The sequence below is a fragment of the Heterodontus francisci genome, unplaced genomic scaffold (assembly GCF_036365525.1).
Source record: "Heterodontus francisci isolate sHetFra1 unplaced genomic scaffold, sHetFra1.hap1 HAP1_SCAFFOLD_148, whole genome shotgun sequence".
Taxonomy (NCBI): domain Eukaryota; kingdom Metazoa; phylum Chordata; class Chondrichthyes; order Heterodontiformes; family Heterodontidae; genus Heterodontus; species Heterodontus francisci.
The window spans coordinates 3,418,574-3,490,662 of NW_027142345.1; positions in this window are offsets into that span (position 1 = coordinate 3,418,574).

Here is a 72,089-nt window from a genome sequence, read left to right on the forward strand (position 1 = left end):
CTTCTTCACCACTCTGTCTACCTTTCTTGCCACCTTCCAGGAACTGTGGACAAACACTCCAAGGTCTCTAACATCTTCTACCCCTTTCAATATCCTCCTGTCTGTTGTGTATTCCTTCGCTTTATTTGCCCTTCCCAACTGCAATACCTCACAGTTCCCCAGATTGACTTCCATTTGCCACTTTTCCGCCCACTCAACCAAACCATTTAACCATTGATATCATTCTGGAGTCCACAGCTATCCTCTTCACTATCAACTACATGACCAATTTTTGTGCCATCAGCAAATTTCCACTCATGCCTCCCACATTTAAGTCCAAAGCATTAATATACATCACAAATTGCAAGGGACCCAACACTGAGACCTGGGAACGCCACTAGACACCGCTTTCCATTCACAAGAAACATCTGTCGACCATTACCCTTTGTTTCCTGACATTGATCCAATTTTGGAAGCAACTTGCCACATTCCCCTGTATCTCATGAGCTTTCACTGTTCTGATCAGTCTGCCATGTGGGACCTTTTCAAACGCCTTACTAAAATACATGTAGACCACATCCACTGCACTACCTTTATCAATCCTTCTTGCTCCTTCCTCAAAAAACTTAATTGTGTTAGTAAGACAAGACCCTCCCTTAGCAAATCCATGCTGACTATCCCTGATTAATCTTTGCCTTTGTAAGTGACAGTTTATCGTTGCTCTGAGAATTGATTCTAATAATTTGCCCACCGATGTCCAACTAAAGGCCTGCTCGGGTCTGGAAATAAAACCCGACCGATCCTGACAGAACAACATCGGACCCGAGCCTGACTCTACCATATTGCACTCACTGTACTTAGCACTTTTGGATGGAATGGAAGGAAGCTGCAGCATGAGCGCGGTGACATCATAGAAACACTCACTTTCTCACTGCGCAGACTCAGAGTCTGTGGAGTCCAGATGCACGTTTCCCTCCTTGACATCTCGGACTCTCAGCTGAGGATGACTTTTCAAACTATAATGCTTACTTACTCAACTTCCCTTTTCATCCCAGCCGATCAAAAGGTAGTACTGTGTGTGTCCGACCCAAACCGAGCCCGAAAGCCGGATCCGGAAGAGCGACCCGAACCCGACAGATGACGTCGGGTCTCGTCGGGTTTGGGTCGGGTAACAGGCCTTTAGGTCAGACTGACCAGCCTCTAATTATTTGGCCTATCCTTCGCACCATTTTTAAACACTGGCACTATGTTCACAGACCTCCAATCGTCTACTGCCACGCCTGTATCTAGTGAGAATGTGAAGATGATCCTCAGAGTATCTGCCATTTCCCCCCTCGCTTCCTTTAACAGCCTGAGCTGCGATCCATCCGGCCCTGGCGATTTCTCCACGTTCAAGGATTTCAAACCCTCGAGTACTTCCTCTCTCATTATGCTGATTGTATCTAATATTTCACAATCCTCCTCTTCAACGACAATGTCTGCATCATCCCTCTCTTTTATGAAGATAGAGACATAAAACCCATTAAGGACCCTGCCAACATCTTCTGCATCCATGCACAAACTACCTTTTACATCTCTGATAGGCCCTCCCCTTTCCATAGTTATCCCTTGATTCTTAATGTACTGATAAAACATCTTTGGGTTTTCCTTGATTTTACCTGCCAATATTTTTTCATGCCCTCTCTTTGCTTTTCTAATTTGGTTTTTTTACTTCACCCCTGCACTTTCTTTACTCCTCTCAGCTTTCTGAAGTATTATTTGTTTGTGCCTGTCATAAGCTTTCTTTTATCTGATTTATCTTACCCTGTATGTTTCTAGATAACCGGGGGCTCTAAATTTGGCAACTCACTGTGTAAGAAAATTCTCTTCATTTTGCCTCTGGTTCTTTGCAAATTACCTTAAACCTACATCTTCTTCATGATGATGTGAGCACATTCCTAGCAATTACAGACCAGTTTGTTGAACATCAGTAATGTTTTACAAACAATAATTAGAGAAGAAATCAACAGAAACTTGGAGAGGTTTGAGGTAATGAAGGAAAACAATCACGTGTCTGAAGGAACATCGGAGCAGGAGTAGGCCATTCAGCCCATCGACCCTGCTCCATCATTCAATTAGAATGCTTAAACACGGGTGATGTCCCGGAGGATTGGAGAATTGCTAATGTTGTCCCCTTGTTTAAGAAGGGTAGCAGGGAAAATCCAGGTAATTATCGACCGGTGAGCCTGACGTCAGTGGTAGGGAAGCTGCTGGAGAAGATGCTGAGGGATAGGATCTATTCCCATTTGGAAGAAAATGGGCTTATCAGTGATAGGCAACATGGTTTTGTGCAGGCAAGGTCATGTCTTACCAACTTAATAGAATTCTTTGAGGAAGTGACAAAGTTGATTGATGAGGGAAGGGCTGTAGATGTCATATACATGGACTTCAGTAAGGCGTTTGATAAGGTTCCCCATGGTGGGCTGATGGAGAAAGTGAAGGCGCATGGTGCCCAGGGTGTACTAGCTAGATGGATAAAGAACTGGCTGGGCAACAGGAGACAGAGAGTAGCAGTGGAAGGGAGTTTCTCAAAATGGAGACGTGTGACCAGTGGTGTTCCACAGGGATCCGTGCTGGGACCACTGTTGTTTGTGATATACATAAATGATTTGGAGGAAAGTATAGGTGGTCTGATTAGCAAGTTTGCAGACGATACTACGATTGGTGGAGTAGCAGATAGTGAAGGGGACTGTCAGAGAATACAGCAGAATATAAATAGATTGGATAGTTTTTCAGTGCAGCAGCTTTTTCGGGAGCAGCGTGTGAGCGAGTGAGCAGCTGGGAAAGTCCGTTTGAAAGTAAATTTAATTTCCTTTTGTTTTTCGGCGGAGGCCAGGGGGCTGCTGGGTAAGTAAAACACTATATATATGGGCGGTTTAAAATAACTTTCCTTTCAGTGCAGCAGCTTTTTCGGGAGCAGCGTGTGAGCGAGTGAGCAGCTGGGAAAGTCCGTTTGAAAGTAAATTTAATTTCCTTTTGTTTTTCGGCGGAGGCCAGGGGGCTGCTGGGTAAGTAAAACACTATATATTTGGGCGGTTTAAAATAACTTTCCTTTCAGTGCAGCAGCTTTTTCGGGAGCAGCGTGTGAGCGAGTGAGCAGCTGGGAAAGTCCGTTTGAAAATAAATTTAATTTCCTTTTGTTTTTCGGCGGAGGCCAGGGGGCTGCTGGGTAAGTAAAACACTATATATTTGGGCGGTTTAAAATAACTTTCCTTTCAGTGCAGCAGCTTTTTCGGGAGCAGCGTGTGAGCGAGTGAACAGCTGGGAAAGTCCGTTTGAAAGTAAATTTTATTTCCTTTTGTTTTTCGGCGGAGGCCAGGGGGCTGCTGGGTAAGTAAAACACTATATATTTGGGCGGTTTAAAATAACTTTCCTTTCAGTGCAGCAGCTTTTTCGGGAGCAGCGTGTGAGCGAGTGAGCAGCTGGGAAAGTCCGTTTGAAAGTAAATTTAATTTCCTTTTGTTTTTCGGCGGAGGCCAGGGGGCTGCTGGGTAAGTAAAACACTATATATTTGGGCGGTTTAAAATAACTTTCCTTTCAGTGCAGCAGCTTTTTCGGGAGCAGCGTGTGAGCGAGTGAGCAGCTGGGAAAGTCCGTTTGAAAGTAAATTTAATTTCCTTTTGTTTTTCGGCGGAGGCCAGGGGGCTGCTGGGTAAGTAAAACACTATATATTTGGGCGGTTTAAAATAACTTTCCTTTCAGTGCAGCAGCTTTTTCGGGAGCAGCGTGTGAGCGAGTGAGCAGCTGGGAAAGTCCGTTTGAAAGTAAATTTAATTTCCTTTTGTTTTTCGGCGGAGGCCAGGGGGCTGCTGGGTAAGTAAAACACTATATATTTGGGCGGTTTAAAATAACTTTCCTTTCAGTGCAGCAGCTTTTTCGGGAGCAGCGTGTGAGCGAGTGAGCAGCTGGGAAAGTCCGTTTGAAAGTAAATTTAATTTCCTTTTGTTTTTCGGCGGAGGCCAGGGGGCTGCTGGGTAAGTAAAACACTATATATTTGGGCGGTTTCTGAACCCGAGACACCACACTTGTAGTGTCTCCCAACCGCCCTCCTCCTCTAACCAAAAAAAAGGACTCGGTGGGGTGTTTATAAGGTAAGGCATTTTCGATTTCTCTGGTTTTATTGTGATTGGTAAAAACTTTTCGTTCCTTTTTCATTTAACTAAGTTTAAACTTAAGATTAAAAATGGCAGGAGATCTCAGACCCGTATCATGCTCCTCTTGCTCAATGTGGGAGCTCAGGGACATGGCTGATGACCCTGGCTCCTTCACGTGCAGGAAGTGTGTCCAGCTGCAGCTCTTGTTGGACCGCATGACGGCTCTCGAGCTGCGGATGGACTCACTATGGAGCATGCGCGATGCTGAGGAGGTCGTGGATAGCACGTTTAGTGAATTGGTCACACCGCAGATTAGGATTGCTGAGGGAGAAAGGGAATGGGTGACCAAAAGGCAGAGAAAGAGCAGGAAGGCAGCGCAGGAGTCCCCTGCGGTCATCTCCCTCCAAAACAAGTATACCGTTTTGGATACTGTTGAGGGAGATGGCTCACCAGGGGAAGGCAGCAGTAGCCAGGTCCATGGCACCGTGGCTGGCTCTGCTGTTCCGAAGGGCGGGAAAAAGAGTGGAAGGGCTATAGTCGTAGGGGATTCGATTGTAAGGGGAGTAGATAGGCGGTTCTGTGGTCGAAAACGAGGCTCCCGAATGGTATGTTGCCTCCCAGGTGCACGGGTCAGGGACGTCTCAGATCGGCTGCAGAACATTCTAAAGGGGGAGGGTGAACAGCCAGTTGTCATTGTGCACATAGGCACTAATGATATAGGTAAAAAACGGGATGAGGTCCTACATGCAGAGTTTAGGGAGTTAGGAGCCAAGTTAAAAAGTAGGACCTCAAAGGTAGTAATCTCAGGATTACTACCAGTGCCACGTGATAGTCAGAGTAAAAATGAAAGAATAGTCAGGATGAATGCGTGGCTTGAGAGATGGTGCAGGAAGGAGGGGTTCAGATTTTTGGGACATTGGGACCGGTTCTGGGGGAGGTGGGACTATTACAAATTGGATGGTCTACACCTGGGCCGGACTGGAACCAATGTCCTTGGAGGTGCTTTTGCTAACGCTATTGGGGAGGGTTTAAACTAATGTGGCAGGGGGATGGGAACCAATTGAGGTCAGTTGACAGTAAGGAGGTAGTAACAAAAGCCTGTAAGGAACAAGATAATGAAGTCAGTGTGACTAAGGGGAAGAGCAGGCAGGGAGCAGATGATGAATATAAAGGGACTGGTGGTCTGAGGTGCATTTGTTTTAATGCAAGAAGTGTAGTAGGTAAGGCAGATGAACTTAGGGCTTGGATTAGTACCTGGGAGTATGATGTTATTGCTATTACTGAGACTTGGTTGAGGGAAGGGCATGATTGGCAACTAAATATCCCAGGATATCGATGCTTCAGGCGGGATAGAGAGGGAGGTAAAAGGGGTGGAGGAGTTGCATTACTGGTCAAAGAGGATATCACAGCTGTGCTGAAGGAGGGCACTATGGAGGACTCGAGCAGTGAGGCAATATGGACTGAACTCAGAAATAGGAAGGGTGCGGTAACAATGTTGGGGCTGTACTACAGGCCTCCCAACAGCGAGCGTGAGATAGAGGTACAAATATGTAAACAGATTATGGAAAGATGTAGGAGCAACAGGGTGGTGGTGATAGGAGATTTTAATTTTCCCAACATTGACTGGGATTCGCTTAGTGTTAGAGGTCCAGATGGAGCAGAATTTGTAAGGAGCATCCAGGAGGGTTTTCTAGAGCAGTATGTAAATAGTCCAACTCGGGAAGGGGCCATACTGGACCTGGTGTTGGGGAATGAGCCCGGCCAGGTTGTTGAAGTTTCAGTAGGGGACTACTTTGGGAATAGTGATCACAATTCCGTAAGCTTTAAAATACTCATGGACAAAGACGAGAGTGGTCCAAAAGGGAGAGTGCTAAATTGGGGGAAGGCCAACTACACCAAAATTCGGCAGGAGCTGGGAAATGTAGATTGGGAGCAGCTGTTTGAAGGTAAATCCACATGTGATATGTGGGAGGCTTTTAAAGAGAGGTTGATTAGCGTGCAGGAGAGACATGTTCCTGTGAAAATGAGGGATAGAAATGGCAAGATTAGGGAACCATGGATGACAGGTGAAATTGTGAGACTAGCTAAGAGGAAAAAGGAAGCATACAAAAGGTCTAGGCAGCTGATGAAAGACGAAGCTTTGAAAGAATATCGGGAATGTAGGACCAATCTGAAACGAGGAATTAAGATGGCTAAAAGGGGTCATGAAATATCTTTAGCAAATAGGGTCAAGGAAAATCCCAAAGCCTTTTATTCATATATAAGGAGAAAGAGGGTAACTAGAGAAAGGATTGGCCCACTAAAGGACAAAGGAGGAATGTTATGCTTGGACTCAGAGAAAATGGGTGAGATTCTAAACGAGTACTTTGCATCGGTATTCACCGAGGAGAGGGACATGACGGATGTTGAGGTTAGGAACAGATGTTTGATTACTCTAGGTCAAGTCGGCATAAGGAGGGAGGAAGTGTTGGGTATTCTAAAGGGCATTAAGGTGGACAAGTCCCCAGGTCCGGATGGGATCTATCCCAGGTTACTGAGGGAAGCGAGAGAGGAAATAGCTGGGGCCTTAACAGATATCTTTGCAGCATCCTTAAACACGGGTGAGGTCCCGGAGGACTGGAGAATTGCTAATGTTGTCCCCTTGTTTAAGAAGGGTAGCAGGGATAATCCAGATAATTATAGACCGGTGAGCCTGACGTCAGTGGTAGGGAAGCTGCTGGAGAAGATACTGAGGGATAGGATCTATTCCCATTTGGAAGAAAATGGGCTCATCAGTGATAGGCAACATGGTTTTGTGCAGGGAAGGTCATGTCTTACCAACTTAATAGAATTCTTTGAGGAAGTGACAAAGTTGATTGATGAGGGAAGGGCTGTCGATATCATATACATGGACTTCAGTAAGGCGTTTGATAAGGTTCCCCATGGCAGGCTGATGGAGAAAGTGAAGGCGCTTGGGGTCCAAGGTGTACTAGCTAGATGGATAAAGAACTGGCTGGGCAACAGGAGACAGAGAGTAGCAGTAGAAGGGAGTTTCTCAAAATGGAGACGTGTGACCAGTGGTGTTCCACAGGGATCCGTGCTGGGACCACTGTTGTTTGTGATATACATTAATGATTTGGAGGAAAGTATAGGTGGACTGATTAGCAAATTTGCAGACGACACTAAGATTGGTGGAGTAGCAGATAGTGAAGGGGACTGTCAGAGAATACAGCAGAATATAGATAGATTGGAGAGTTGGGCAGAGAAATGGCAGATGGAGTTCAATCAGGGCAAATGCGAGGTGATGCATTTTGGAAGATCCAATTCAAGAGTGAACTATACAGTAAATGGAAAAGTCCTGGGGAAAATTGATGTCCAGAGAGATTTGGGTGTTCAGGTCCACTGTTCCCTGAAGGTGGCAACGCAGGTAAATAGAGTGGTCAAGAAGGCATACGGCATGCTTTCCTTCATCGGACGGGGCATTGAGTACAAGAGTTGGCAGGTCATGTTACAGTTGTATAGGACTTTGGTTCGGCCACATTTGGAATACTGCGTACAGTTCTGGTCGCCACATTATCAAAAGGATGTGGATGCTTTGGAGAGGGTGCAGAGGAGGTTCACCAGGATGTTGCCTGGTATGGAGGGCGCTAGCTATGAAGAGAGGTTGAGCAGATTAGGATTATTTTCATTAGAAAGACGGAGGTTGAGGGGGGACCTGATTGAGGTGTACAAAATCATGAGAGGTATAGACAGGGTGGATAGCAAGATGCTTTTTCCCAGAGTGGGTGTTTCAATTACTAGAGGACACGAGTTCAAAGTGAAAGGGGAAAAGTTTAGGGGGGATATGCGTGGAAAGTTCTTTACGCAGAGGGTGGTGGGCACCTGGAACGCATTGCCAGCGGAGGTGGTAGATGCGGGCACGATGGAGTCTTTTAAGATGTATCTAGACAGATACATGAATGGGCAGGAAGAAAAGAGATACAGAACCTTAGAAAATAGGCGACATGTTTAGAGAGAGGATCTGGATCGGCGCAGGCTTGGAGGGCCAAAGGGCCTGTTCCTGTGCTGTAATTATCTTTGTTCTTTGTTCTTTGGAGAGTTGGGCAGAAAATCGGCAGATGGAGTTCAATCAGGGCAAATGCGAGGTGATGCCTTTTGGAAGATCCAATTCAAGAATGAATTATGCAGTAAATGGAAAAGGCCTGGGGGAAAATTGATGTACAGAGAGATTTGGGTGTTCAGGTCCATTGTTCCCTGTAGGTGGCAACGCAGGTCAATAGAGAGGTCAAGAAGGCATCCGGCATGCTTTCCTTCATCGGACGGGGTGTTGAGTACAAGGGTTGGCAGGTCATGTTACAGTTGTACAGGACTTTGGTTCGGCCACATGTGGAATACTGCGTGCAGTTCTGGTCGCCACATTACCAAAAGGATGTGGATGCTTTGGAGAGGGTGCAGAGGAGGTTCACCAGGATGTTGCCTGGTATGGAGGGCGCTAGCTATGAAGAGAGGTTGAGCAGATTAGGATTATTTTCATTAGAAAGACGGAGGTTGAGGGGGGAACTGATTGAGGTATACAAAATCATGAGAGGTATAGACTGGGTGGATAGCAAGAAGCTTTTTCCCAGAGTGGGGGATTCAATTACTTGGGGTCACGAGTTCAAAGTGAGAGGGGAAAAGTTTAGGGGGGATATGCGTGGAAAGTTCTTTACGCAGAGGGAGGTGGGTGCCTGGAATGCGTTGCCAGCGGAGGTGGTAGACGCGGGCACGATAGCGTCTTTTAAGATGTATCTAGACAGATACATGAATGGGCAGGAGGCAAAGAGATACAGACACTAAGAAAATAGGCGACATGTTTAGGTAGAGGATCTGGATCGGCGCAGGCTTGGAGGGCCGAAGGGCCTGTTCATGTGCTGTAATTTTCATTGTTGTTTGTTCTAGATCATGTCTGATCATCTACCTCAACGCTACTTTCCCGTGCTATCCCTGTATCCCTTGATGTGATTTGTCTCCCTAAATCCATTGATTTCTGTCTTGAACATGCTCAGTGTTGATCTTCCACAGCCTCTGTGGTGGTGAATTCCAAAGATTTACCTCCCTCTGAGTGAAGAAATTCTTCTTCATCTCAGTCTTAAATTGCTTACCCCTTATTCTGAGATTATGTCCCCTGGTTCAAGACTCACCACCCAGGGGAAACATCCGATCTGCATCCACCCCGTCACCCCCTGTAAAAATTTTGTATGAGATCACTTCACATTTTTTGAATCTCGAGAGAATACAGGCCCAGTTTTCTCAATCTCTCCTCATAAGACAATCCTGCCATCCCAGGGATAGTCTGCTGAACATCAGTTGCACTCCCTGCATGGCAAATATATCCTTCTTTAGACAAGGAGACCAAGACTGTAAGCAATACTCCAGGTGCAGTCTCACCAAGGCTGTATACCATTGCAGCCAGACATCTTTACTCCTGCACTCAAAACCGCTTGAGATGGAAGCCAACATACCATTTGCCTTCCAAACTGATTGGTGCACCTGCACACTAGCTTTTAGTGACTCATGAACAAGGACACCCACGTCCCTTTGGAAATCAACACTTCCCAACCTCTCCCCAGTCAAAAAATATACTGTCTTTCTGTCTCTGCTTTACCAGAGTGGATCACTTAACACTTATTCATAACATATTCCAGCTGCCATGTTCATGTTCGTTCATTTATCCTATCCAAATCCGCTTGAAGCCTCCTTGCATCCTCTTCACAACTTACTTTACCACCTAGTTTTGTATCATCAGCAAATTTGTAAATATTACATTTGATCCCCACATTCAAATCATTTATATAGATTGTGAACAGCTGTGGCCCTTGTGCTGATCCTTGTGTTACTCCCACTCGTAAGAGCCTGCCATCCTGAGAATGACCCGTTTATTCCTACTCTCTCTTTTCTGCATGTTAACCAGTTCTTAATCCATACCAGTATATTACTCCCAATCCCATGCGTTGTAATTTTGTTTACTAACCTCCTGTGTGGGACCTTATCAAAAGCCTTCTGTAAATCCAAATACGCCATATCCACTGGTTCTCCTTTGGTAATGCTGCAAATAACATCCTCAAAAGACTTCAACAGGTTTGTTGCACATGATACCCCTTTCATAAATCCACGTTGACTCCGCCAATTTTACCATTTTTTTCTCAGTGTCCAGTTATTACATCCTTTACAATAAATTCTAACATTTTCCCTATTACTGACATCAAACTAACAGGTCTGTCGTTCTCATTCTCCCTCTCCACACTTCTTAAATTGTGGGGTTACATTTGCTACTTTCCAGTCTTTAGGATCTCTTCCAGAATCTATAGAACTTTGAAAGATACCAACCAATACATCCACCATCTCTATTGCCACCTCCTTCAACACTCTGGGATGTAGCTCATCTGGTCCAGGGATTTATCAACCTTCAATCCAGTTAACTTTTCAAGTACTACCTCTTTACCAACACTAAATTGCCAATTTGCCCCTCGTACCTTCATAGTTTCCCTTTTTCAGGTTTAACACCCTAGTTTCAAAATTAACATATTCAAATGGAATGTGAAATTTTATCATAATATAGCCATTATTTCGCAAAAGCCCATTTACAGCAATGTTATTAACTAACCCTTTCTGGTTCCATAAAATAGCCCGATTCTTAGTTAATCCTTCAATGTACTTCTCCAGAAACCCATCTCTTACACACTCCAGTAAAGGCAGATCATACTTCACTCATTTAGTTGAAGGTTTTGATGAAGTAACGGAGACGGTTGATGAAGGGAATGCCGTGGATTTTGTGTATATGTATTTTAAGAACGTGTTTGATCAGGTACCACGTAAAAGGCTGGTTAGCAAAATTGAGGCTCATGGAATAAGAGCATCATTGTCAAATTGAATTAAGGACAGAAAGCAGCGAGTGGTAATAAATGGTTGTTTTTAAGTGTGGAGGATGTTAGACAGTGGGTGTTCCCCAAAGGTCAGTGTTGGGACCATTGCGTTTTTGTGATATATAAATGACTTAGATATTGGAATGCAGAGTAGAATCTCCAAATTTGCCTCAGACATCAATTTTGAGATTTCTGAGCCAGTCCCAATGCTGATCACATGTCTTTGAGTGTACATTCTCTCTCTCCAGCTCTCTGTCACAAATTCTTACCCAGACTTCGCAATAACCACAGGCATTTGACTGATTGTAATCCCTCTCTGTCTCCAAAGCTCCTACACATTCCCAGCAATGATCGCTCAACTGAGTTTGACATTACTCACAAACCAAGTAAACTAAGCCTATGATCCCGATCTCTGTGATCCCTCTCCGACACCACTGTAAGATCTGATCAACGGTCACAGATTAACCAAAAGGAGGGAAAAGGTTTACAAGCAGTTAATTAAGTAATGACAGTTCAAATACAGGACATAATCTAATTGGAAACAGTAGACATATGACCTGCAACAGTTGAAAAAGTCTTTCTGGCTACGGATTAATTGTTGGAAGCTAGTATCAAATATGTTATAGCAGGGCACGTAGAGAAATTCAACGTGATCAGGCAGAATCAACATGGTTTTGTGAAAGGAAAATCATGTTTAACCAATTTATTAGCGTTCTTTGAAGAAATAACATGTGCTGTGGATAAAGGGGAGCCGGTGGATGTACTGTACTTAGATTACCAGAAGGCATTTGATAATGTGCCACATCAAAGATTATTGTGGAATATAAAAGTCCATGGTATAGGGGGTGACATATTGGCATGGATAGAAGATAGGCTAGCTAACAGGAAACAGAGAGTAGGCATGAATTGGTAATTGTCTGGTTGGCAAGATGTAACGAGTGGTTGCCACAGGGATCAGTGCTGCGACCTCAACCTTTTACAATTTATATAAATGACTTGCATGAAGGGTCCAAAGGTATGGGTGCTAAATTTGCTGATGACACAAAGATAGGTCGGAAAGTACGCTGTGCAGAGGACATAAGGTGGCTAAAAAGGGATGTAGATAGGTTAAGTGAGAGGGAAAAGATATGACAAATGGGGTATAATAGGGGGAAATGTGAAATTGCCCATATTGGCAGGAAGAATTTAAAAAAAATAAACACAATATCTGAATGGTGAGAGACTGCAAAGCTCTGGGATGCAAAGGGATCTGGATGTCCTAGTTTGTGAATCACAAATGTTAGCATGAAGGTTCAGCAAGTGTTTAGGAAAGCTAATAGAACTGCTTATTGGGAGAGCAGTTGAATGCAAAGGTAGAGAGGCTATGTTTCAGTTGTACAGGCATTGATGAAACTGCATCTGAAGTATTGTGTACAGTACTGGCCACCTTATTTAAGGAAGGATGTAAATGCGTTGGACGCAGTTCAGAGAAGGATTTCTAGACTAATACCTGGAATGGGTGTGCTGTCTTATGAGGAAAGGCTGCAGAGGCTAGGCGTACATCAGCTGGAATTTAGAAGTGTAAAAGGCGACATATAAGATCCTAAGGGCGGGGGGTGGGGGGGAGGGGGGCAGAACAAGTGAGGGCGACAGAGAGAGAAACAGAAAAAGATAGAGAGTGAGGGAAAGAGAGCGGTCACATCAGCTCATCTGCTGCTGAAACCCTCATCCATGCCTTTGTTACATCGAGGCTTGACTATTCTAACACACTCTTGGCTGGTCTCCCACATTCTACTCACTGTAACCTTGTGGTAATTTAAAACTCTGCTGCCATCTTCTAATTTACATTAAATTCTGTTCACCCAACATCCTTGTGCTCACTGACCGACATTGGCTCTTGGTCCAGTAACACCTCAAATTTAATATTCTCACTCATATGATCAAATCCCTCCATGGCATCACCCCTCTGATTATCCTAATCCCCTGCCCATTTCCAATATTCCTGAAGCTTGTTTATCTTAAAGTGTTTTGCTAATTCCCTTTTTAAAGTGAGTTTATTTCCCTCTGTTTCTCTCCCTGACCACACATTTCATCTCTCCAGCTCCACTAGTGCTGTGGAAGTTTGGATCCATAAAATGGTGTGAGCTGCACAGCCGGTCACATCCAGCACATTGTACAGGACACCCAGGCTGACCGGGGTGCTAGCGTGGGTGCAAAGTGTGTGTGTCTGTAGCGTGAGGAGGGGTCATAATATGGTGTCAATCAGCCATTCCAGCAGCTTTGTTGTACGTCTTTGAAACTTGTTCTGTGCATGTTCATTGACCGCCTGTGTTAGTCACTCTCAGCTGAACATACATTCAGCAGCACGAGGAACCCCCTCTAGTGTTATTTAAAAGGATCAGGCATCCAACTGACAGGTGAGGGACTTTTGACTGACTTCTGCTATTGTAAAGTTAGTGGAGGTGCTGTGGATGGTTTTCTGGAGGTTGTGTTGTGAGCTGCTGCAGACATTCAGGGAGGATAGAGGATTTGGTGACCCAAATGTGGACGATATAGGGGGACTGTAGTTACAGTGTCTCTGGGTCAGTAACATGACCAACAAATGGAGCAGAGGCTGCCGAGAGGGGAAGCAATGTGATAATGATCAGATCTGTTTTTGTGATGTTGATTGAAGGATACATATTGACCAGGACAGCGGGAATAATTCCCCTGCTCTGCTTCTACATAGAGCGATGGGATATTTAACATCCATCTGAGAGGGCAGATGTGGCCTTGGTTTAATGTTTAATTCAAAAGATGGCACATCTGACAGTGCGACACTCCCTCAGTACTGCATTGCAGTGTCAGCCTTGATTCTTGTCATCAAGTCCTGCAGTGACCCTTGATCCTAGAAGCTTGTGACGGAAAGGTGAGAGAGCTACAAATTGAGCCACGGCTGACATTGGTCCTTTAATCCCAAGTGTTTCTAATTTGGTAACACGGCTGTTATGTGGTACTTTATCAAACGCATGTTGAAAGGATAGGGGTAATGAGAAAATGCAGGCAGGAGAAATCAGAGAAACACAGAATAGCATTGCATTGAATGAGGCCATTTGGTCCATTTATTCTGTGCTGGCCCTTTTGAAAAGCTTCCAGTTCGTCCCACACCCTGGCTCTTTCCCAGATCCTTCCTTTTATTCTCCTTAAGATATTTATGCATTTCCCTTTTGGAATCTACTGTTGAATCTGTTTGCTTCAGCCTATCAAACAATACATTGCAAATCCCAAACACCCATTGTCTAAAAACAATCCTCGTGTCACCTCTGCTTCTTTTTTCCAATCACCGTAAATCTGTGTCCTCTGGTTAATGGCCCCTCACACATTGGAAACGGTTTCACTTTATTTAATTTATCTAAATCCTTCATAATGTTAAACATCTCTATCAGATCTTCTTTTAAATTTCCCTGCTCTGAGGTAAACAATCCCAGCTACATAACTGTAATCCCTCATCCCTGGAAAAGTTCCAGTAAAACTCTTCTGTCTCCTCTCCAAACGTTTCCTGTCCTTCCTAAAGTGTGGTTCCCATATTGGACACAATACTCCAGGTGGAGCCGTACTCGTCTTTTCTATAGGTGTAACATAACATCCTGACTATTCTACTCTGTGTCTCTATTAATAAAGCCTAGGAATCTATTTGCTTCGTTAACTGTTTGTTAACCTGTCCAACTAACGTCAAAGATTGTACACAAACACCCCATGTCTCTCTGTTATTCTCACCACCTTTAAAGTTGTGTCATTTACCTTGTATTATCTCTCCGCATTCATCCACATGCAGCTCACCATCACCTTCTCAAGGGCAATTTAGGGATGGGCAATAAATGCTGGCCCAGCCAGCGACACCCACAATCCATGAATAAATAATATCAACAAAATCTTCCCACAAAGTATCACCTTACATATCTGCCATGCCAATTAAATATTAGGAAGAATGAAGCCACTGTTTTCAAACCCCACATCAAACATTTCCTAGCAACAGACTCCATCCCTCTACTTGCCAACTCTTTGAGACTAAACCAAACTGTTCACAAAGTGATGTCATAGTTGACCCTACAATGAGCTTCCTGCTAAATATTCACACTATCACTAAAACAGCCTATTTCCACCTCCGTATCTTCAGCCAGCTTTGCCCGTCTCTCAGCTCTTCTGCTGATATAACACCACCCCGTCTCCACCCCCTTGCCTGTGTTACCTGTAGACTTGACTATTCCAACACACTCCTGGCTGTTCTCCCACATCCTACCCTCCATAAACTTGAGGTGATCCAAAACACTGCTGCCGAACTCACACCAAGTCCTATTCACCCATCACCCTCTGTACTCACTGACCTACATTGGATCCTGGCCAGCAACTCCTCAATTGTAAAACGCTCAGCCTTCTTTTCAAATCCCTAAACAGAGTGAGATGCTAGGCCCTTTCAGAGGGCAGTTGCGAGTCAATGACATTGCTGTGAGTCTGGAGTCACATGTAGGCTAGACCAGGAAAGGACGGCAGATTTCATTCTCTAAAGGACATTAGTGAATCAGATGGTGTTTAATAAAAAAAATCGCTAATAGTTTCATGGCGCCATGACTGAGACTAGCTTTCTATTCCAGATTTTAACACACTCGTGGCTTGTCTCACACATTCTACTCTCTGTAAACTTGAGGTCATCCAAACTCTGCTGCTCTTGTGTTAACCCGCACCAAGTCCCGTTCCCAATCACTGACGTACATCAGCTTCCAGTCAGGCCATGTCTTGATTTTGAAATTCTCAACCGTGTTTCCAACTCTCTCCATTTTCTCACCCCTCCTTATCTCTGTAATCTCTACCAGCCCCACAACCCTCCAAGATATTTGCACTCCTCTAATCCTGGGCTCTTGTGTATGCTTGATTTTCATCATTGCACCACTGCCAGCCAGGTCTTCAGCTGCCGAGGCCCAAAGCTCTGGAATTCACTCCCTACACCACTTTTTGTTATTATTGTGTGAGATGTGGGCTTCGCTGGCAAGGCCAGCATTTGTTCCCATCGCTAATCGCCCTGACAATTGCGTGACTTGTTTGGACATTTCACAAGGCAGTTCAGAGTCAACCACATTGCTGTGGGTCTGGAGTCAGATGTAGGCCAGATCAGGTAAGGACAGCAGATTTTCTTCCCTAGTGGACATTAGTAAATCCGATCGGTTTTTACACCAGTCAATGATAGATTCGTGACACCATTACTGAGAATAGTTTTCATTTCCAGATTTTTATTAATCAGTTGAACTTATTAATTGATTGAATTTTAATTCCCACCAGCTGCCATAGTGGGATTTGAACCGAGGGCATCAGCCTGTACCTCTGGGATTCTAGTTCAGTGACATCGTCACTATACCACTGTCACTGCTTCTATGCCTCACTTTCCTCCCTTAAACCACTACTTAAGACATTCTGCTTTGACCAAGAAATGTAAGTTGCTGTTGTTGAGCTTTGCTAGATATGATTTGTCATTACCATATCCCTGCTGCCGTCCATTCATTGTCCGGTGTTTTTTTTTCAAGCAACGAATGCTTTTGTCCTGGGCTGTGAACTCCAGAAATTTCCCACCAGCGACGTTAGACTGACTGGTCAGTAATTACACGGTTTACCGCATCTCTCCTTTTTTAAAACAGAGTGTAACATTTAGAACCCTCCTGTCTCTGGCACCAGTCTCATACCCAAGGAGGGTTGGAAGATTCTGGCCAGTTCCTTCCCTCAGCACTCCCCACACATCCAATTCAGACATGTTCTACTTTATTAGAATTAGAATTAGAACATTACAGCGCAGTGCAGGCCCTTCAGCCCTCGATGTTGCGCCGACCTGTGAAACCATCTGACCTACACTATTCCATTTTCATCCATATGTCTATCCAATGACCACTTAAATGCCCTTAAGGTTGGCGAGTCTACTACTGCTGCAGGCAGGGCAGGGCAGAAATTGGTGGATTGTAAGGGGTTAACTGAACTTGTTTGTTCAGTTACTGTTACTAATGTCAGTCACCATGGACCCCACATTTGTCACTGGAGGGTTTCCAGCTTCTATTAATACAGGACTCCTGTCAATGTGTTATTCCCAGCAGCTTCCCGGTACTTTCAGGATCAGCAGTTCGAGAGAGAGAGAGGGTAGATCAGAATCTGAGAACATTAGATTGGAATGTTATGACAATGGGTCAGAATCTGAGAACAGTAGATTGGGATGTTACTACAATGGGAAGCAGGAGTTTCTCCTCCTGGTTTGGCCTAGTTACTGCAGATTATTTTTGGCTAACATTAGATGATCGGATCTATTATGCACTGAAGATGATTCAAACGATTTATTATCCCATCCTCGCTATTGTTGGTGTCCCTGGTAAGTCTCTTTATCCAACGTTTGGAACTATAAATCATATTTCACTGATTTAATGTTCTTGTCATGTAAATCTTGGGAAGTCCAAAGACATTGCATTCAGTCACTGTCACAAACTCCATTCCCTATCCACCATCTGCATTCCCCTCACTGACCAATGTCTGAGGCTGAAATAGACTGTTTGCGACCTCTGGCATCCAGTTGACTCTGAGCTGAGTTCATCTCCACATTCACTCCATCACCCACCCTGCCTACAACCACCTCTGTAATATCACCCGTCTCCACCTCTGCCTCAGCCCATCTGCTGAATAAATACTCATCTATGCCTTTCTTAAATCCACACTTGACTATTCCAATTCTATCCTTGACACTCTCCCAGTTATAAACCTCCATAAACCACAGCCCTTCCAGAACTCTGCTGCCTGTATCCAAACTCACAGCAAATCCCAATCACTCATCACCCCTGTGCTCACTGATCTACGTTTCTTCCTGGTCTGGCAGCACCTTAATTTTTATATTCTCATTCTTGTGTTTGAATCTCTCCATGGCCTCACCCCTCCAATTAATCCCATTCCCCTCTCCAGTCTCATATCATTGTAATCTTATGCCTTTGAGGCTTTTTTTCCAATTCCCTTTTGAAAGTGATTTGCTTTACCCTCCCTTTCTCCTCCGGCTGTGATTTTTACTCTATGGCACCACTGGTGCCAATATTACAGAAACCTGGATCTGTAAAATGATGTGAATGGAACAGGCGACCACTTCTAGTATGGCCAGCACAGTGCCCCATGCTGTGCAGGGATGTAGCCTGTGTATACTGTGCATTTGCTGTTAGTCTGAGGAGGGGTTTGAAGTGACGTCAATGTCCCATTCCAGCAGCTTTGATGTACGCCTTTGAAACTTGGTCTGTGCATGACCACTGACCGCCTGTGCTACTCACTCACAGCTGAAGATACATTCAGAAGCATGAATAAACCCTTCTAGTGTTTTTTAAAAGGACCAGGCATCCTGGTCCAGAATATTGAGGGGTATATGACATTCAAGAAGAATAGGAAGCTAGGTAAAGGTGGAGGGGTAGCACTGTTAATCAAGGATGGTATTGGTGCATTAGTTCGAGATCAACTTGGTACAGGAGATCAGGGTGTCGAATCGGTTTGGGTGGAGATGAGGATTAGCCGGGGAAAGAAGTGCCCAGTGGGAGTGGTCTACAGGTCTCCTAACAGTAATCGCAATATAAAACATATTATACAAGAAGAAATATCGTTTGCTTATGATAGAGGTCCGGCAATAATCATGGATGATTTTAATCTACATATAAACTGGAAAAATCATATTTGGAATAATAGCCTGGATGAGGAGTGCATAGAATGTTTTAGGGATTGTTTCTTAGAGCACCACGTTCTAGACACAATCAGAGAGCAGATTAAATTAGTTTTGATACAGTGTAATGTGACAGGATTAAAGGCACCTCTAGGTAGCAGCGACCACACTGTTACTGAATTTTACACCCAGTTTGAAAGTGAGAAGAGTGGGTCTAAGACTAGTATTTTAAACTTGAATAAGGGAAAGTATTTGGGCATGAAAACTGAGCTAGCTGAAGTGAACTGGGTTACTAGGCTTGGAGGTAGATAATTAGAGAAGCAGTGGCAGAAATTTATGGGGATATTTCAAAATACTCCAGAATAAGTATATTCCTACTATAACGGGAAGGACCCACCGTCTGCGGTTAACTAACGAAGTTAAGGAAAACATGACACTGAAGTTAAAGGCATATCATTGTGCAGAAATGAGTGGCAGTTCTAATGATTGGTCAGAATATAAAGAACAGCAGACAATGACTAAAGGGTTAATCAGGAGAAAGACATTAGAGTATGAGAGGAAGCTAGCGAGAAATGTAAAAGTGGATAGCAAGAGTTTCTACAGGTATTTAAAAAGGACAAGAATAAGTAAAGAGAGTGTTCCTCCTCTGGACAGTGAGAATGCAAAGTTAGTAGTAGATAATAAGGAAACGGTGGATGCAATGAACAAATATTTTGCTTCGGTCTTCACTATAGAAGATGCACGAAACATGCCAGTAATAGCTGTAAATCAGGAGGTGGAAGGAAGAGAGGACCTTGGTGAAAATACAATCACCAGGGAATCTTTACTGAGCAAACTTATGGAGTTGCGGGCTGACAAGTCCCCGGGTCCTGATGGACTTCATCCTAGGGTCTTAAAAGATGTGGCTAATGAGGTAGTAGATGTGTGGGTGTTATTTTTTCAAATTTCGCTAGACTCTGGAAATATTCCATCTGACTGGAAAGTAGCAAATATAACCCCTCTATTCAAGAAGAGGGGGAGGCAGAAAACAGGCAACTATATGTTAGTTAGCTTGACATCTGTTCTGGGGAAGGTGTTAGAATCGATCATTAAGGAGGCTTTCGCTGGGCACTTAAGAAAAACTCAAGGTAATCGCGAATAGACAGCATGGTTTTGTGAAAGGGAAATCATCCTGAACTAATTTATTGAAGTTCTTTGAAGGAGTAACATGCAATATGGATAAAGGGGAGCCCTTTGAACGACTGCGCTTGGATTTCCAGAAGGCATTAGACTAGATGTCACATAAAAGGTGATTGTGCAAAGTAGGAGCTCATGTGTAGGGGGTAACATATTAGCTTGGATCGAAGATTAGCCAGTTGCAGCAAACAGAGGGTCTGCATAAATGGGTCATTTTCAGATTAGCAGGATGTGACAAGTGGAGTCCATCAGGGGTCTGTGCAGGGGGCCTCAACTTTTTACAATTTATATTAATGACTTAGATGAGGGAAGCGATGGCATGGTAGCTAAATTTGCAGGTGGCACAAAGATAGATAGGAAAGTATGTTGTGAAGTGGACATAAGGAGGTTGCAGACCGATAAAGATAGGTTGCATGAGTGGGAAAACAATCTCACAGATGGAGTATAATGTGGGAAAATGTGAAGTTGTTCACTTTGGTAGGACGCTGCAAAATTCCGAGGTGCTTAGGGATCTAGGTGTTCTAATGCATGAGTCACAAACAGTTAGTAGGTAGGTACAACAAGTAACAAAGAAGGCTAATGGAATGCTATCCTTCATTACAAGAGGAATTGAAAATAAAAGTCAGCATGTGATGCTTCAGTTATACAGGGCATTGGCGAGACCACATCTCGAATAATGTCTAGAGTTTTGGTCTCCTTATTTAAGGGAGGATGTGAATACTTTAGAGGCGGTTCAGAGGTAGTTTACTAGAGTGATAATAGGAATGAGCGGGATGTCTTATGAGGAAAGGTTGGACAGACAGGCTTGTTTTCACTGGAGTTTAGAAGAGTGAGGGGAGACTTGATTGAGGTTTACAAGAATCTGAAAGGTCTTGACAAGGTGGATGTGGAAAGGATGTTTCCTCTTGTGGGTGAGTCGAGAACTTGGGGGCACTGTTTTGAAATTATGGGTCGCCCCTTCAGGACAGAGATGAGCAAAACATTTTTCTCTCAGAGGTTTGTGTGACTTTGGAACTCTCTGCCACAGAAGGTGGTGGAGATGGGGTCATGAAATATTTTAAAAGTGGAGGTAGAAAGATTCTTGTTAGTCAAGAGAACGAAAGGTTATCAGGGTAAGATGGGAGTTAGAATTCAAAACACAACCAGATCAGCCATGTTATTATTGAATTTCAGAGCAGGCTCGAGGGGCCGAATGGCCTACTTCTGCTCCTCATTCGTATGTGTGTACGTTTGCACTCAACTTACAGGTGAGGGGCTTTTGACTTATTTCTGCTATTGTAAAGTTAGTGGAGGTGCTGTGAATGGTTTTCTGGAGGTTGTGTTGTGAGCTGCTGCAGATATTCAGGGACGATAGAGGATTGGTTGACCCAACTCTGGTCAAGGTATGGGGACTGCAGTTACAGTGTCTCTGGGTCTGAAACATGAACAACAAATGGAGCAGAGGCTGCAGAGAGGGGAAGCACAGTAAAGAGGGAGGAGGAGGGGGCTCTGCCCTCCCCTCCCTGGGTTTTCCAAGCGCAAAGAGAGCAGTGGTCCCAATACCGAACATAGAACATAGAACATAGAACATAGAACAGTACAGCACAGTACAGGCCCTTCAGCCCACAATGTTGTGCCGAAACTTTAACCTACTCCAAGATCAAACTAACTACCTACCCTTCATTCTACTATCATCCATGTACCTATCCAAGAGTCGCTTAAATGCCCCTAACGTATCTGCTTCTACTACCACCGCTGGCAGCACATTCCACGCACCCACCACTCTCTGTGTAAAGAACCTACCTCTGACATCTCCCTGAAACCTTCCTCCAATCATCTTAAGATTATGCCCCCTGGTGATAGCCCTTTCCACCCTGGGAAAAAGTCTCTGACGATCCACTCGATCTATGCCTCTCATCATCTCTTTCAAGTCACCTCTCATCCTTCCTCGCTCCAATGAGAAAAGCCCTAGCTCCCTCAATCTTTCTTCGTAGGACATGCCCTCCAGTCCAGGCAGCATCCTGGTAAATCTCCTCTGCACACTCTCTAAAGCTTCCACATCCTTCCTATAATGAGGCGACCAGAACTGAACACAATATTCCAAGTGTGGTTGAACCTTACAGAGCTGCAGCATAACCTCGCGGCTCTTGAACGCAATCCCCCTGTTAATGAAAGCCAACACACCATACGCCTTCTTAACAACCCTATCAACTTGGGTGGCAACTTTGAGCGATCTATGGACATGGACCCCAAGATCCCTCTGTTCCTCCACACTACCAAGAATCCTGTCTTTAAGCCTGTATTCCGCATTCAAATTCGACCTTCCAAAGTGAATCACTTCACACTTTTCCAGGTTGAACTCCATCTGCCACTTCGTAGCCCAGCTGAGGAACACCACTGTATACTGCCATCGAGTCTGAACAACAACTTTTCACCACTTCTCTCTGTTGACTCTTCATTAGCCAATGTTATATTGACACTGGACTAGTAACCCTGCAAACAGGGTTAAGGAAAATCCCAAAGCCTTTTATTCATATATAAGGAGAAAGAGGGTAACTAGAGAAAGGATTGGCCCACTAAAGGACAAAGGAGGAATGTTATGCTTGGACTCAGAGAAAATGGGTGAGATTCTAAACGAGTACTTTGCATCGGTATTCACCGAGGAGAGGGACATGACGGATGTTGAGGTTCGGAACAGATATTTGATTACTCTAGGTCAAGTCGGCATAAGGAGGGAGGAAGTGTTGGGTATTCTAAAGGGCATTAAGGTGGACAAGTCCCCAGGTCCGGATGGGATCTATCCCAGGTTACTGAGGGAAGCAAGAGAGGAAATAGCTGGGGCCTTAACAGATATCTTTGCAGCATCCTTAAACACGGGTGAGGTCCCGGAGGACTGGAGAATTGCTAATGTTGTCCCCTTGTTTAAGAAGGGTAGCAGGGATAATCCAGGTAATTATAGACCGGTGAGCCTGACGTCAGTGGTAGGGAAGCTGCTGGAGAAGATACTGAGGGATAGGATCTATTCCCATTTGGAAGAAAATGGGCTCATCAGTGATAGGCAACATGGTTTTGTGCAGGGAAGGTCATGTCTTACCAACTTAATAGAATTCTTTGAGGAAGTGACAAAGTTGATTGATGAGGGAAGGGCTGTCGATGTCATATACATGGACTTCAGTAAGGCGTTTGATAAGGTTCCCCATGGCAGGCTGATGGAGAAAGTGAAGGCGCTTGGGGTCCAAGGTGTACTAGCTAGATGGATAAAGAACTGGCTGGGCAACAGGAGACAGAGAGTAGCAGTAGAAGGGAGTTTCTCAAAATGGAGACGTGTGACCAGTGGTGTTCCACAGGGATCCGTGCTGGGACCACTGTTGTTTGTGATATACATTAATGATTTGGAGGAAAGTATAGGTGGACTGATTAGCAAATTTGCAGACGACACTAAGATTGGTGGAGTAGCAGATAGTGAAGGGGACTGTCAGAGAATACAGCAGAATATAGATAGATTAGAGAGTTGGGCAGAGAAATGGCAGATGGAGTTCAATCAGGGCAAATGCGAGGTGATGCATTTTGGAAGATCCAATTCAAGAGTGAACTATACAGTAAATGGAAAAATCCTGGGGAAAATTGATGTCCAGAGAGATTTGGGTGTTCAGGTCCACTGTTCCCTGAAGGTGGCAACGCAGGTAAATAGAGTGGTCAAGAAGGCATACGGCATGCTTTCCTTCATCGGACGGGGCATTGAGTACAAGAGTTGGCAGGTCATGTTACAGTTGTATAGGACTTTGGTTCGGCCACATTTGGAATACTGCGTACAGTTCTGGTCGCCACATTATCAAAAGGATGTGGATGCTTTGGAGAGGGTGCAGAGGAGGTTCACCAGGATGTTGCCTGGTATGGAGGGCGCTAGCTATGAAGAGAGGTTGAATAGATTAGGATTATTTTCATTAGAAAGACGGAGGTTGAGGGGGGACCTGATTGAGGTGTACAAAATCATGAGAGGTATAGACAGGGTGGATAGCAAGAGGCTTTTTCCCAGAGTGGGGGTTTCAATTACTAGAGGACACGAGTTCAAAGTGAAAGGGGAAATGTTTAGGGGGGATATGCGTGGAAAGTTCTTTGCGCAGAGGGTGGTGGGCACCTGGAACGCATTGCCAGCGGAGGTGGTAGATGCGGGCACGATGGAGTCTTTTAAGATGTATCTAGACAGATACATGAATGGGCAGGAAGAAAAGAGATACAGAACCTTAGAAAATAGGCGACATGTTTAGAGAGGTGATCTGGATCGGCGCAGGCTTGGAGGGCCGAAGGGCCTGTTCCTGTGCTGTAATTATCTTTGTTCTTTGTTCTTCTTTGTTCTAACCAGAGACCCAGGGTATTCCTCTGGGGACATGGGTTCGAATCCCACCACAGCAGAAGGTGGAATTTGAAAGTAATAAAAAAAAAATCTGGAATTAAAACTAGTCTAAAGATGGCCATGAAACCATTGTCGATTGTTGTAAAAACCCATCTGGTTCACTAATGTCCTTTAGGGAAGGAAATCTGATGTCCTTACCTGGTCTGGCCTATATGTGACTCCAGACCCACAGCAATGTGTTTACCTCTAACATGCCCTCTGAAATGGTCTAGCAAGCCACTCAGTTGTAACTAACCGCTACAAAGTCTATAAAAAGGAATGAAACTGGGCGGACTACCCGGCATGGACCTAGGCACCGGAAACGACAACGGCAAACCCAGCCCTGTCGACCCTGCAAAGTCCTCCTTACTAACATCTGTGAAATTGTGCCAAAGTTGGGAGAGCTGCCCACAGACTAGTCAAGCAACAGCCTGACATAGTCATACTCACGGAATCATACCTTACAGACAATGTCCCGGGTACGTCCTGTCCCACCGGCAGGACAGACGCAGCAGAGGTGGTGGCGCAGTGGTATACAGTAGGGAGGGAGTTGCCCTGGGAGTCCTCAACATCGACTCCGGACCTCATGAAATCTCATGGGATCAGGTCAAATATGGGCAAGGTAACCTCCTACTGATTACCACCTACTGCTCTCCCTCAGCTGATGACTCAGTACTCCCCCATGTTGAACAGCACTTGGAGGGAGCACTGAGGGTGGCAGGGGCACAACATGTACTCTGAGTGGGGGAATTCAATGTCCATCACCATGAGTGGCTCGGTAGCACCACTACTGATCGAGCTGGCCGAGTCCTAAAGGACATGGCTGCTAGACTGGGTCTGCGGCAGGTGGTGGGGGAACCAACACGAGGGAACAACATACTCGACCTCGTCCTCACCAATCTGCCTGCCACAGATGCATCTGTCCATGACAGTATTGGTAGGAGTGACCACCGCACAGTCCTTGTGGAGATGAAGTCCCGCCTTCACATTGAGGATACCGTCAATCGTGTTGTGTGGCACTATCACCGTGCTGAATGGGATAGATTTCGAACGGATCTAGCAATGCAAAACTGGGCATCCATGAGGCGCTGTGGGCCATCAGCAGCAGCAGAATTGTACTCAACCACAATCTGTAACCTCATGGCCCGGCATATCCCCCACTCTACCATTACCATCAAGCCAGGAGACCAACCCTGGTTCAATGAAGAGTGCAGGAGGGCATGCCAGGAGCAGCACCAAGCATATCTCAAAATGAGGTGTCAAGCTAGTGAAGCTACAACCCAGGACTACTTGCATGCCAAACTGAGTAAGCAGCATGCGATAGACAGAGCTAAGAGCTCCAGGACATCACTGCCGGAGTTCCTCAGGGTAATGTCCTATGCCCAACCATCTTCAGCTGCTTCATCAATGAGCTTCAATCATAAGGTCAGAAGTCGGGATGTTTGCTGATGATTGCACAATGTTCAGCACCATTTGCGACTCCTCAGATACTGAAGCAGTCCGTGCAGAAATGCAGCAAGACCTGGACAATATCCAGGCTTGGGCTGATAAGTGGCAAGTCACATTCGTGCCACACAAGTGCCAGGCAATGACCAACTCCAACAAGAGATAATCTAACCATCTCCCCTTGATATTCAATGGCATTACCATCGCTGAATGCCCCACTATCAACATCCTAGGGGCTACCATTGACCAGAAACTGAACTGGAGTAGCCAGTAGCAGAGAGTAGTAAGGGCGTGGAACGCCCTGCCTGCAACAGTCGTAGAATCGCCAACTTTAAGGGCATTTAAGTGGTCATTGGATAGACATATGGATGAAAATGGAATAGTGTAGGTCAGATGGTTTCACAGGTCGGCGCAACATCGAGGGCCGAAGGGCCTGTACTGCGCTGTAATGTTCTAATGTTCTAATGTTCTAATATAAATACCGTGGCTACAAGAGCAGGTCAGAGGCTAGGAATCCTGAGGCGAGTAACTCACCTCCTGACTCCCCAAAGCCTGTCCACAATCTACAAGGCACAAGTCAGGAGTGTGATGGAATACTCTTCACTTGCCTGGATGGGTGCAGCTCCAACAACACTCAAGAAGCTTAACACCATCCAGGACAAAGCAGCCCGCTTGATTGGCACCCCATCTACAAACATTCAGTCCCTCCACCACTGACGCACAGTGGCAGCAATGTGTACCATCTACAAGATGCACTGCAGCAATGCACCAAGGCTCCTTAGACAGCACCTTCCAAACCCGCGACCTCTACGAACTAGAAGGACAAGGGCAGCAAATACATGGAAACACCACCACCTGCAAGTTTCCCTCCAAGTCACACATCATGCTGATTTGGAACTATATCGCCATTCCTTCACTGTCACTGGGTCAAAATCCTAACAGCACTGTTGGTTTACCTACCCCACATGGTCTGCAGCGGTTGAAGAAGGCAGCTCACCACCACCTTCTCAAGGACAATTAGGGATGGGTAATAAATGCTGGCCTGGCCAGCGACGCCCACATCCCGTGAATGAATTAAAAAAAACACTGTCATTGCCCCTTTAATCCATAGGGTTCAGTTTCGTTAAGCTGTCTATTGAATGACACTTGATCAAACACAGTTGAAATTCCATATAAATCTAACTTCAATCACACCACCCTCATCAAACCTCTCCATTGTTTCATCAAAGACCTCCATAAAGTTTACCTCACCATCACCTATCTCCACTTCTCCACTGTTGTTAAATTATCAGACTGATTATCCGACATCCAGTACTGGATGAGCAGAAATGTCCTCCAATTAAATATTGGGAAGACTGAAGCCATTGTTTTGACTCCCCACTCCAACTCTGTTCCCTTGCTATTGATTCCATCCCTCTCCCTGGTAACAGTCTGAGATTCAAACAGTCTGTTTGCAACCTTGGTGTCACATTTGACCACAAAATGAGATTTAACCTCATTTTCAGGATATCATTACAACCGTCTATTTCCACCTCGGTAACATCGCTAACTTCATCCCTGTCTCAGTCCATCTGCTGCTGAAACTGCACAGCGCCCCATACCGGGCAGGGCTCTAGTACAGTCAGCACAGTGCCCCATGCTGGACAAGACTCGAGTGTGGTCATCACTGTAACCCATGCTGGGCAGGAGTCAAGTGTGGTCAACACAGTGCCCAATGCTGGGAAGGGATCGAATGTGGCCAGCACAGTGCCCCATGCTGGACAGTGCACTCGTGTGATCAGCACAGTGCCCCATGCTGGGCAGGGCTCTAGTGTGGTTAGCATAGTGTCCCATGCTGGGAAGAGATCTAATGTGGTCAGCACCGTGCCCCATGCTGGACAAGACCCTAGTGTGATCAGCACTGTAACGCATTCAGGGCAGCGCTATCTGGTGGTCAGCACTGTGCCCCATGCTGGGAAGGGATCTAATGTGGTCAGCACAGTGCCGCATGCTGGGAAGGGATCTAATGTGGTCAGCACAGTGCCCCATGCTGGGAAGGGATCTAATGTGGTCAGCACAGTTCCGCATGCTGGGAAGGGATCTAATGTGGTCAGCACAGTGCCCCATGCTGGGAAGGGATCTAGTGCAATCAGCACAGTGCACCATGCTGGACAGTGTGGTCAGCACTGTACCCCATTCAGGGCAGGGCTCTAGTGTGGTCAGCACAGTGCACCATGCTGGGCAGGGTTCTAGTGTGGTTAGCACAGTGCTCCACGTTCGGCAGGTCTCCAGTGCAATCAGCACAGTGCTCCATGTTCGGCAGGTCTCCAGTGTAATCAGCACAGTGCTCCATGTTCGGCAGGTCTCCAGTGTAATCAGCACAGTGCTCCATGTTCGGCAGGTCTCCAGTGTAATCAGCACAGTGCTCCATGTTCGGCAGGTCTCCAGTGTAATCAGCACAGTGCACCATGCTGGACAGGGTTCTAGTGTGGTCAGCACAGTGCTCCATGTTCGGCAGGTCTCCAGTGTAATCAGCACAGTGCTCCATGTTCGGCAGGTCTCCAGTGTAATCAGCACAGTGCCCCATGCTAGGTAGGGCTCCAGTGTGGTCAGCACTTGCCTCCTCGTGCTGGGCAGGACTCCAGTGTGGTCAGCACAGTGCCCCATGCTTTACAGTGCTCCAGAGAGGTCAGCACAGCGCCCCATGCTAGGAAGGGATCAAATGTAGTCAGCACAGTGCCCCATGCTGGAAAGACGCTAGTGTGGTCTGCACAGTGCCACATGCTGGAAATACTCTAGTGTGGTCAGCACAGAGCCCCATGCTGGGCAGGGTTCTAGTGTGGTCAGCACAGTGCCCCATGCTTTACAGTGCTCTAGAGCGGTCAGCACAGTGCCCCATACTGGACAGGGATCTAGTGTGGTCAGCACAGTGCCTCATACTGGACAGGGATCTAGTGTGGTCAGCACAGTGCCCCATGCTGGAAAGACGCTAGTGTGGTCAGCACAGTTCCCCATGCTGGAAGGATTCTATTGTGGTCAGCACAGTGCCCCATACTGCACAGGGATCTAGTGTGGTCAGCACAGTGCCTCATACTGGACAGGGGACTAGTGTGGTCAGCACAGTGCCCCATACTGGACAGGGATCTAGTGTGGTCAGCACAGTGCCTCATACTGGACAGGGATCTAGTGTGGTCAGCACAGTGCCCCATACTGGACAGGGATCTAGTGTGGTCAGCACAGTGCCTCATACTGGACAGGGATCTAGTGTGGTCAGCACAGTGCCCCATATTGGACAGTGCTCTAGTGTGGTCAGCACAGTGCCCCATACTGGACAGGGATCTAGTGTGGTCAGCACAGTGCCTCATACTGGACAGGGATCTAGTGTGGTCAGCACAGTGCCCCATATTGGACAGGGATATAGTGTGGTCAGCACAGTGCCCCATATTGGACAGGGATATAGTGAGGTCAGCACAGTGCCTCATGCTGCACAGGACTGTAGTGTGATCAGCACAGTGCCTCATGCTGGACAGGACTTTAGTGTGATCAGCACAGTGCCCCATGCTGGACAGGGCTCCAGTGTGATCAGCACAGTGCCTCATGCTGCACAGGACTGTAGTGTGATCAGCACAGTGCCCCATGCTGGACAGGACTGTTGTGTGATCAGCACAGTGCCCCATGCTGGACAGGACTGTAGTGTGGTCAGCACAGAGCCCCATGCTGGACAGGACTGTAGTGTGATCAGCACAGTGCCCCATGCTGGACAGGACTGTAGTGTGATCAGCACAGTGCCCCATGCTGGACAGGGCTCTAGTGTGGTCAGCACAGTGCCTCATGCTGGATAGGACTGTAGTGTGATCAGCACAGTGCCCCATGCTGGACAGGACTGTTGTGTGATCAGCACAGTGCCCCATGCTGGACAGGACTGTAGTGTGGTCAGCACAGAGCCCCATGCTGGACAGGACTGTAGTGTGATCAGCACAGTGCCCCATGCTGGACAGGACTGTAGTGTGATCAGCACAGTGCCCCATGCTGGACAGGACTGTAGTGTGATGAGCACAGTGCCCCATGCTGGACAGGGCTCTAGTGTGATCAGCACAGTGCCCCATGCTGGACAGGGGTCTAGTGTGATCAGCACAGTGCCTCATGCTGGACAGGACTGTAGTGTGATCAGCACAGTGCCTCATGCTGGACAGGACTGTTGTGTGATCAGCACAGTGCCTCATGCTGCACAGGACTGTTGTGTGATCAGCACAGTGCCTCATGCTGCACAGGACTGTTGTGTGATCAGCACAGTGCCCTATGCTGGACAGGGCTCCTGTGTGGTCAGCACAGTGCCTCATGCTGCAGAGGACTGTAGTGTGATCAGCACAGTGCCTCATGCTGGACAGGACTGTTGTGTGATCAGCACAGTGCCTCATGCTGCACAGGACTGTTGTGTGATCAGCACAGTGCCCCATGCTGGACAGGACTGTAGTGTGATGAGCACAGTGCCCCATGCTGGACAGGACTGTAGTGTGATGAGCACAGTGCCTCATGCTGCAAAGGGCTCTAGTGTGATCAGCACAGTGCCTCATGCTGGACAGGACTGTTGTGTGATCAGCACAGTGCCTCATGCTGGACAGGACTGTAGTGTGATCAGCACATTGCCCCATGCTGGACAGGACTGTAGTGTGATCAGCACAGAGCCCCATGCTGGACAGGACTGTAGTGTGATCAGCACAGTGCCCATGCTGGACAGGACTGTAGTGTGATCAGCACATTGCCCCATGCTGGACAGGACTGTAGTGTGATCAGCACAGTGCCTCATGCTGGACAGGACTGTAGTGTGATCAGCACATTGCCCCATGCTGGACAGGACTGTAGTGTGATCAGCACAAAGCCCCATGCTGGACAGGACTGTAGTGTGATCAGCACAGTGCCTCATGCTGGACAGGACTGTAGTGTGATCAGCACAGTGCCTCATGCTGGACAGGACTGTAGTGTGATGAGCACAGTGCCTCATGCTGGACAGGGCTGTAGTGTGATGAGCACAGTGCCTCATGCTGGACTGGACTGTAGTGTGATCAGCACAGTGCCTCATGCTGGACTGGACTGTCGTGTGATCAGCACGGTGCCCCATGCTGGACAGGACTGTAGTGTGATGAGCACAGTGACCCATGCTGGACTGGACTGTAGTGTGATCAGCACAGTGCCTCATGCTGGACTGGACTGTCGTGTGATCAGCACGGTGCCCCATGCTGGACAGGGCTCCTGTGTGGTCAGCACAGTGCCTCATGCTGCACAGGACTGTAGTGTGCTCAGCACAGTGCCCCATGCTGGACAGGACTGTAGTGTGATCAGCACAGTGCCTCATGCTGGACAGGACTGTCGTGTGATCAGCACAGTGCCCCATGCTGGACAGGACTGTAGTGTGATCAGCACAGAGCCCCATGCTGGACAGGACTGTAGTGTGATCAGCACAGTGCCCCATGCTGGACTGGACTGTAGTGTGATCAGGACAGTGCCCCATGCTGGACAGGACTGTCGTGTGATCAGCACAGTGCCTCATGTTGGACAGGACTGTCGTGTGATCAGCACAGAGCCCCATGCTGGACAGGGCTCCTGTGTGGTCAGCACAGTGCCCTATGTTGGACAGGACTGTAGTGTGATCAGCACAGTGCCTCATGCTGCACAGAACTGTAGTGTGCTCAGCACAGTGCCCCATGCTGGACAGAGCTCCAGTGTGGTCAGCACAGTGCCCCATGCTGTACAGGACTGCAGTGTGGTCAGCACAGAGCTTCATGCTGGACAGGACTGTACTGTTTTCAGAACAGTGCCCCATGCTGGACAGGACTGTTGTGTGATCAGCACAGTGCCTCATGCTGGACAGGACTGTAGTGTCATCAGCACTGTGCCTCATGCTGGACAGGACTGTTGTGTGATCAGCACAGTGCCCCATGCTGGACAGGACTGTCGTGTGATCAGCACAGTGCCCCATGCTGGACAGGGATCTTGTATGTTCAGCACAGTGCCCCATGTTGAATAGAGATCTAGTGTGGTCAGCACAGTGCCACATGTCGGACAGGGATTTGTGTGGTCAGCACATTGCCCCATATTGGACAGGGATCTAGTGTGTTCAGCACAATGCCCCATGTTGGACAGGGATCTAGTGTGTTCAGCACAGTGCCCCATATTGGACAGGGATCTAGTGTGTTCAGCACAATGCCCCATGCTGGACAGGGATCTAGTGTGTTCAGCACAGTGCCCCATGTTGGACAGGGATCTAGTGTGTTCAGCACAGTGCCCCATGTTGGACAGGGATCTAGTGTGTTCAGCACAATGCCCCATGCTGGACAGGCAGCTAGTGTGTGAAGCACAATGCCCCATGTTGGACAGGGATCTAGTGTGTTCAGCACAATGCACCATGTTGGAAAGGGATCTAGTGTGTTAAGCACAATGCCCCATGTTGGACAGGGATCTAGTGTGTTCAGCACAGTGCCCCATATTGGACAGGGATCTAGTGTGTTCAGCACAATGCCCCATGCTGGACAGGGATCTAGTGTGTTCAGCACAGTGCCCCATGTTGGACAGGGATCTAGTGTGTTCAGCACAATGCCCCAGGTTGGACAGGGATCTAGTGTGTTCAGCACAGTGCCCCATGTTGGACAGGGATCTAGTGTGTTCAGCACAGTGCCCCATGTTGGACAGGGATCTAGTGTGTTCAGCACAATGCCCCAGGTTGGACAGGGATCCAGTGTGTTAAGCACAATGCCCCATGTTGGACAGGGATCTAGTGTGTTCAGCACAATGCACCATGTTGGAAAGGGATCTAGTGTGTTAAGCACAATGCCCCATGTTGGACAGGGATCTAGTGTGTTCAGCTCAATGCACCATGTTGGAAAGGGATCTAGTGTGTTCAGCACTATGCCCCATTTTGGACAGGGCGCTCGAGTGGTCAGCACATTGCCCCATGCTGGACAGGACTGTAGCGTGATCAGCACAGTTCCCCATGCTGTGCATGACTGTCGTGTGATCAGAACAGTGCACCATGTTGGAAAGGGATCTAGTTTGTTCAGCACTTTGCCCCATTTTGGACAGGGCGCTCGAGTGGTCAGAACAGAGCCCCATGCTGTACAGGACTGTAGTGTGATCAGCACATTGCTTCATGCTGGACAGGACTGTAGTGTGATCATAACAGTGCCCCATGCTGCACAGGGCTCTAGTGTGGTCAGCACAGTGCCTCATGCTGCACAGGACTGTAGTGTGATCAGCACAGTGCCCCATGCTGGACAGGGCTTTAGTGTGGTCAGCACAGTGCCCTATGTTGGACAGAACTGTAGTGTGATCAGCACTGTGCCTCATGCTGGACATTCGTCTAGAGTGGTCGGCAGAGTGCCCCATGCAGGGCAGGACTGTAGTGTGATCAGCACAGTGCCTCATCCTGGTCAGGACTCTGGTGTGGTCAGCACATTTTCCATGTTGTACATGACTGTAGTGTGATCAGCACAGTGCCCCTGCTGGGCATGTCGCTAGTGTGGTCAGCACAGTGCTCCATTTTGGGCAGGTCACGAGTGTGATCAGCAGATTGACCCATGCTAGGTAGGGCTCCAGTGTGGTCAGCACAGTGCCCCATGCTTCACAGTGCTCTGGAGAGGTCAGCACAGCGCCCCATGCTGGGAAGGGATCAAATGTAGTCAGCACAGTGCCCCATGCTTTACAGTGCTCTAGAGTGGTCAGCACAGCGCCCCATGCTGGGAAGGGATCAAATCTGGTCAGCGCCGTGCCCCATGTTGGAAAGACGCTCGTGTGGTCAGCACAGTGCCCCATGCTGGAAATATTCTAGTGTGGTCAGCACAGAGCCCCATGCTGGGCAGGGTTATAGTGTGGTCAGCACAGTGCCCCATGCTGGGCAGGGTTCTAGTGTGGTCCGCACAGTGCCCCATGCTGGGCAGGGTTCTAGTCTGGTCAGCACAGTGCCCCATGCTTTACAGTGCTCTACAGTGGTCAGCACAGTGCCCCATGCTGGAAAGACGCTAGTGTGGTCAGCACAGTGCCTCATGCTGGAAGGATTCTAGTGTGGTCAGCACAGTGCCCCATGCATGGCAGGGTTCTAGTGTGGTCAGCACATTGCCCCATGCTGGGCAGTGTTCCAGTGTGGTCAGCACAGTGCCTCATGCTGGACAGGACTGTAGTGTGATCAGCACTGTGCCTCATCCTGGACAGGACTCAAGAGTGTTCAGCACAGTGCCCCATGCTCGGCAGGACTGTAGTGTGATCAGCACAGTGCCTCAAGCTGGACAGGACTCTAGTGTGGTCAGCACAGTGCCCCATGCTGTACAGGCCTGTAGTGTGATCAGCACAGTGCCTCATGCTGTAAAGGACTGTGGTGTGATCAGCACAGTGCCCCATGCTGGGCAGGTTTCTAGTGTGGTCAGCACAGTGCTCCATGTTGCGCAGGTCACTAGTGTGCTCAGCACATTGCCCCATGCTAGGTAGGGCTCCAGTGTGGTCAGCACTTGCCTCCTCGTGCTGGGCAGGACTCCAGTTGATCAGCACAGTGCCCCATGCTTTACAGTGCGCCAGAGAGGTCAGCACAGCGCCCCATGCTGGGAAGGGATCAAATGTGGTCAGCACCGTGCCCCATGCTGGAAAGACACTAGTGTGGTCAGCACAGTGCCCCATGCTGGAAAGACGCTAGTGTGGTCAGCACAGTGCCCCATGCTGGAACGATTCTAGTGTGGTCAGCACAGAGCCCCATGCTGGAACGATTCTAGTGTGGTCAGCACAGAGCCCCATGCTGGTCAAGGTTATCGTGTGGTCAGCACAGTGCCCCGTATTGGACAGGGATCTAGTGTGTTCAGCACAATGCCCCAGGTTGGACATGGGTTCTAGTGTGCTCAGCACAATGCCCCATGCTGGACTGGGCACTAGCGTGATCTGCACAGTGCCCCATGCTGGGCTGGTCGTTCGTGAGGTCAGCACAGTGCCCTATGCTGGACAGGACTGTCGTGTGATCAGCACAGTGCCCCATGCTGGACAGGACTGGAGTGACATCAGCACAGTGCCCTCTGCTGGACAGGGCTCGAGTGTGGTCAGCACAGTGCCCCATGCTGGGCAGGACTGTCGTGTGATCAGCACAGTGCCCTATGCTGGACAGGACTGTCGTGTGATCAGCACAGTGCCCCATGCTGGACAGGACTGGAGTGACATCAGCACAGTGCCCTCTGCTGGGCAGGGCTCGAGTGTGGTCAGCACAGTGCCCTATGCTGGACAGGGATCTAGTGAGGTCAGCACAGTGCCCTATGCTGAACAGGACTGTCGTGTGATCAGCACAGTGCCCTATGCTGGACAGGGATCTAGTGTGGTCAGCACATTGCCCCATGCTGGACAGGACTGTCGTGTGATCAGCACAGTGCCCTCTGCTGGACAGGACTGTAGTGTGATCAGCACAGTGCCCTCTGCTGGACAGGACTGTAGTGTGATCAGCACAGTGCCCCATGCTGGACAGGACTGTAGTGTGATCAGCACAGTGCCCTCTGCTGGACAGGACTGTAGTGTGATCAGCACAGTGCCCTCTGCTGGACAGGACTGTAGTGTGATCAGCACAGTGCCCTCTGCTGGACAGGACTGTAGTGTGATCAGCACAGTGCCCTCTGCTGGACAGGACTGTAGTGTGATCAGCACAGTGCCCCATGCTGGACAGGACTGTAGTGTGATCAGCACAGTGCCCTCTGCTGGACAGGACTGTAGTGTGATCAGCACAGTGCCCCATGCTGGACAGGACTGTCGTGTGATCAGCACAGTGCCCCATGCTGGACAGGACTGTAGTGTGATCAGCACAGTGCCCTCTGCTGGACAGGACTGTAGTGTGATCAGCACAGTGCCCTCTGCTGGACAGGACTGTAGTGTGATCAGCACAGTGCCCTCTGCTGGACAGGACTGTAGTGTGATCAGCACAGTGCCCTCTGCTGGACAGGACTGTAGTGTGATCAGCACAGTGCCCCATGCTGGACAGGACTGTCGTGTGATCAGCACAGTGCCCTCTGCTGGACAGGACTGTCGTGTGATCAGCACAGTGCCCTCTGCTGGACAGGACTGTAGTGTGATCAGCACAGTGCCCTCTGCTGGACAGGACTGTAGTGTGATCAGCACAGTGCCCTCTGCTGGACAGGACTGTAGTGTGATCAGCACAGTGCCCTCTGCTGGACAGGACTGTAGTGTGATCAGCACAGTGCCCTCTGCTGGACAGGACTGTAGTGTGATCAGCACAGTGCCCTCTGCTGGACAGGACTGTAGTGTGATCAGCACAGTGCCCTCTGCTGGACAGGGCTCTAGTGTGGTCAGCACAGTGCCCCATGCTAGCCAGGGCTCTAGTGTGGTTAGCAATGTGCCCGATGCTGGACAGGACTGTAGTGTGATCAGCACAGTGCCCCATGCTGTACAGGGCTCTAGTGTGGTCAGCACAGTGCCCCATGCTGGACAGGGCTCTAGTGTTGTCAGCACAGTGCCTCATGCTGCACAGGGCTCTAGTGTTGTCAGCACAGTGCCCCATGCTGGACAGGGCTCTAGTGTGGTCAGCACAGTGCCCCATGCTGGACAGGGCTCTAGTGTGGTCAGCACAGTGCCCCATGCTGTACAGGGCTCTAGTGTGGTCAGCACAGTGCCCCATGCTGGGCTGGGCGTTAGTGAGGTCAGCCCAGTGCCCCATGCTGGGCTGTGTTCTAGTGTGGTCAGCATGGTGCCCGATGCTGGGTAGGGTTCGTGTGTGGTCAGCACGGTGCTCCATGCTGGGCAGGGTTCTAGTGTGGTCAGCATGGTGCCCTATGCTGGGTAGTGTTCCAGTGTGGTCAGCATGGTGCCCCATGCTGGGCAGGGTTCCAGTGTGGTCAGCACTGTGCCCGATGTTGTGCACGTCTGTAGTGTGGTCAGCATAGTTACCCATGTTGGACAGGGCTCTCGTGTGGCCATGACATTCCTCCATTTTGGGCAGGGCTCTAATATGGTCAGCACTGTGACCCATGACGGGCAGGGCTTTGGTGTGCTTAACACTGTGCCTCATTCTGGACAGGGCTCTAGTGTGGTCATTACATGTCCCATGTTGTGCCAGTCTCTCGCCCAGGCTAATTGACCATGTGCTGTTAGTGTGAGGAGGGGTTTGAATTGACATCAATCAACCATTCCGACATCTTTGCCAGACGTCTTTGTAGCTTCGTCTGTGCACGTCTACTGACCGCCTGTGTTAGTCACGCTCAGCTGAACATACATTCAGCAGCACAAGTGTTATGTAAAAGGACCAGACATCCAACTTACAGGTGTGGGTGTTTTGACTTACTTCTGCTATTGTAAAGTCAGTGGAGGTGCTGTTAATGGCTTTCTGGAGGTTATGTTGTGAGTTGCTACAGACATTCAGGGTTGACAGAGGATTTCGTGACCTAACTCTGCATGAGATATGGGGACTGTAATTAGTGCCTCTGGAGATGTGTTTCTCTGGGAATTCCTGGACGTAGGTAGATCTTATAATCCATGTTGAGGAGGGAGACCGGACGCCCGTTCTTAAGCAAGCAGAGATCATCCCTTTTCAGCAACAGGATGACAACCGCCCTGTGCCACGAGAGGGGCACCCCCGAGTCGCCAGGCTTTCCCCCAGGAACTGCACGTTATTGTCCTCAGGACGTATCCCAATGCCCCGAGGAACTCCACGGTGGCCCCGTCCAGCCCCGGCGATTTGCCCATTCAGTGCTGGTGGAGGGCACCGTCCAATTGTGCTAATGTGAGCGGAGTCTCCAATCCTTTGGCGCCCTCCAGTCTGATCTTTGGCAGGTCCTCCTACAAAACTCTACACGTGTCCTCGCTGGACGGGTCCGGAGAGAGCAATGCACTGTTATAGGCTCGGACCAATATTCCCATTCCCTCCGGATCCATCGTCTGCCAGCTGCTCGAAGAGCTGCTTATGCACCCTCTGCCAATTTTCCATTGAGTAGAAGAAGGGTGAGGCGCGGTTCAAATCTTCCAGGATCTGGATCCGTGACCTCACGTACACGCCTCGTGAGCTGCAGGTCCCTCAGCGCGCCCTCTTCTCTTTGTACACCTGCCACAGGATGGGGTCTGTGATGGCCTGACCGAGATGGGACTCCAAGTCAAGCACCTCCCTCTCTAGAAGCTCGATCTCGGCTTCCCGCCTCTTGGTCGACACCTTCGTGTTCTCCTGACAGAAGACGCGGATGTGAGTCTTGACCACATCCCACCATAGCCTCAAGTAGAGGAAGCCTCCCTGCTTCCTTCTCCAGTCAGCCCAGAATCGACGGAATGAGTCACGGAATCACTCGTCCTCCAGCAGCCATTTGTTAAAAGTGCCATTACAGGGACCCGTCCCGTGTGCGGAGTGGAGTGAATTCCTCCCACATCAGGTGGTGGTCCGAGCACGGAACCAGCCACTTGGAGGCCACCGAGATGCAGGAGGCGTATGCCTGTAAAATGTAGAGGCGGTCAATTCCGGTACCCTTCTTCTGAGTCCTCCAGACGAAAGCACTGGAGTTGGGATGGAGATTCCACCAGGCGTCCACTAATTTGAGGTAGTTGATCCATCAAGTCACCCTGCTACTCCAGGAGCCAGGTGGCTTCATCTCCCGGAACGGTGTGGGTTTCCTGCATAAAACCCATCACAAATCTCCCCTCCCTGAGGACTGTGAGATTGTGAAAACGGCTGAGAGACACCCTGCTGCTGTTGATGTTGAGGCTGGCTATGGATATCTTCATGTCAAAAATACCACCATCCTGTCACCAATACCTTACTGTGAGGAGAGAGTGGTACTGCTCATCGCCTTGCACTCCCCCAGCAACCTGGAGAGGAACGCATTGAACAGGCATCGCACGACCTTTTTCATGTCTGCACATTTGCAACCCTCCTTGAGGGCAAGACGGACAGACCAGATGATCAGCGCCAGCTACACACACTGGTCAAGGGGCGGCTGAACTTCCCTGCAAGCAGCAAGGAAGTCCCGGAGTTCTACAATGGGGATGAGAGGAGACTCGGTAGGAGGCAGGAGGGAGTGCACCGCCTCACTGGCAATGGATTCAAGGTCGTCCTCCGTGCCCCTCACCGAGACTCCATCCTCCTCCGGGCCGTCACCGCCAGTGGCCGACACACCCACCACACAATGCGGTGTGGACATCCCGGCCACGCCAGCGAGTCTCACCTCCCTCATGATCACATCCCCAGGATCGGTGGTGGAGGAGTCATTCCTATATTCCTCTTGGGAAACTGGGAATATGAGTGCCTGTGGTTGAGGACAGCCTCTCCCCCTCAGTGCCCGGGCTTGTGATCAGCCTCGGGGGAGGCAGTTGTTTCTTGACTCTGGAAATCCAGCCGGAGCGGGACCCGAGGTAGAGAGAGGAGGCCATCTCCCACCCTGCCAGCGCCACAGTACCAGCAGACAGAGCACTGTTAACATTATTCAAATCAACCGCCGGGTCGGATCCATCCTGGATGACAGCAACAGGCGCCAAGAGCGTTGACCCTCACAGATCTCAGCCCCACCCAGGACACCGGACCAAGTGGGAGATGGAATGTTTTCTCCTGGTGGATCCACAGGCTCCCCCATCAGGGGAGGGGCCCTTCACCACTCCCCCGCCCCACCTCGGGTGTTGCGAATGGTACAGAGGCTTCTGTGCCACTCCATTTTATGGGATAGAAAGCTGTGACTTAGGGCTCGAGCCCCAATGGTGCTGGTAGTGCGGGGAGTCCGAGGACCCGCCAGGAGACTGACCCTGTTCCTCTCGGCAATCTGCAGTGGAGGGATGCCTCCTCCTCTTATTCATGGAAGGGTGAGGAGGTTCAGAGACCTCAGTCTCACGAGACATCTGTGTTTATCCCTCCACACCCTCAACAGTGTAGAGGGAGATTTACTCTCGATCTGACCCTCAGGCCCATTTTGTTTTTTTGTCGAGGGCGACTTTATTCGCCAGGACCCCTTTATTTAAATTTTGAATTAAGTTTATTAAAAACAGATAAATAAACCAAAAACTCAAATTAAAATGCCATTCTCGGCATTAAAGATGCATCCCAGCCCCTGCGGTACCCACCGATGGTGGAAGGCCTCAAGTGTGCCAGATTCTGAATAGATCCCGGTTAAAGACAGGAACTTCAGTCCGTGTCATCCACACCCATAGCAGCAGGAGGTGGAAAGAGGGTTTTCAAGGTTTTTACCTGCAGGAACAATCAAAGTACCAGAGCTCACATTTCCTCTGTCCCTGAGTGTCATTACTCATTATCCCCCCTGGAGGAACACCTCTCTCTCTCTCTCACTCACTCCCTCTCTCACTCTCTCCCCCTCTCTCTCTCTGTCTCTCTCTCTCACTCATTCTCTCTTTCACTCTCTCTCTCTCTCTGTCTCCCTTTCTTTCTTTCTCTCTGTCTCCTTCCCAGCAGAAAGCAATTGTTTTTAACACTCCAACATCCACGTTATCAAAACGTTTGTCCTCCCCACTCACACCAATTTAAAATATAACTATACACACATGTTAAACAACCAACTACTTTCAGACAGCATGCAGGACCAGACGTAACTGACCGTAATAGACACTGGCTGAGACAGACAAAGAAATCAAACAGGAAACTGCAAATACAAAAACAGACCCACTTACTCAAACACAAGCTTTTCCTCCTGTTCTCCTCAGACATTGTTTAAGCCTTACTGTGGCTCCGAAAGATTTCCTTTCCTTTTATATCTCAGGGACAGACAGGGTGGATAGCAAGAAGTTTTTTCCCAGAGTGGGGGATTCAATTGCAAGGGGACACGAGTTCAAAGTGAAAGGTGAAAACTTTAGGGGGGATATGCGTGGAAAGTTCTTTACGCAGAGGGTGGTGGGTGCCTGGAACGCATTGCTGGTGGAGGTGGTAGACGCGGGCACGATAGCGTCTTTTAAGATGTATCTAGACAGATACATGAATGGGCAGGAAGTAAAGAGATACAGACCATTAGAAAATAGGCAACAGGTTTAGATAGAGGATTTGGATCGGCGTAGGCTTGGAGGGCCGAAGGGCCTGTTCCTGTGCTGTAATTTTCTTTGTTTTTTGTTCTTTGTTAACGTCACACGTGACTTGGTGGGATTGGGAGTAACAGACTGTTCCATTCGGTGTTGTCACCACATTAACGGGACAGCCTGTCAAGGAGGTTACCTTAACGGGACAGATTGGTGAACGTTCTCCCTCTCCAACATTGTCCCCCTCCGAGGCCTCCTGCTCCGTTTTAGTGCCACCTGTGTGATACTCTGCTTTTTGTGACGGCTGCTACACCCGCCTGGGAGCTGCTTTCCCTCTGGGTTTGCAATCACTGAATGTTAGACCTGTACTGTGCATGCTCTGTCTTCCGGTGGGGTCACTCCTGTAACTCCCTAAGGACACCTCTAGAATCCTCTAACTGCTGGGTCAACTGGACATTATCCTGTGTGACAGTGACAGTATGTTTCTCTGCTAACTCTAACTGCTGCTGAACTGCACAAGCCTGTCCTGCATTAAGTGGCTGTTGTTGTATAGTGACAGTAAAGTACACTAGCTTATTGTGTAACTCATGTAGCTGTGTCTGCTGCTGCTGCTGGGTCTGTTCACTTTGAGCTACCATTTCTCTCACCTGTGACTCGATCACTTCCTCATCGCACTGTGCACGGAGTGATGCTGCACATGGAGTCAGATTTAAAGCCTTTTCACCCTTCTGATGTTTAGCCAAGACATGTGCCTGGATAAACTTCACTATATTTTAAAAGGAACGTGTGCATGCTTCCATCGACAGTGTCCTAACAGGGACTGGATATTGTCCATATTACACTTAGTGCTTAACTCTTCCTCATATGTTTCCCAGAGACCCTTCTTCCCATTGTCGTTTTGTGACATAATGTGTATTTAAAGAGACATCACTGGGTCAGTATAATCGTCTGCCCCTCAAAAGAGTTTATCCCTGCAAGAATTTTCACTGGTCAAACGAATATTGATATGTTTGCAAAACTTTGCTACAACACCCTCGGTTTGCACAGTAGTCAAAGTCCCGGGTTTCAGCACCACTTGTAAGATCTGGGGTTTGATTTAATGCAATTGTCAGACTTAGGTCAATTACAATGACAGTCTATGTTGGGAGATCAGATCTAAAAGGGACTTGCAGCTCAGACTAGCTATAAAACTACATGTGTACGGGGCTGCTTTCACAAGCTTCACAGACTGAATGAAGTTCTGCACAATAAGCAGAACATGGTGATACTGAGCAAAGGGAAGTGGTCAGCAGTTGTGTTCTCAATGGAACACCCGGTCCTCAACCTCCGGTTATCTGTGGAACCTTGTCTCTTCATTGGAGTCTATCTTCTGTCTTCTTCTTGATGATGATGTGCCCTTTTGGGGTCTTACAAGCTCTTAATTTATACACATTTCCCAGCTTGGTTCTGTTCCATATTAGGTAAAAGGCCATTTCTGTTCATTTGATTGGTCAGTCATTAACTAACTACCCTTCCATGATAGTACCTTGAGCCTGGTTTAAGTCATTGTCATTATCGTTCAGTGGGGGGTGGGGGGGGGGAGGGGCCTCCAGATTCCAGCTGCCTTGACTCTATGAATTCCTTTACAAATGGTCATATCTTGACCCAGTGCCAGCCTGCTGTGTCTATTCAACCACCATGACCACTTAATGGCATTGACATGTACATATAGAACTTAATAGAATTCTTTGAGGAAGTGACAAAGTTGATTGATGAGGGAAGGGCTGTAGATGTCATATACATGGACTTCAGTAAGGCTTTTGATAAGGTTCCCCATGGTAAGCTGATGGACAACGTGAAGTCGCATGGGGTCCAGGGTGCACTAGCCAGATGGATAAAGAACTGGCTGGACAACAGGAGACAGAGAGTAGCAGTGGAAGGGAGTTTCTCAAAATGGAGACGTGTGACCAGTGGTGTTCCACAGGGATCCGTGCTGGGACCACTGTTGTTTGTGATATACATTAATGATTTGGAGGAAAGTATAGGTGGACTGATTAGCAAGTTTGCAGACGACACTAAGATTGGTGGAGTCGCAGATAGTGAAGGGGACTGTCAGAGAATGCAGCAGAATATAGATAGATTGGAGATTTGAGCAGATAAACGGCAGATGGAGTTCAATCAGGGCAAATGCGAGGTGATGCATTTTGGAAGATCCAATTCAAGAGTGAACTATACAGTAAATGGAGACGTCCTGGGGAAAATTGATGTACAGAGAGATTTGGGTGTTCAGGTCCATTGTTCCCTGAAGGTGGCAACGCAGGTAAATAGAGTGGTCAAGAAGGCATATGGCATGCTTTCCTTCATCGGATGGGGTATTGAGTACAAGGGTTGGCAGGTCATGTTACAGTTGTATAAGACTTTGGTTTGGCCACATTTGGAATACTGCGTGCAGTTCTGGTCGCCACATTACCAAAAGGATGTAGATGCTTTGGAGAGGGTGCAGAGGAGGTTCACCAGGATGTTGCCTGGTATGGAGCTCGCTAGCTATGAAGAGAGGTTGAGTAGATTAGGATTATTTTCATTCGAAAGATGGAGGTTGAGGGGGGACCTGATTGAGGTGTACAAAATCATGAGAGGTATAGACAGGGTGGATAGCAAGAGGCTTTTTTCCCAGAGTGGGGGATTCAATTACTAGAGGACACGAGTTCAAAGTGAAAGGGGAAAAGTTTAGGGGGGATATGCGTGGAAAGTTCTTTACGCAGAGGGTGGTGGGTGCCTGGAACGCGTTGCCTGCGGAGGTGGTAGACTCGGGCACGATGGCGTCTTTTAAGATGTATCTAGACAGATACATGAATGGGCAGGAAGAAAAGAGATACAGAACCTTAGAAAATAGGCGACATGTTTAGATAGATGATCTGGATCGGCGCAGGCTTGGAGGGACGAAGGGCCTGTTCCTGTGCTGTAATTATCTTTGTTCTTTGTTTGTTCTTTGTTTCTGCTGCCGAGATCTATGTCGGTGGTCCATCTGGTTTCATTGCTTTTCTTAGATTTTGTAGCCGTTTCGTACAACTGATCAGTTTGCTAGGCAATTTCAGAATCAACCACATTGCTGTGAGTCTGGAATCACATGTAGGCCAGACCAGGTTAGGATGGCAGATTTCCTTCCCTGAAGGACATTAGTGAACCAGATGTGTTTTTACAACAATCGACAATGGTCACCATGAGAATAGATATTTTAATTCTAGAGTTTTATTAAAGATAATTAATGATGTCAGAGTCTGTCTTGTTTTGAAATGCAAATAAACTAGAAATTCTCTAAGTAACAATTTGTAAGACGTCAGGAATGTAAGGGATTTGGATTGTTTAATTGTCCTGTGGTTCAAAATATGTATGTGACCAGGAAGGAAATCTGCTATTGTTTGTGCTGATAACAATCCTGAGGCATCTGTATCATCCACAAGGGGTGATGAAATTACTGAAGGAAATGTAAACACATGATCACCATCAAGGCAGTCTCTCATATCATAGTCTTAACAAAGAATTAGGCATCTCATTGGACAATTGCAGCTTATGGTGGATTTTGATAGGACAGTGTGATCTTGTCAATGAGACATCCAGCCCACCCTGATATGAAAGGTGTAAAAATCATTGAAAATAGTGATTCAGTGATAAGGTCGAGGAGCTTGTTCAGCGACAGAACGATTATCAGGGAGGTAAATGCTCACTGGGTTATCATGTACGCATGACTCTTTGTAACATGTTTGTGACTAATGGGTGTATTGTTCACCGGTACATTGTGAATGGGTATTTTGTATAATAGTTAACTAGTAGTCTTTCTTTTGGGCCTCCTTATCACGAGAGACAATGGATACGCGCCTGGAGGTGGTCAGTGGTTTGTGAAGCAGCGCCTGGAGTGGCTATAAAGGCCAATTCTGGAGTGACAGGCTCTTCCACAGGTGCTGCAGAGAAATTTGTTTGTTGGGGCTGTTGCACAGTTGGCTCTCCCCTTGCGCCTCTGTCTTTTTTCCTGCCAACTACTAAGTCTCTTCGACTCGCCACAATTTAGCCCTGTCTTTATGGCTGCCCGCCAGCTCTGGCGAATGCTGGCAACTGACTCCCACGACTTGTGATCAATGTCACACGATTTCATGTCGCGTTTGCAGACATCTTTATAACGGAGACATGGACGGCCGGTGGGTCTGATACCAGTGGCGAGCTCGCTGTACAATGTGTCTTTGGGGAACCTGCCATCTTCCATGCGGCTCACATGGCCAAGCCATCTCAAGCGCCGCTGACTCAGTAGTGTGTATAAGCTGGGGATGTTGGCCGCTTCAAGGACTTCTGTGTTGGAGATATAGTCCTGCCACCTGATGCCAAGTATTCTCCGAAGGCAGCGAAGATGGAATGAATTGAGACGTCGCTCTTGGCTGGCATACGTTGTCCAGGCCTCGCTGCCGTAGAGCAAGGTACTGAGGACACAGGCCTGATACACTCGGACTTTTGTGTTCCGTGTCAGTGCGCCATTTTCCCACACTCTCTTGGCCAGTCTGAACATAGCAGTGGAAGCCTTACCCATGCGCTTGTTGATTTCTGCATCTAGAGACAGGTTACTGGTGATAGTTGAGCCTAGGTAGGTGAACTCTTGAACCACTTCCAGAGCGTGGTCGCCAATATTGATGGATGGAGCATTTCTGACATCCTGCCCCATGATGTTCGTTTTCTTGAGGCTGATGGTTAGGCCAAATTCATTGCAGGCAGACGCAAACCTGTCGATGAGACTCTGCAGGCATTCTTCAGTGTGAGATGTTAAAGCAGCATCGTCAGCAAAGAGGAGTTCTCTGATGAGGACTTTCCATACTTTGGACTTCGCTCTTAGACGGGCAAGGTTGAACAACCTGCCCCCTGATCTTGTGTGGAGGAAAATTCCTTCTTCAGAGGATTTGAACGCATGTGAAAGCAGCAGGGAGAAGAAAATCCCAAAAAGTGTGGGTGCGAGAACACAGCCCTGTTTCACACCACTCAGGATAGGAAAGGGCTCTGATGAGGAGCCACCATGTTGAATTGTGCCTTTCATATTGTCATGGAATGAGGTGATGATACTTAGCAGCTTTGGTGGACAACTAGTAGTATTCCTACTGAATCTAGTAGAGTCATTGGTGTTTAATTTGAACTTTGAGTGCTGTCTCATTATTTCGTGTAATTCTCATGTTTGAACCATAGAGTAACCAATCAAAAAGATGACAGTTTATAAACAACATTTGTTTATATATGTGGACATGTGGCTTCACATTATCATTGCCAGGAATGTAGACACAAAGACCTGTGTCCAGAGTTATGTCCTGGACAGTTTATAAACAACATTTGTTTATATATGTGGACATGAGGCTTCACATTATCATTGCCAGGAATGTAGACACAAAGACCTGTGTCCAGAGTTATGTCCGAGACAGTTTATAAACAACATTTGTTTATATATGTGGACATGAGGCTTCACATTATCATTGCCAGGAATGTAGACACAAAGACCTGTGTCCAGAGTTATGTCCGAGACAGTTTATAAACAACATTTGTTTATATATGTGGACATGAGGCTTCACATTATCATTGTCAGGAATGTGGACACAAAGACCTGTGTCCAGAGTTATGTCCGAGACAGTTTATAAACAACATTTGTTTATATATGTGGACATGAGGCTTCACATTATCATTGTCAGGAATGTAGACACAAAGACCTGTGTCCAGAGTTATGTCCTAGACAGTTTATAAACAACATTTGTTTATATATGTGGACATGAGGCTTCACATTATCATTGTGAGGAATGTAGACACAAAGACCTGTGTCCAGAGTTATGTCCGAGACAGTTTATAAACAACATTTGTTTATATATGTGGACATGAGGCTTCACATTATCATTGTCAGGAATGTAGACACAAAGACATGTGTCCAGAGTTATGTCCTGGACAGTTTATAAACAACATTTGTTTATATATGTGGACATGAGGCTTCACATTATCATTGCCAGGAATGTAGACACAAAGACCTGTGTCCAGAGTTATGTCCTAGACAGTTTATAAACAACATTTGTTTATACATGTGGACATGAGGCTTCACATTATCATTGTCAGGAATGTAGACACAAAGACCTCTGTCCAGAGTTATGTCCTAGACAGTTTATAAACAACATTTGTTTATATATGTGGACATGAGGCTTCACATTATCATTGTCAGGAATGTAGACACAAAGACCTGTGTCCAGAGTTATGTCCTAGACAGTTTATAAACAACATTTGTTTATATATGTAGACATGAGGCTTCACATTATCATTGTCAGGAATGTAGACACAAAGACCTGTGTCCAGAGTTATGTCCGAGACAGTTTATAAACAACATTTGTTTATATATGTAGACATGAGGCTTCACATTATCATTGTCAGGAATGTAGACACAAAGACCTGTGTCCAGAGTTATGTCCTAGACAGTTTATAAACAACATTTGTTTATATATGTAGACATGAGGCTTCACATTATCATTGCCAGGAATGTAGACACAAAGACCTGTCTCCAGATTTATGTCCGAGACAGTTTATAAACAACATTTGTTTATATATGTGGACATGAGGCTTCACATTATCATTGACAGGAATGTAGACACAAAGACCTGTGTCCAGAGTTATGTCCGAGACAGTTTATAGACAACATTTGTTTATATATGTGGACATGAGGCTTCACATTATCATTGTCAGGAATGTAGACACAAAGACCTGTGTCCAGAGTTATGTCCTAGACAGTTTATAAACAACATTTGTTTATATATGTGGACATGAGGCTTCACATTATCATTGCCGGGAATATAGACACAAAGACCTGTGTCCAGAGTTATGTCCGAGACAGTTTATAAACAACATTTGTTTATATATGTGGACATGAGGCTTCACATTATCATTGTCAGGAATGTAGACACAAAGACCTGTGTCCAGAGTTATGTCCGAGACAGTTTATAAACAACATTTGTTTATATATGTGGACATGAGGCTTCACATTATCATTGTCAGGAATGTAGACACAAAGACCTGTGTCCAGAGTTATGTCCGAGACAGTTTATAAACAACATTTGTTTATATATGTGGACATGAGGCTTCACATTATCATTGCCAGGAATGTAGACACAAAGACCTGTGTCCAGAGTTATGTCCGAGACAGTTTATAAACAACATTTGTTTATATATGTGGACATGAGGCTTCACATTATCATTGCCAGGAATGTAGACACAAAGACCTGTGTCCAGAGTTATGTCCTAGACAGTTTATAAACAACATTTGTTTATATTTGTGGACATGAGGCTTCACATTATCATTGCCAGGAATGTAGACACAAAGACCTGTGTCCAGAGTTATGTCCGAGACAGTTTATAAACAACATTTGTTTATATATGTGGACATGAGGCTTCACATTATCATTGCCAGGAATGTAGACACAAAGACCTGTGTCCAGAGTTATGTCCTAGACAGTTTATAAACAACATTTGTTTATATATGTGGACATGAGGCTTCACATTATCATTGCCAGGGATGTAGACACAAAGACCTGTGTCCAGAGTTATGTCCGAGACAGTTTATAAACAACATTTGTTTATATATGTGGACATGAGGCTTCATATTATCATTGTCAGGAATGTAGACACAAAGACCTGTGTCCAGAGTTATGTCCGAGACAGTTTATAAACAACATTTGTTTATATATGTGGACATGAGGCTTCACATTATCATTGTCAGGAATGTAGACACAAAGACCTGTGTCCAGAGTTATGTCCGAGACAGTTTATAAACAACATTTGTTTATATATGTGGACATGAGGCTTCACATTATCATTGTCAGGAATGGAGACACAAAGACCTGTGTCCAGAGTTATGTCCTAGACAGTTTATAAACAACATTTGTTTATATATGTGGACATGAGGCTTCACATTATCATTGTCAGGAATGTAGACACAAAGACCTGTGTCCAGAGTTATGTCCTAGACAGTTTATAAACAACATTTGTTTATATATGTGGACATGAGGCTTCACATTATCATTGCCAGGAATGTAGACACAAAGACCTGTGTCCAGAGTTATGTCCTGGACAGTTTATTAGCAACATTTGTTTATATATGTGGACATGAGGCTTCACATTATCATTGTCAGGAATGTAGACACAAAGACCTGTGTCCAGAGTTATGTCCGAGACAGTTTATAAACAACATTTGTTTATATATGTGGACATGAGGCTTCACATTATCATTGTCAGGAATGTAGACACAAAGACCTGTGTCCAGAGTTATGTCCTAGACAGTTTATAAACAACATTTGTTTATATATGTAGACATGAGGCTTCACATTATCATTGCCAGGAATGTAGACACAAAGACCTGTGTCCAGAGTTATGTCCGAGACAGTTTATAAACAACATTTGTTTATATATGTGGACATGAGTCTTCACATTATCATTGTCAGGAATGTAGACACAAAGACCTCTGTCCAGAGTTATGTCCTAGACAGTTTATAAACAACATTTGTTTATATATGTGGACATGAGGCTTCACATTATCATTGTCAGGAATGTAGACACAAAGACCTGTGTCCAGAGTTATGTCCTAGACAGTTTATAAACAACATTTGTTTATATATGTAGACATGAGGCTTCACATTATCATTGTCAGGAATGTAGACACAAAGACCTGTGTCCAGAGTTATGTCCGAGACAGTCTATAAACAACATTTGTTTATATATGTGGACATGAGGCTTCACATTATCATTGCCGGGAATATAGACACAAAGACCTGTGTCCAGAGTTATGTCCGAGACAGTTTATAAACAACATTTGTTTATATATGTGGACATGAGGCTTCACATTATCATTGTCAGGAATGTAGACACAAAGACCTGTGTCCAGAGTTATGTCCTAGACAGTTTATAAACAACATTTGTTTATATATGTGGACATGAGGCTTCACATTATCATTGCCAGGACTGTAGACACAAAGACCTGTGTCCAGAGTTATGTCCGAGACAGTTTATAAACAACATTTGTTTATATATGTGGACATGAGGCTTCACATTATCATTGTCAGGAATGTAGACACAAAGACCTGTGTCCAGAGTTATGTCCGAGACAGTTTATAAACAACATTTGTTTATATATGTGGACATGAGGCTTCACATTATCATTGTCAGGAATGGAGACACAAAGACCTGTGTCCAGAGTTATGTCCCAGACAGTTTATAAACAACTTTTGTTTATAAATGTGGACATGAGGCTTCACATTATCATTGTCGGGAATGTAGACACAAAGACCTGTGTCCAGAGTTATGTCCTAGACAGTTTATAAACAACATTTGTTTATAGTTGTGGACATGAGGATTCACATTATCATTGCCAGGAATGTAGACACAAAGACCTGTGTCCAGAGTTATGTCCGAGACAGTTTATAAACAACATTTGTTTATATATGTGGACATGAGGCTTCACATTATCATTGCTAGGAATGTAGACACAAAGACCTGTGTCCAGAGTTATGTCCTAGACAGTTTATAAACAACATTTGTTTATATATGTGGACATGAGGCTTCACATTATCATTGCCAGGAATGTAGACACAAAGACCTGTGTCCAGAGTTATGTCCGAGACAGTTTATAAACAACATTTGTTTATAAATGTGGACATGAGGCTTCACATTATCATTGTCAGGAATGTAGACACAAAGAACTGTGTCCAGAGTTATGTCCGAGACAGTTTATAAACAACATTTGTTTATATATGTGGACATGAGGCTTCACATTATCATTGTCAGGAATGTAGACACAAAGACCTGTGTCCAGAGTTATGTCCTGGACAGTTTATAAACAACATTTGTTTATATATGTGGACATGAGGCTTCACATTATCATTGTCAGGAATGTAGACACAAAGACCTGTGTCCAGAGTTATGTCCTAGACAGTTTATAAACAACATTTGTTTATATATGTGGACATGAGGCTTCACATTATCATTATCAGGAATGTAGACACAAAGACCTGTGTCCAGAGTTATGTCCTAGACAGTTTATAAACAACATTTGTTTATATATGTGGACATGAGGCTTCACATTATCATTGTCAGGAATGTAGACACAAAGACCTGTGTCCAGAGTTATGTCCCAGACAGTTTATAAACAACATTTGTTTATATATGTGGACATGAGGCTTCACATTATCATTGTCAGGAATGTAGACACAAAGACCTGTGTCCAGAGTTATGTCCTAGACAGTTTATAAACAACATTTGTTTATATATGTGGACATGAGGCTTCACATTATCATTGTCAGGAATGTAGACACAAAGACCTGTGTCCAGAGTTATGTCCTAGACAGTTTATAAACAACATTTGTTTATATATGTGGACATGAGGCTTCACATTATCATTGTCAGGAATGTAGACACAAAGACCTGTGTCCAGAGGTATGTCCGAGACAGTTTATAAACAACATTTGTTTATATATGTGGACATGAGGCTTCACATTATCATTGTCAGGAATGTAGACACAAAGACCTGTGTCCAGAGTTATGTCCTAGACAGTTTATAAACAACATTTGTTTATATATGTGGACATGAGGCTTCACATTATCATTGTCAGGAATGTAGACACAAAGACCTGTGTCCAGAGTTATGTCCGAGACAGTTTATAAACAACATTTGTTTATATATGTGGACATGAGGCTTCACATTATCATTGTCAGGAATGTAGACACAAAGACCTGTGTCCAGAGTTATGTCCGAGACAGTTTATAAACAACATTTGTTTATATATGTGGACATGAGGCTTCACATTATCATTGTCAGGAATGTAGACGCAAAGACCTGTGTCCAGAGTTATGTCCGAGACAGTTTATAAACAACATTTGTTTATATATGTGGACATGAGGCTTCACATTATCATTGCCAGGAATGTAGACACAAAGACCTGTGTCCAGAGTTATGTCCTGGACAGTTTATAAACAACATTTGTTTATATATGTGGACATGAGGCTTCACATTATCATTGTCAGGAATGTAGACACAAAGACCTGTGTCCAGAGGTATGTCCGAGACAGTTTATAAACAACATTTGTTTATATATGTGGACATGAGGCTTCACATTATCATTGTCAGGAATGTAGACACAAAGACCTGTGTCCAGAGTTATGTCCTAGACAGTTTATAAACAACATTTGTTTATAAATGTGGACATGAGGCTTCACATTATCATTGTCAGGAATGTAGACACAAAGACCTGTGTCCAGAGTTATGTCCGAGACAGTTTATAAACAACATTTGTTTATATATGTGGACATGAGGCTTCACATTATCATTGCCAGGAATGTAGACACAAAGACCTGTGTCCAGAGTTATGTCCTAGACAGTTTATAAACAACATTTGTTTATATATGTGGACATGAGGCTTCACATTATCATTGCCAGGAATGTAGACACAAAGACCTGTGTCCAGAGTTATGTCCGAGACAGTTTATAAACAACATTTGTTTATATATGTGGACATGAGGCTTCACATTATCATTGCCAGGAATGTAGACACAAAGACCTGTGTCCAGAGTTATGTCCTAGTCAGTTTATAAACAACATTTGTTTATATATGTGGACATGAGGCTTCACATTATCATTGTCAGGAATGTAGGCACAAAGACCTGTGCCCAGAGTTATGTCCTAGACAGATTATAAACAACATTTGTTTATATATGTGGACATGAGGCTTCACATTATCATTGCCTGGAATGTAGACACAAAGACCTGTGTCCAGAGTTATGTCCGAGACAGTTTATAAACAACATTTGTTTATATATGTGGACATGAGGCTTCACATTATCATTGTCAGGAATGTAGGCACAAAGACCTGTGTCCAGAGTTATGTCCGAGACAGTTTATAAACAACATTTGTTTATATATGTGGACATGAGGCTTCACATTATCATTGTCAGGAATATAGACACAAAGACCTGTGTCCAGAGTTATGTCCGAGACAGTTTATAAACAACATTTGTTTATTTATGTGGACATGAGGCTTCACATTATCATTGCCAGGAATGTAGACACAAAGACCTGTGTCCAGAGTTATGTCCTAGACAGTTTATAAACAACATTTGTTTATATATGTGGACATGAGGCTTCACATTATCATTGTCAGGAATGTAGACACAAAGACCTGTGTCCAGAGTTATGTCCTAGACAGTTTATGAACAACATTTGTTTATATATGTGGACATGAGGCTTCACATTATCATTGTCAGGAATGTAGGCACAAAGACCTGTGTCCAGAGTTATGTCCTAGACAGTTTATAAACAACATTTGTTTATATCTGTGGACATGAGGCTTCACATTATCATTGCCAGGCATGTAGACACAAAGACCTGTGTCCAGAGTTATGTCCTGGACAGTTTATAAACAACATTTGTTTATATATGTGGACATGAGGCTTCACATTTTCATTGTCAGGAATGTAGACACAAAGACCTGTGTCCAGAGTTATGTCCTAGACAGTTTATAAACAACATTTGTTTATATATGTGGACATGAGGCTTCACATTATCATTGCCAGGAATGTAGACACAAAGACCTGTGTCCAGAGTTATGTCCGAGACAGTTTATAAACAACATTTGTTTATATATGTGGACATGAGGCTTCACATTATCATTGTCAGGAATGTAGACACAAAGACCTGTGTCCAGAGTTATGTCCTAGACAGTTTATAAACAACATTTGTTTATATATGTGGACATGAGGCTTCACATTATCATTGTCAGGAATGTAGACACAAAGACCTGTGTCCAGAGTTATGTCCTAGACAGTTTATAAACAACATTTGTTTATATATGTGGACATGAGGCTTCACATTATCATTGCCAGGAATGTAGACACAAAGACCTGTGTCCAGAGTTATGTCCTAGACAGTTTATAAACAACATTTGTTTATATATGTGGACATGAGGCTTCACATTATCATTGTCAGGAATGTAGACACAAAGACCTGTGTCCAGAGTTATGTCCGAGACAGTTTATAAACAACATTTGTTTATATATGTGGACATGAGGCTTCACATTATCATTGCCAGGAATGTAGACACAAAGACCTGTGTCCAGAGTTATGTCCTGGACAGTTTATAAACAACATTTGTTTATATATGTGGACATGAGGCTTCACATTATCATTGTCAGGAATGTAGACACAAAGACCTGTGTCCAGAGTTATGTCCGAGACAGTGTATAAACAACATTTGTTTATATATGTGGACATGAGGCTTCACATTATCATTGCCAGGAATGTAGACACAAAGACCTGTGTCCAGAGTTATGTCCTAGACAGTTTATAAACAACATTTGTTTATATATGTGGACATGAGGCTTCACCTTATCGTTGCCAGGAATGTAGACACAAAGACCTGTGTCCAGAGTTATGTCCGAGACTAGTTAACGACCCTTATGAAAATCTCTGGAATACCATTCCTACATCTTTATTGTCCATCCATAATTATTCTTGACACTGATTGGCTTGCTAGACTATTTCAGAGGACAGTTAAAAGTGAACCACATTGAGTTACATGGAGACCAGATCAGATAAGGATGGTAGATCTCCTTCCCTAAAGGACATTAGTGAACCAGATAGATTGTTATAAAAATCTATGATGGCTTCATGGCAACATTATTAAGTCCAGATTTCAATTCCAGATTTTTATTCATCAATTGAATGCATTACACAATTGAATTTTAAATTCCACCATCTGTTATGGTGGGATTTGAACCCATGTCCCCAGGGAATGAGCCTGCGCCTCTGGATTACTAGTTCAGTGAGATTGCCAGTATCCCACTGTCACTGCCACGCTACATCACATTCCTCCCTTAAGACACCACATAAAAACTTCCTCTTGGACCAAGCTGTTGGTCATCTGACCTGATATCTGCTGTTGTGTCTCTGTGCCATACGTTGCTTCATAATGTTCCTGTGAAGCATCTTGTGATGTTTTATTACATTAAAGGCACTATATAAATATAAGTTGTTGTTGTTGACATTTACTAGACATGACTTGTCTTACCATATACTTCCTGCTGTCCATTTGTTGTCCATGTTTTTCTTTCTTTTCTCCAGCATCAAATACGTTTGTCCTGGAATGTGAACTCTTGAAATTTCCCCATCAGTGACAGTAAATACAGAGTTTACCCCACCTCTCCTTTTTTAATCAGGGTGCAACGTTGACAACCCTCCAGTCCTCTGCCACCACTCACATATCCAAGGAGTTTTGGACGATTCTGGCCTTTGCATCTGCTATTCCCACTTTTTCCTCCCTCAGACATCCCATTCAGGCTGGGCAAATGTTATCGTTGATTGTGGTACAAAAAGTGTTGAAATAAAAAGGGTTAACTAAATCTATTTGTTCAGTAATTGCAATTAATGTCAGTCTCCATGGGCCCTAATTGTGTCACTGGAGGGCTTTCCTTTTCTATTTATAAGGGACTCTTTCAATGTGTTATCACATAGCGTCAAAGGGAACATCACGCTCGGCACTGACAGGGATCAGTGGCTCCAGAGAGAGGGAAGGGATAGATCAGAATCTGAGAACAGTAGGTTGGAATGTTCCAATAATGGTTCACAATCTGAGAACAATAGATTGGAATGTTACAACAATGGATCAGAATCTGAGAACAATAGATTGGAACGTTACATCAATGGATCAGAATCTGAGAACAATAGATTGGAACGTTACAACAATGGGTCAGAATCTGAGAACAATAGATCAGAATGTTACAACAATGGATCAGAATCTGAGAACAATAGATCAGAATGTTACAACAATGGACAGGAGTCTATCCTCGGATCTTTACTATCTTTCTACATATTGGGATTGGTACTCATTAAACGATCGGATCTTGTATGCACTTGAGATAATTCAATATATTTAATATACCATTCTGGCTATTGTTGGCATCCCTGGTAAGTCTCTCGATACAGCTATTAATTCTATAAACCATGTTTAATTGCATTACTGCTCCTGTAGTTTACTCTCCCCTTCTTGCTGCTGCTACTGTTGCTGGTGAATCTCTACCTCCAGCTATTAGCTGTCAACCCGTTGCTAATTGCATTACAGTTCTTGTAAATTCGTCTTTCATCTTGGGTCCTGTCTGTGCTCCGGGTAAGTCTCTATTTCCCGCTAGGTGATCTGTAAACCCTGTTTCACTGAAATACTGTTCTGTAATGTAAATATTGGGAAGACTGAAGCCAGCGCCATTGGTCTTCATCATAAACTCCATCTCCAATCTGTGAAACACCTACCCCACCCTGCCGAATATCCGAGGCTGAAACAGACTGTTTACAACATCTGTGTTCTATTTATACCTGAGCTGAGTTCATCTCCATGTTCCCCACATCACCAACCCTGCCTGTTACCACCTCTATAATATCACCCATCACAACTTCTGCCTCAGCCCATTTGCTGCATAAACCCTCATCTGTGCCTTAATTCACTTGATCTTTCCAATTCTATCCTGGTCACCCTCCCAGTTGTAAACTTCTATCAACCACAGCCCATCCAGAACTCTGCTGCCTGTATTCTAACTCACACCAAATCCTGATCACCCATCACCCCTGTGCTCACTGATCTACATTGGCTCCCAGTTTGGCAACACCCTTAATTTTAATATTCTCATTCTTGTGTTTGAATCCCTCCATGGCCTCACCCCTCCAATTAGTCCCATTCCCCTGTCCATTCCCATATTCTTGAAAATCTTCCATCAAGTCTATTTCCATGTCCCCTTTTAAAGTGAATTTCCTTCCCTCTCGATCTCTTCTTGGTGGTGATTTTCAGCTCTTACAGCAGCACTGTTGCCCACATTGTGGAAGCCTGGATCTATAAAAGGGTATGAGCTGAGCTCCCAGCCATTTCCGCTGTGGCCTGCACACTGTCCCATGCTGTGCAGTACTCTAGCCCTGGTGTACATTGTGTGCACTAGTAGCACAAGGAGTTGTGGAATGTCATGTCAAACTGCTATTCCGGCAGCTTTGATGCAGGGCTCTAGGTTAATAGCACCATGTATGTGCTGTTAGTGTGATTTTCACAGATGGCCACTTCCACCGTGGCCTGCACAATGCCCCACGCTAGGCTGGGCTCTAGGTCAATCGTTCCATGTATGTGTTGTTCATTTGAGGATGGTTTTGAATGTGATGTCAATGTACCATTCCAACAGCTTTGATGTCCGTCTTTGAAACTTGGTCTGTGCATGTTCACTGTCCGCCTGTGTTAGTCACTCTCATCTCAACATACATTCAGCAGCAGGAGGAACCCCCTCTAGTGTTATTTAAACGGACCAGGCATCCAACATACAGGTGAGGGGCTTTTGACTTACTTCTGCTATTGTAATGTTAGTGGAAGGTGCTGTGGATGGTTTCCTGGAGGTTGTGTTGTGAGCTGCTGCAGACATTCAGGGAGGACAGAAGGATTTGGTGTCCCAACTCTGGACGAGGTATGGGGACTGTAGTTACAGTGTCTCTGGGTCTCTAACATGACCAAACAATGGAGCAGAGGCTGCAGAGAGGGGAAGCTCTGTAACGGTGGAGGAGGAGGGTACTCTGCTCCACCCACCCCGGGTTTTCCAAGAGCACTTTTCCTACCTACACCTAACCCAGGAGCAGTGTGTGAGGTGACTCTGATTCAATAAGGAGGTGGTCACAGAGCTGTGTCACCTCCTGTAACACGACCTGGAGCCTCAGACCAGGGTGAGGACGGAGATGTCAGTGGCTGTTAAGGTCACAGATTCATTGAAATTTTATGGATCTGGATCTTTCCAGGCAGGAGCAGGAGACATATCCAACATTCAGTCATCGACAGTGATAGTGTCAAAGTCACTTACCACACAGAAGGAGTCCATTCGTCCCATCGAGACCATGCTGGTTCTCTGTGGATCAATCAAGTCAGTCTTACTCCCCCGCCCAATTCCCGTAGCCCTGCAAGTCCACTTCCTTCAATCACCCATCCAGTTTCCTTTTGAAATTGGAAGGAAGGATCAAATTGGAAGGAAGTAAAGCTGGTAACAGGAGGTAGAAAAGTAGAAGGTGACATTCGAAGGGAGGTGAAACAAAGGTGAGCTTCAACTAGAATGCAGAATGTCAATAAGACACAGTTATGGGCACTGTACCTGAATGTGCGCAGTATTTGGAACAGTGTAGATGATTTAAAGGCCCAAATAGAGGTACATGGGTATGATCTAATAGTCATAACGGAAACGTGGCTACAGAGTGACCAAGACTGAGAACTGAATATGCAGGCATATTCGACCTTTTGGAAGGACAGGCAACAAGGGAAACGACGTAATGTTGTGCTGATAATAAGGGATGGGATCGGTACATTAGTCAGGGAGGATCTCAGGTCTGCAGAACAAAATATGGAATCTGATTGGGTGGAGCGAAGAAACTGAAAGGGCAGAAAACATTGGTAGGAGAGCTGTCTGAAGGCCACCAAACAGTAGTGTTAGTCTGGGGCACAGCATTAATGCAGATGGGAGAATCATGCAGGATGGGTAATGCAATAATCAGGGGTGAGTTAGATCTTCATATAGACTGGGTAACCTAATGAGAACAAATTTCATGGATAGCGAGTTTCTGGAGTGTGTTACGGAATGTTTTCTAGAGCAGTATGTTCAGGAACCGACTAGAAAACAGGCTATTTTAGATCTAGTATTATGTAATGTGACAGGGCTAATTATTAATTGTATTGTAAAATTACCTTTAGGGATGAATTACCATAATGTGATAGAATGTTACATTATGCTTGCAAGTACGTTCGTTCAATCTTAAGCCAGGGTGTTAAACTTGCGCAAAGGAAATTATGAAGATATGAGGAGCAAATTGCCCGAGGTGGATTGGGAAACTACATTGAAAGGTATGATAGTACATAGTCAATCGATAGTCTTTAATTAAATATTATATAGTTTACAGCACCGATACATTGCTTGCAGGCACATAAACCCCAAAAGTAAAGGCAGTCACTGTGGATAACAAAGGAAGTTAAGGATTGTATAAGATTAAAACTGCGGTTAGCACCGCAGCTTCACAGCTCCAGCAACCCGGGTTCAGTCCTGGGTATTGCCTATGTGGAGTCTGCAAGTTCTACCTGTGGCCGCGTGGGTTTCAGCCGGATGCTTCAGTTTCCTCCCACAGCCAAAGACTTGCAGGTTGATAGGTAAATTGGCCATTGTAAATTGCTCCTAGTGTAGGTAGGTGGTAGAAGAATGGTGGGAGTGTGGTGGGGAATATGGGATTAATGTCGGATTGGTATAAATGGGTGGTTGTTGTTCGCCACAGACTCGGTGGGCTGAAGGGCCTGTTCCAGTGCTGTATCTCTCTATGACTCTATAAAAGGCCTATAAAGTTGCCATAAATCGGAGTAAACCTGAGAATTGGGAGGACTTTAGAATACATCAAAGGAGGAAGAAGAAACTGATAAAGAAAGGGAGAATAGAATATGAAAGTTTGTTGGAAAAAATATGAAAACGGACTAAAAGCTTCCACAGGTACATAAAAAGGAAACGTTTGGCGAAGACAAATGTGGGTCCATCACAGGCAGTGTCAGTAGAATTTATAATGGGGAACAGAGAAATGGCAGAGAAGCTAAATGATTATTTTGTGTCAGTGGAATATATAAGAAATCTCCCAGAATGAGAGATCCAAATGATTGTAGGAATAAAAAATTGAAGGAAATTAAAAGCATAATACTATGAATGCTGGAAATCTGAAATAAAAACAAGAAATGCTGAAAACACTCAGCAGGTCTGATAGCATCTGTGTAGAGAGAAGCAGAGATAACGTGACCCTTCTTCAGAACTGCAATGAATTGAAGGAAATTAGTATTACTTAGAAGAAATTGAAGAAATTCATTGGGCTGAAGGTTGGTATGTCCCCAGGACCTGATATTCTACTTGCCAGAGCGTTGACGAGATAGCTATGGAAATGCATTGCTGATCATCTTCAAAGAATCTGCAGATTCCGGAGCGGTTCCTGCAGCTTGGAAGGTCGCAAATGTCACCCACTATTTAAGAGGGGTAGAGAAAACAGGGAATTACAAAGCTGTTAGCCTTTCATTAATCGTTGGGAACCTGCGAGAATCATTTCTAAAGGATGTGATAAATGGACTTGGATAACAATGATCTGATTGGGCACAGTTAACATGGATTTATGAATGGGAAATGATGTTTGACGAACCTGTTGGAGATTTTGAGGATGTTACTAACATAATTGATAAAGAGGAGTTGGTGGACATGGTATACTTGTATTTTCAGAAGGTTTTTGATGAAGTCCACCAGAAGGAGCTTGCTTCGCAAAATTAAAATAAATGGGATAGGAGGTAGTATACTGGCATTTTCACGTTGGCATGGTGTGACTAGTGGGGTACTGCAAGGATCAGAGCTTGGCCTCAGCTGTTCACAATATGTATCGATGATTTGGATGTGGGGACCAAATGTAATATTTCCAAGTTTGTGTATGACACAAAATAAAACGAAACCAATAAAATTCAAGCAGGACTTGACACGGTAGATGCAGGAAGGATGTTCCCGATGGTGGGGAGTCCAGAACCAGGGGTCATAGTCTAAGGATACGGGGTAAAACTTTCAGGACTGACATGAGGAGAAATTTCTTCACCCAGAGAGTGGCGAGCCTGTGAAAATCTGTCATCACGCCCATATCCAAGGGGGATTGGAAGATTCTGGCCAGTGCCTCGGCTATTTCCACCATTCCTTCCCTCAGCAACCCTCATACATCCCATCCAGACTGGATAAATGTTCAACTTTATTGCGGTACAAAAAGTGTTGGATTGAAAAGAGTTAACTGAATCTGTTAATTCCGTGACTGTACATAATGTCAGTCTCCATGGACCCTAATTGTGTTTTCCATCTTCTATTAATAAGGGGCTTCTTTCAATGTGTTATCCCACAGTGTCAGTGGGAACATCAGCCCCGGCACTTACAGAGATCAGCTGCTCCAGAGAGATAGAGAGAGGATAGGTTAGAATCTGAGAACAAAAGACTGGAATGTTACAACAATGGGTCAGAATCTGAGAACAATAGATTGGAATGTTACAACAATGGACAGGAGTTTATCCTCGGATCTTTACTCTCTTTCTACATATTATGATCGGTACTCAATTAACACTCGTATCTATCTCGCACAGAAGATTATTCAATATATTTACTATCCCATCCTGGCTATTATTGGGGTCCCTGGTAAGTCTCTCTATCTAGCTATTAATTCTAAAAACATGTTTAACTGCATTACTGCTCCTGTAATTTACTCTGTCCTTCTTGCTACCGTTGTCTGCCTGGTGAATATCTCCAGATATTAGCTCTATAAACCATTGTCAACTGTATTACAGTTCTTGTCATTTACTCTCTCATTTTATTTATTTAATAATAATTAACTAATTAGTGTTAGAAATGTCAGTTGGAGGGGTGCAGTGCTTCACCTGTGAGATGTGGGAAGCCCGTGACGCTTCCAGCGTTCTGGAGGACTACATCTGCAGGACGTGTACCCAGTTGAAGCTCCTCATAGACCGCATGGATCGGTTGGAGCGGCAACTGGATGCAGTTAGGAGCATGCAAGTGGCGGAAAACGTCATAGTCAGGAGTTTTAGAGAAGTGGTTACACCCAAGGTGCAGGGGATAGATGGGTGACCGCTAGAAGGGGCAGGCAGTCAGTGCAGGAATCCCCTGTGGCTATCCCCCTCTCTAACAAGTATACCGTTTTGGATACTGTTGGGGGGGATGGTCTATCAGGGGAAAACAGAAGCAGCCAGAGCAGTGGCACCACGGCTGGCACTGTTGTTCAGCATGGAGGGACAAAACACAGAAGAGCAATAGTTATCGGGGACTCTATAGTCAGGGGCACAGATCGGCGCTTCTGTGGACGTGAAAGAGACTCCGGGATGGTATGTTGCCTCCCTGGCGCCAGGGTCAAGGATGTCTCTGAATGGACAGGGGGAATTCTTAAGGGGGAGGGTGAACAGCCAGAGGTTGTGATACACATCGGTATCAACGACATAGGCAGGAAGAGTGATGAGGTCCTTCAGGGGGAGTTTAGGGAGTTAGGTAGAAAGTTAAAAAACAGGACCTCGAGGGTTGTAATCTCCGGATTACTCCCTGCGCCACATGCCAGTGAGGCGAGAAATAGGAAGACAGTGCAGCTAAACACGTGGCTGAGCAACTGGTGTAGAAGGGAGGGTTTCAGATATCTGGACCATTGGGATCTCTTCAGGAACAGATGGGACCTGTACAAGAAGGACGGGTTGCATCTAAACTGGAGGGGTACAAATATCCTGGCTGCGAGGTTTGCTAGCGTCACTCGGGAGGGTTTAAACTAATGTGGCAGGGGGGTGGTAACCAGAGTAGTAGGACAGCATGTGAAATAAATGAAGAGGAACTAGTAAATAAGGCCAGTAAGACTAAGAGGAAGAGCAGGCAGGGAGATGTTGCGGATAACAGCGGGACTGGTGGTGTGAAGTGCATTTGTTTCAATGCGAGAAGTATAACGGGTAAGGCAGATGAACTGAGAGCTTGGATTAGTACTTGGAACTATGATGTTTTTGCTATTACAGAGACTTGGTTGAGGGAAGGACAGGATTGGCAGCTAAATGTCCCAGGCTTCGGAAGCTTCAGAAGGGATAGAGGGGGATATAAAAGGGGTGGGGTAGTTGCATTACTAGTTAAGGAGAATATCCCAGCTGGACTGCGGGAGGACACCTCAGAGGGGTCATACAGCGAGGCAATATGGGTGGAGCTCAGGAATAGGAAGGGTACAGTCACGATGTTGGGGCTTTACTACAGGCCTCCCAACAGCCGGTGGGAGGTAGAGGAGCAGAAATGTGGACAAATTTTGGAAAGGTGTACAGGTAGCAGGGTTGTAGTGGTGGGTGATTTTAACTTCCCCTGTATTGACTGGGACTCACTTAGTGTTAGGGGTTTGGATGGGGCAGTATTTGTAAGGAGTATCCAGGAGGGCTTCTTGAAACAATACGGAGATAGTCCAACAAGGGATGGGGCCGTACTGGACCTGGTATTGGGGAATGAGCCTGGCCAGGTGGTCTACGTTTCAGTAGGGGAGCATTTCGCGAACATTGACCATAATTCCATGAGTTTTAAGGTACTTGTGGATAAGGATAAGAGTAGTCCTCGGGTGACAGTGCTAAATTGGGGGAAGGCTAATTATAACAATATTAGGCAGGAACTGAAGAATTTAGATTGGGGGCAGCTGTTTGATGGTAAATCAATATCTGACATGTGGGAGTCTTTCAAACGTCAGTTGATTAGAATCCAGGATCAGCATGTTCCTGTGAGGAAGAAGGATAAGTTTGGCAAGTTTCGGGAACTTTGGATAACGCGGGATATTGTGAGCCTCGTCAAAAAGAAAAAGGAAGCATTCGTGAGGGCTGGAAGGCTAGGAACAGACGAATCCCTTGAGGAATATAAAGACAGTCGGAAGGAACTTAAGCAAGGAGTCAGGAGGGCTAAAAGGGGTCATGAAAAGTCATTGGCAAACAGGATTAAGGAAAATCCCATAGCTTTTTATATGTATATAAAGAGCAAGAGGGTAACCGGGGAAAGGGTTGGCCCACTCAAGGACCGAGAAGGGAATCTATGTGTGGAGCCAGAGGAAATGGTACTAAATGAGTACGTTGCATCAGTATTCACCAAAGAGAAGGACTTGGTACATGATGAGCCCAGGGAAGGGAGTGCAGATAGCCTCAGTCATCCCATTATCAAAAAGGAGGAGGTGTTGGGTGTCTTGCAAAACTTTAAGGTAGATAAGTCCCCAGGGCCTGATGAGATCTACCCCAGAATACTGAGGGAGGCAAGGGAAGAAATTGCTGGGGCCTTGACAGAAATATTTGCATCCTCATTGGCTCCAGGTGCGGTCCCAGAGGGCTGGAGAATAACCAATGTTGTTCCTTTGTTTAAGAAGGTTAGCAAGGATAATCCAGGAAATTATAGGCCAGTGAGCCTTACGTTAGTGGTAGGGAAATTATTAGAGAGGATTCTTCGGGACAGGATTTACTCCCATTTGGAAACAAATGAACTTATTAGCGACAGGCAGCATGGTTCTGTGATGGGGAGGTCGTGTGTCACTAATTTGATTGAGTTTTTTGAGGAAGTGACAAAGATGATTGATGAAGGAAGGGCAGTGGATGTCATCTATATGGACTTCAGTAAAGCCTTTGACAAGGTCCCTCATGGCAGACTGGTACAAAAGGTGAAGTCACATGGGAACAGAGGGGAGATTGCAAGATGGATGCAGAACTGGCTCGGTCATAGAAGACAGAGGGTAGCAGTGGAATGGTGCTTTTCTGAATGGAGGGATGTGACTAATGGTGTTCCGCAGGGATCAGTGCTGGGGCCTTTGCTGTTTGTAGTATATATAAATGATTTGGAGGAAAATGTAGCTGGTCTGATTAGTAAGTTTGCGGACGACACAAAGTTTGGTGGAGTTGCGGATAGTCATGAGGATTGTGAGAATATACAGCAAGATATAGATCAGTTGGAGACTTGGGAGGAGAAATGACAGATGGAGTTTAATTCGGACAAATGTGAGGTAATGCATTTTGGAAGGTCTAATCCAGGTGGGAGGTTTGCAGTAAATGGCAGAACCCTTAGGAGTACTGACAGGCAGAGAGATCTGGGCGTCCAGGTCCACAGATCATTGAAAGTGGCAACGCAAGTGGATAAGGTAGTCAAGAAGGCATACGGCATGCTTATCTTCATGGGTCGGGGCGTAGAGTATAAAAATTGGCAAGTCATGCTGCAGCTATACAGAACTTTAGTTAGGCCACACTTAGAATATTGCGTGCAATTCTGGTCGCCACACTACCAGAAGGATGTGGAGGCTTTGGAGAGGGTACAGAGGAGGTTTACCAGAATGTTGCCTCGTCTGGAGGGCATTAGCTAGAAGCAGAGGTTGGATAAACTCGGATTGTTTTCACAGGAACGACGGAGGTGGAGGGGCGACATGATAGAGGTTTACAAAGTTATAAGCGGCATGGACAGAGTGGATAGTCAGAAGCTTTTTCCCAGGGTGGAAGAGTCAGTTACTAGGGGACATAGGTTTAAGGAGAGAGGGGCAAAGTTTAGAGGGGATGTGAGAGGCAAGCTCTTTACACAGAGGGTGGTGAGTGCCTGGAACGTGTTGCCGGGGGAGGTGGTGGAAGCGGATACCATAGAGATGTTTAAGAGGCATCTTGACAAATACATGAATAGGATGGGAATAGAGGGATACGGACCCCGGAAGTGCAGACGGTGTTAGGTTCGGCAGGCATCAAGATCGGCGCAGGCTTGGAGGGCCGAATGGCCTGTTCCTGTGCTGTACTTTTCTTTGTTCTTTGTTCTTGTTCTTTGCTGCTGTTGCTGTCTCTATTTCAGACTCGGAGATCTGTAAACCCTGTTTCACTGAAATACTGTTCTGTTATGTAAATTTTGGGAAGACTGAAGCCAGTGTCATTGGTCTCCATCACAAACTCCATCCCCTATCTGGGAAGCACATACTCCACCCTGCCAAATATCTGAGGCTCAACCGGACAGTTTACAACTTCTGAGTTATATTTAAACCTGAGCTGAGTTCATCTTCATATTCTCTCCATCACCAACCCTGCCTAATACCACCTCTCTGATTTCACCCATCTCCACCTCTGCCTCAGCCCATCTGCTGCGTAAACCCTCATCTGCATCACTGTTAAATACACAGTTGACTATTCCAATTCCATCTTGGTCACCCTTCCCGTTATAAACCTCCATAAACCACAGCCCATCCAGAACTCTGCTGCCTGTATTTTAACTCATTCCAATCCCGATCACCCATCACCCCTGTGCTCACTGATCTACATTGGCTCCCGGTCTGGCAGCACCTTAATTTTAATATTCTCATTCTTATGTTTGAATCTCTCCATGGCCTCAGCCCTCCATTTATTCACTTTCCCCTCTCCAATTCATATATTCCTGCAAATCTTTCGACTTCACTCTTTTTTCAGGTCACCTTGTAAAGTGAATTTCTTTATCTGTATGTGTCCCGAGCCAGGATTATAGACTCCGCAGCAAGACTGCTGCTGATGGTACAGAAGCTGGTTATCCATAAAGAGATGTGAATCGCACAGCCGGCCACTTCCAGTGCGGTCTGCACAATATCCCATGCTGGGCGGGGCTCCAGCCCAGTCGTATCATCTATGTGCTGTTCGCGTGGTCTTCACAGCCGGCCACTTCTACTGTGGCCTGCACACTGTCCCAAGCTGGGCAGAGCTCTAGCTCAATTGTACCTTGTATGTGTTGTTCCTTTGAGGGTGGATTTGAAAGTGATGTCAATGTACCATAGCAGCAGCTTTGATGTACTTCTCTGAAACTTGGTCTGTGCATGTCCACTGACCGCCTGTGTTAGTCACTCACAGCTGAAAATACATTCAGCAGCAGGAGGAACCCCCTCTAGTGTTATTTAAAAGGTCCAGGCATCCAACATACAGGTGAGGGGCTTTTGACTTACTTCTGCTATTGTAAAGTTAATGGAGGTGCTGTGGATGGTTTTCTGGAGGTTGTGTTGGGAGCTGCTGCAGACATTCAGGGAGGACAGAAGATTTGGTGACCCAACTCTGGAAGAGGCATTGGGACTGTAGTTACAGTGTCCCTGGGTCTGTCACATGACCAACAAATGGAGCAGAGGCTGCAGAGAGGGAAGCTCTGTAAATATAGAGGAGCAGGGGGCTCTGCCCTACCCACCCCGGGTGTTCCAAGAGCTCTTTTCCTACCTACACTTAACCCAGGAGCAGTGTGTGAGGTGACTCTGATTCAATAAGGAGGTGGTCACAGAGCTGTGTCACCTCCTGTAACACAACCTGGAGCCTCACACCAGGGTGAAGACGGAGCTGTCAGTGGCCGTTCAGGTCACAGTTTAATTGAACTTCTATGTATCTGGATGGTTCCAGGCAGGAGCAGGTGACATATCCAACATAGAGTGGTAGAAATCGATGGAGTCATTTACAACACTGAAGGAGGCCATTCAGCCACTCTATGCCGGCTCTCTGTGGAACAATCCAGTCAGTTCCACTCCCCCGCTCAATTCCCGTATCCCTGCAAGTTCATTTCCTTCAGGTGTCCATCCAGTTTCCTTTTGAAATCATTGATTGTCTTGGCTTCCACCACCCTCATGGGCAGTGAGTTCCAGCTCATTACCATCCACTATGTAAAAATGTTTCTCCTCATATTCCCCCTGTATCTCTTACCCAAAACCTTCCATCTGTGTCCCCTAGTCCTTGCTTCATCAGTTAATGGGAACAGTTTTTCCTTGTCTATCTTATCTAAGTCTATCATAATCATGTGCACCTCTATCAAATCTCTCTCAATCTCCTTTACACCAGGGAGAACAACTCCATCTTCTCCGATCTCACTTTGTAACTAAACTCCCATCCCTGGAATTATTCTGGTAAATCTCCTCTGCACCCTTTCAGGGACTTTCACATCCTTCCGACAGTGTGGTGACCAGAACTGTACACAGTTCTCTAGTTGGGGTCTAACCAAAGCTTTATGAATGTTCTGCATAACTTCCCTTATTTTCTATCTTTGCATCCAATGATGAAGCCCAAGATCTGATATGATTTGCTAAGCACCCTCCTAATATGTCCTGGCACCTTCAAAGATCAATGCATATGGAGCCCCAGGTCCCTCTGTTCCTGCACAATCTTTAGAACTGTGTCATTATGTCTATATTGCCTTCCTCGTCCATCTGATAAAATACATCACCTCACACTCCTCTGTATTAAATTCTACCTGTCACTTTTCTGTCCATTCTGCTAGCCCATCTATATCATGTTGTAGGTGGTTTGTGACATCCTCACTGCTTACTACTCCTCCAAGATTGCAATCATCAGAAAAAATGTAAATTCTACTCATTATTCCAAGATCCATGTCATTTATATATAGCAAATAAAAAGCACAGTGTTCCTCGCACTGACCATTGGGGAACTTCACTGTCTACCATCCTCCAGTCTGAAAAACAACCATTTAACACATTTCTCTTTTTTCTGTCATTTGGACAATTTTTGATTCAACTGGATGCTATTCCTGAGATTCAATTTTTTTAACCAAGCTTTTGTGTGGTTGTTCATCAAGCAATTTCATAAAATCCATGCATACAACATCCACCACATTCCCTTCATCAACCTTCTCAGATCATCGAAATAAATTCAATTAGTTCAGTCAAGCATGATCTGCCTTTTTAGAAATCCGTGCTGACAATCCATAAATATCTCAAACCTCTCCAAGTGTGTGTTGATTTTTCCCTGATAATTGCTTCTAAAACTTAACTCACCAATGATGTTAAACTAACTGACCAGTAGTTGCGAGACCTGTGTGTTGTCCATTGATAATTCAGGGAGGTGAGGGTGACCATCTATGTCATCAATTTCTCCCTCAGCAGGGAGAAGCAGGATGAGTGATCCCGTAGCTTTGTCAGGATAGCGGGATTCCTGATGACATTGGTGGCTCTGCGGGGCCCCCATGTCAACGGGGAGAGGTACAGGAACTGGAAGCACTCTCACTCCATTAATGTACAGTTGGTGTGTGAGCATGCCCAGTGCATCATGTTGGTGAATGTCCATTATCCTGGCAGCAGCAAGGATACCTTCATTCTGAATCAGTCAGCCGGTCCCAATATTCCGGGGCTCCTTGCAGAACCAGAATGTGGCTTCTCGGAGGCGAAGGAAACTCCTCTAGACACAGCTCATGTTTCTGCACCCCCAAATCACATCCCACACCAACCAACCTCACAAAATTACCATGTGTATAATGTGAGCAATGGAATCGCCAGGAACATGGTGGAACAGACCATCGGTGTGATGAAGCAATGCTTCCGATGTCTGAACCGCTCGGGGGTGCCCTCCAGTACACACTGGAGCAGGTGTCCAGGTTCATGGTGTTCTGCTGCATCCTTCATATCATCACCATCATGAGGACACAGGCATTGGCACCAGGAATCTGGAGGATACCTCAGGAGGAGGAGGAGGCAGGGAGTATATTTCCTGGATGCCTTCCAGCCGGACAGGTTGTCGGAGAGTCCCTGCTAAGATACCGGTTCCCATAGGACAACTTCTCTTTCCCGCCATGGATCCCCCATTCTCCACCATTACACCCATCTGAGATGCCCCATCACAGTGTTATTACAGCACAGAAGGAACTATTCAGCTCATAGTGTCTGCACCGGCTCTCCGAATGCACAATTCACCTAATCCCATTCCCTGCCTTCTTCCCGGAACCCTGCACATTCTTCCTTCTCATATACCAGTTTATTCAGCTTTAGCATGTTCATAGATGTGGTCACCACACTGCTGAAGAGCATGCAGGCAGAGAGGGAATGGGTGATCAGCAGGCAGTCAAAAATTATCAGGCAGGTAGTGCCGGAGACCCCTGAGTGCATCTCAGTCTCCAACAGGTATTCAGTTCTGAATACTGAGGGAAGTGATGCTTCACCTGAGGAGAGCAGCCACAGCAAGTCCATGGCACCACGGGTGGCTCAGCTGCAGAGCGGGATACAGGGATGACTGGAAGAGCCATAGTGATAGGTGAGTCAATAGTCAGGGCAACAGACAGGCGTTTCTGTGGCCACAGACGTGAATCCAGGATGGGGTGTTGTCTCCCAGGTGCCAGGGTCAAGGATGTCACTCAGCGACTGTGGAGCATCTTGAAGCAGGAGGGGAACAGCCAGAAGTCGTGGTCCACATGGGAACCAACGACAGAGGTAGAAAGCGGGATGTGGTCTTGCAGTCAGAATTTAGGGAGCTAGGGAAGAAATTAGCAAGCAGGACCACAAACACAGTCAAAAAGTAGAATTCTCCAGATTACTCCCAGTGCCAGGTGCAACGTAGTATATAAATAGAAAGATAAGGCAGACGAATCTGTGGCTGGAAAGATGGTGCAGGAGGGAGGGATTCATATTCCTGGGACACTGAAACCGGCTCTGGGGGAAATGGAACCTTTACAGGCCGGACGGGTTGCACGTGAACAGAGCCAGGACTGGGTTCCTTGCGGAACGTTTTGCGAGTACTGTTGGCGAGGGTTTAAACTAGTTTAATAGGGAGGTGGGGGACCTGAGGGTAGACTTAGCTGGGACAAAATCAGAAATGAAAATGGAAGGTGGCAAATTAATGGATGAGTCTAGAAGACAGAGGAAATGAGGGTGAGAAAATGAAAAAAGGGTTTGGCAGTGCTCAAGGCTATCTGTTTCAATGTATGGAGTGCTGCAAATAAAGCAGATGAGCGGAGGGCAAAGATAGACATGTGGCAGTATGATATCATAGTTGTTACAGAAACTTGGCTTAAGGAGGGACAGGAATGGCAGCTCAACGTTCCTGGTTATCAGGTTTTTAGATGCGATAGAGAGGGGGTTAAGAAAGGAGGGGAATGGCAATTCTGGTCAAGGAATCTTTTGCAGCTGTGAGGAGGGATGATATGTTGGAAGGTTCATCAAGTGAGGCCATATCGATTCAGCGAAGGGACCATAAAGGGGCAATCTCACTGCTGGGAGAGTGATCTCGACAGCCAAATAGTCAGAGGTTGATAGAGGAGCAGATAAGTAGGCAAGTCTCTGAGAAGTGCAAGAACAATAGGGCAGTAATAGTAGGGTATTTTAATCACCCCGATGTTAACGAGGATAATTTTAGTATGAAAAGAATTGAGGGAGCAGCATTCTTGAGGTGCATTCAGGACAACATTTTTGTCCAACATGCAGAAAGTCCAACAGGAGAGGGTGCAGTTTTAGATTTTGTTTTAGGAAATGACGACGGGCAGGTGTATGGAGTGTCAGGGGAGAGCATTTTGGTGGGAGTGATCATAATTCAGTCAGTTATAACATAACTATGGAAACGTACAGACATAGAATAGGATTTAGAGTTCTCAATTGGTGCAAGGCCAATTTTACTAAACCGAGGAGCGTAAGTGGACTGGAAACAGCGACTTGAAGGTAAATCAGTCTCAGAGCACTGGGAGGCATTCAAAGTGGATATTCAAGGGGTTCAGTGTAAACATGTTCCCACAAAGAAAAAGGGTGAGGCGGCCAAATCTAGAGTCCCATGGATGTCAAAGAGCCTATATTGTAAGATAAAACAGAAAAGGGAAGCATACATCCGACACTGAGAACTCAATACTACAGAAAGTTGAGAGGACTTTAGAAAGTGGAAAGATTAAATCAAAAAGGAAATTAGGACAGCAAAGAGAGAGCATGAAAGAATATTGGCAAGCAAAGTCAAGGTGAACCCAAAGATGTTTTCTCAATGCATTAAGAGTAAGAGGTTAACTAAGGGGAGAGTAGGGCCCATAATAGACCAAAAAGGTAACCTATGCGTAGGGGTGGAAGATATTGGTATGGTTTTATTGAATACTTTTAGTGTCTTCAGAAAAGAGGGGGGATGCAGATATTGTAGTTAAGGAGGAAGAGTGTGAATTATTGAATGTGATCAACATACTGAGAGAGGAAGCGTTCATGGGATTAGTATCCTTGAAAGTTGATAAATCACCTGATCCAATTGAAATGTGCCCCAGTTTGCTACAAGAAGCAACAGAGGAAATAGCAAAGAGTCTGACTATCATTTTCCAGTCCTCACTGGATACAGTATGTGGTGCCGGAGTATTAGAGAATTGCTGACGTTGGACCTCTGTTTAAAAAGGGAGTGAAGGATAGTCTGAATAATTACAGGTCTGTCAGTCTAACCTCAGTAGTGGGAAAATGATTGGAATCTATTCTGAGAGACGGGGTAAACTGTCACTGAGACAGGCACAGGTTAATCAAGGATAGTCAGCATGGATTTGTTAAGGGAAGAGCTTGTTTGACCAACTTGATCGAATTTTTCGAAGATGTAACAAGGGATATCGATGAAAGTAGTGCAGTTGATGTGGTTTACATGGATTTCAGCAAGGCTTTTGACAAGATCCCACATGACAGACTGGTTCAAAAAGAAAATTCCATGTAATCCAGGGAAATGCAGCGAGGTGGATAAAAAATTGGTTCAGTGGCAGGAAACAAAGGGTAATTGTTGACGGGCGCTTTTGCAACTGGAGGGCTGTTTCCAGTGGTATTCCAGAGGGCTGAGTACTGAATCTCCTGCTTTTTGTGGTGTATATTAACGATTTCGACATAAATGGAGGGGGCATGATCAAGAAATCTACGGATGACACAAAGATCGGCCGTGTGGTAGATAGCGAGAAGGATAGCTGTAGACTGCAGTAAGTTATTGGCGGTCTGGACAGATGGGCAGAAAAATGGCAAATGGAATTCAACTTGGAGAAGTGTGAGGTAATGCAATTGGGGAGCTCAAACAAGACAAAGGAATACACGATTATTGGGAAAATACTGAGAAGTGTGGAGGAAGTAAGGGACCTTGGAGTCAATGTCCACAGATCCCTGAAAATAGCAGGACAGGTCAATAAGGTGG